Here is a 70,379-nt window from a genome sequence, read left to right as displayed (position 1 = left end):
ACAGATTCCATATCTAAAGTAAAGAGGCCAGATTCCTTCCAGCACTAGCAGTTTCTGCCTTTTTTGATGAAAATGTTACTCAAGATCCCATATCTCTGGTCGACATTCACCTAGAGATGATACTTTTGATAACAACGCCTTTCTTAGATAGACTACCCAATAGTTGCCTGTCATTTAAGGCAACTGAATTTGACAGCCTTATTAAGTTTATGACATTTTTATTGTTGAAAATTCTTGAATTTTTTTTGATAGTTAACAACTTTGGCTGCAAATTAAATTGTTATCTAGTGTACTTAGTTAAAGTAGCTTGGCCTGACCAATATCGTTCGCTAAGTTAGTATGTGTATGTTTTTTTTCATACAACTTGTGTCCTTTGATCTTCATTATTTAAACAAAAAAAATTGAGTAAGATAAGTCAGAAGCTACAGTCTCCATTTTATCATGAGGAAACTGAGAGGCTGTGAGACTTAACATCAGGCAGTAATTGATGGAGCAGGAATACTCATGTGGCCTGTGATTGCTTTTGATCTGTGACTTCCCACAAGAAGGAACACACACTCTTCCCCAAAGCCCAGATCCACGGCTGCATTTGTGACCTAGGCCTAGCCAAGCAGAATGTCTCTTTCCTCTGACAACTGTAATTGGCCCAAGGGTCAGAATGTGACCTCAAGCCCAGTCGAGCCATTCCTGGGGGATTAGTGCAGGAAGCAGGGGCTGGGGAAACATTCTTTCTGCTGGGGTTGCTTAGCAGGTGCAGCCATTTTTTTCTGTCCCATGGAGACGACCTTTCTGCAGTAAGAGAGAAGCAGGCCACCAGGGAAGGAAGAGCAGAGACAAATATCAAGTGTCGAATTGCTGCTTCCAGAGGCCCTGGTTTCTGAAGCTGTTTAGTTCTGTGACCTATCTGGCTAGTCCTCCAGGCTAGGTGAGCCAGTAAATTTCTTTTTTTCCTTACACTAATTAGAATTCCTTTTTTGTTATTTGCAGCCAGGAAATGAACCTAGAACCTCTGGCTCTTAGGCCCCAGGGCCCTTTCTTCTAATGTTAATAATAGCAGGGAAGGGCTTCCCTGGTGGCGCAGTGATTGAGAGTTCGCCTGCCGATGCAGGGGACACGGGTTCGTGCCCCGGTCCGGGAAGATCCCACATGCCGCGGAGCAGCTGGGCCCGTGAGCCATGGCCGCTGAGCCTGTGCGTCCGGAGCCTGTGCTCCGCAACAGGAGAGGCCACAACAGTGAGAGGCCCGTGTAGAGCAAAAAAAAAAAAAAAAAAAAAAAAAAAAATAGCAGGGAGTCATCGAGCACTTCCAATGTGCTAGGCAGTGTGCTAAACACGTCACTTACTTACTGGACCAAAACTAAAGTCCCAATCCAGAAAGGCTGAATATGGGACCTTGGAAAAGAGAAACCCCTTCCCCAGGTACCACGGCATCTGACCTATCTTTTTAAGGACTGAGGAGATTAGAGTTTTTGTAAAAGTGTGGCCAAGTAATTCTGAAACCGAGTCCCCCTAAAACCGAGTTCCCTTACCGAGTTTATGATTAATCTCTTTATCCAAAACTTATTCCCTTTCTTGTCCCCTCCGACCTCAGTCCTGTGCTAACTGAACAGTCATCAACCAGAGTCAGATGACTAAAATTACTATTGTTGATAACATCATTAAGGCACTGAAATTGCTATTCTAAATATCATCATTAAACATATAAACTCAGTCGTTTCTCCAGGGCAATATGAGCTAACAGATCCCTGAGCCATGGACCACTTGGCCAGAGAATCGTAAACCAGAGACATCCTGGTTTCTGAAACTACGTTTAAGAAATGCCATAGAAATTTCACAAGATGATGATTAATCCCAGCCTCTTTGTTCTTCCCCTTTTAAAAAAAACCCCTCACTCAAAGACCAAGTTAGAATACATCTGAGGCTTGTCTCCCATTCCCTTGCTTGGTGCCCTGCAGTAAATCCTTACTTTGCTGCAAATTCCCGCTGTCAGAGTTGGGCTTTCTGTGCCACGGGCGCCTGAGCCCTTGCTGGGTTTCAATTCTGCCCTGGTAAAGAAGGGTGCCTAACTGTGGGGGGAGGGCTCCAGACTGCAGCACACTTTTCTTCTACTTTCTTTCTTTGGTTGAGGCAGGTCTTAGTTGCAGCAGGTGGGCTCCTTAGTTGCAGCTCGCAGGCTCCTTAGTTGTGGCTTGCGGACTCCTTAGTTGTGGCATGTGAACTCTTACTTGCGGCACGCATGTGGGATCCAGTTTCCTGACCAGGGATCAAACCCGGGCCTGCTGCATTGGGAATGCGGAGTCTTAACTACTGCGCCAGGGAAGTCCCTGCTTCCTTATTTTTATCAGCCATTCTGATTTGATGATGTGCATTGAATTTTTGAGAGAGTGGCCTGAGATAAGTGCAAGATATTTTCATTGCTAAGTCATTTTTTAAAAATTTCTAACCTGTTGCTCTTTTTTAAAAATAATTGACGTACAACATATGTTAGTTTCAGGTATACAACATAATGATTTGAAATTTCTATGTATTGCAAAATGATCACCACAGGAAGTCTAATTAACAGCTAAATCATTTTAGATTGCAAAACTCTAAAGGTTCACATCATTACATTTAATTACCCTCAGGCTTCACAGTGAAAACACAAAGAGCATTTGCCATTAAATTTATGTGGTTAGTCCAGATCACTCTTTTGAGCTTCTAACTCATGTAGCTCATGCCTTGTGGCCACTTCCATTAGGATGTCTTACCATCGTATCCGGATTAGCATGTCCAAGCCTGAACTTGCCATCTCCCACTTCACCACTCAAACCTCCCCTTCTGCTGTCTTCTCCATCATTAAAAATGCTCTGTTCAGGGGCTTCCCTGGTGGCGCAGTGGTTGAGAGTCCGCCTGCCGATGCAGGGGACACGGGTTCGTGCCCCGGTCCGGGAAGATCCCACATGCCGTGGAGTGGCAGGGCCCGTGAGCCATGGCCACTGAGCCTGCGCGTCCAGAGCCTGTGCTCCGCAACGGGAGAAGCCACGACGGTGAGAGGCCCGCGTACAGGAAAAACAAAAAAAGCTGTGTTCACTCAGCAGCACAAGCTAAAGACCAGGGAGTCATTTCTGAAGCTTCACTCTCCAATGAGCTGCCGTGGTTGATTCATTACCAAGTCCTGCCAGTTATACCTCCAAAAATAGCATAAATGTCCTCCCTTTCCTCATTCTCCAGTGTCTCCACTCTATCCAAGCTATTGTCACTTGCTCAGATTCCTGCATTACTCTCCTCACTAGCCTTCCTGGCTTTATCCACATTTGACTCCCTCCTATCCAATCACAGAACAGCTAGAGTGGTCTTTGAGAATTTAAGATCATGTCAGTTTCCTGCTTAAAACCTGTCATTGGTTTCCCATAGCACTGGAAATAAAATTCATATTCCTGTGGGTCCTGCCTACATCTCCACTCTCATCTGGTGGCTCTTTTCCCCTCACCAAGGATACTATGGCCACAGTGGCCTTCCTGTTCCTGAAACATGCTAAATTCATTCTTGAATTAGAGCTTTTGCATATGGCTATTCCTTCTGCTTCACACGTGATCCACGGCTCCTTCCATGACTCGCTCCTTCTCAACCATCTGTTCCCAACTTAAAGTTCATTTCTTTAAATATTCTTTCCATGACTACCACTCTTTCTACGGAAGAGTCTCCCTACTGCCGCTTACTCACGATTTTAACATCCTCTTTGTTTTCTTCTCACGGGAATTGTAATTATTTTATTCTTTCTTTGCTAATTTTCTGTCTCCCTGGCTGAACTATAAGCTTCATAAGGACGAGACTTGTCTTGTTCACTGTTGTATGCCTAATATGTACTCAATACAATTAATTGGATGAATGGATAAAATCAATAAGAAAAAAAAACCCAAATGAGGTGATACCAACAGGAGGTCATAGGATAAAATGTATAGAGAGCCAATAAACATAAGAGGATGCCCAGAATTTGTCCCATAATTTAAAAGGAGGGGGGACTTCCCTGGTGGTCCAGTGGTTAAGACTCTGCGCTTACCCTGCAGGGGGCACAGGTTCAATCCCTGGTCAGGGAACTAAGATCCCATATGCTATGTGGTGCCACCAAAAAAATAAATAAATAAAGCATGCTTTATTTGACCTTCATTCTCAAAAGATATTTAAAAATAAAAAAAAATTAAAAAAAAATAAAAGGAGGGAGACTGCACTTTTCATATATCAGATTGCCAAAATTTAGAGGTTTGGCCATATCTCTTAACCTTGGTGAGAGTTTGGAAAAACAGGTTGTGGTATGGTAAATCAGTGCAGTGTCTTTTTATTTATTTATTTATTTTTGCGGTACGCGGGCCTCTCACTGTTGTGGCCTCTCCCGTTGCGGAGCACAGGCTCCGGACGCGCAGGCTCAGCAGCCATGGCTCACGGGCCCAGCTGCTCTGCAGCATGTGGGATCTTCCCGGACCGGGGCACGAACCCGTGTCCCCTGCATCAGCAGGCAGACTCTCAACCACTGTGCCACCAGGGAAGCCCCATTGTTTTTTTTAGAAAGCATTTGGCAATATCTATCAAATTATAAAAGGCATATATTCATAGACCCAAGAATTCCAGAGATAGATAGACTTGCATAAGAATGCAAATAAATATCCTCCAGAGTGTTTACTGTAGCTTTTTGCGGGGGGGGGGGTTGTACTGTGTGGCATGTGGGATCTTAGTTTCCCAACCAGGGATCGAAACTGTGCCCCCTGCAGTAGAAGCACAGAGTCTTAACCACTGGACTGCCAGGGAATTCCTGATTGTAGCATTTTTTGTAATAGGAAGAATATGGAATAATAACAGCTAACATCTTTGAGTACTCACTGTGTTCCAAGACAGTATCTCATATACTTCACAGAGCAACTTTATGAAGTGGTTTTTATTATTATATTCCATTTTGCAAGTGGGGTAATTAGCTGGCAACTTCCCCAAGGAACCACAGCAAGTAAGTAACAGAGCTGAGAATTTAACCCAGAGCTGCACACTTGATCATTATGCTGTACTATCATTTAGAACCACCTAAATATCTGTTTAAGTAGGGAACAAATTACATAAATATGGTATTTGAACACACTGTGTGTCCCTCCCACCATAAACAATTATAAAACTGAAAAAAATACATGAAGTGACTGTTTTTGGCCATTGCACAATCGGCAGTATGATTCCCCAAGTAAAAAAGAGGCATACAAAGTGAACCCCACTATATTGCTGGCTTTCTGCCTGATGGCACTTTCTGGTGCTGTAATGAGGTGAAATTCAAGGAGAAAACAGCAGAGGTTAATTTAACTTTTTTTTTTTTTTTTTTTTGGCTTCATTGGGTCTTCGTTGCTGCGCGTGGCTTTCTCTAGTTGTGGCGAGTGGGGGCTACTCTTCGTTGTGGTGCGCAGGCTTTTCGTTGCGGTGGCTTCTCTTGTTGCAGAGCATGGGCTCTAGGCCTGCAGGCTTCAGTAGTTGTGGCTCGCAGGCTCAGTAGTTGTGGCACACGGGCTTAGTTGCTCCGTGGCATGTGGGATCTTCCTGGACCAGAGCTCAAACCCAGGTCTCCTGCGTTGGCAGGCAGATTCTTAACCACTGGGCCACCAGGGAAGTCCCTAATTTAACATTTGAAGCTGTTGAGGCAGCTGGGAATTGTAGGTCCGAGTATTAGACAAAAGGGTGTACAGAAAAGGAACTCCAGAAATTTGCATATGGATCTTCTTAAGTCTTTAGCCAAACACTAAAGACGTAAGTATGTTTAGGGTGAGACCTCACAGGCCTGGCAGAGAACAGCTATTGGGTCTCACAGCACTGGGAAACATAGGAGTTCCTATTAGGCGAAATCAAGAGACATCATTAAATACTCTGAGCATTCATTTGAGACCCCAGAAAGGCCATGCGTTAGGAGTAGGGCTACTCTAACCCCGTAGACCTTTCCAATAAAGCTTAAAAATAAACCATAAAAAGAACAATCTATCTGCCAGTAAATTAACTTTGCCAGAACTAGACAAAACATCCTTTAAAGGAAAGCAACAAAATCCTGACACTCAAAAAATTTAGCATTCACAATGTCCAACATAAAACGTAGAATTGCTAGACATGAAAAAAAAAATTAGGAAAATGTAACCCATAACCAGAGTGAAAAAAAAGAAAAGCAATAGAAATTTACCCATAGATGACAAATGTTGAAAGAGCAGACAGGTAATTTTAAACAGCTATTCTAAATATACTTAAGGATTTAAAGGAAAAGATTAACATACTGGGTAAGAGATGGAAAAGCTCACTAAAGAAATAGAAACAGTAAAAAAAGAAATGGAAATTCTATTTTTTTTAAATTGAAGTATAGTTGATTTACAATGTTGTGTTAATTTCTGCTGTACAGCAAAGTGATTTGGTTACACACATATATACATTCTTTTTCATATTCTTTTCCATTATGGTTTATCACAGGATATCGAATATAGTTCCCTGTGCTATACAGTAGGACCTTGTTGTTTATCCATTCTATATATAATTGTTTGCATCTATTAACACCGGCCTCCCATTACATTCTTTCCCCCCCCCCGCCCCCCACCCTTGCCTTGGGAACCACAAGTCTGTTCTATATGTCTGTATGTTTCTGTTTTGTAGGTAAGTTCATTTGTGTCATATTTTAGATTTCACATATAAGTGATATCATATGGTATTTATCTTTCTCTTTCTGATTTACTTCACTTAGTATGTTAATCTCAACTTGCATCCATGTTGCTGCAAAAGGCATTATTTTGTTCTTTTTTATGGCTGAGTAGTATTCCATTGTATATATGTACCATATCTTCCTTATCCATTCATCTGCTGATGGACAGAAATGGAAATTCTAGATATGAAAAATGTAGCATCTGGAATATAAATTCACCAGGTGGAATTAATAGCACACTGGAAACTAGAGAAGGAAAGATCAGTGAAATTGAAGATAGGAACATAAGAATTATCCAGAGTAATGCTCACAGAGGGGGAAAAAAGGCTGGAAAAAGGAAAAAGAGCAATGGCTACTGGATAATATCAGATGGTCTAACGTGTATAATTGCAGTCCTAGACTAAGAGGAGAAAAAGACTAGGGTAGAAAAAAATAATTTAAAGAAATAGTGGCCATAAATGCTTCCAGATTTGAAGAAAAATATCTATTCATTAGATCCTAGAATCTCAGTGAACCACAAACAGGAAAAAAAAAATGCAAAGAAAGTCATACCTAGGCACAGCAGTCAAATTACTAAAGATGAAAAAGAGTAAATCGTGAAAGTACCTGGAGGAGAAATATACATTACAAATAGGTGAACAACAATAAAAATGATCACTGATTTTTCACCAGAAATAATGCTATCAGAAGACAATGAAAAAATGCTGTTAATCTGGGAACCTATGTCCAGTGAAAATATTCTTGAAAAACAAAGGCCTGTGATGGTGGGGGTGGGGTTGAGGGGTGGTTCCAAGGGTATATGGGAATTCTTTGTACTTTCCACTCAATTTTGCTGTGACACTAAAACTGCTCTATTTTTTTTAAATGAAGGCAAAAAACATATATTTTCAGACAAAAAGGCTGAGAGAATTCACCAGTAGACCTGCGCTACAAGAAATTAAATGTTAAAGCAAGTTCTTCAGGTCAAAGAAAATGAAGTAAGGTAGAAACTGAGATTTAAACAAAGGAATGAAAAGCACCAGAAATGGTGCATTTGTAGATAAATAAAAAATACTTATTTCTCATTTATTAAATTTCTTTAAAAATAACTATTCAGGGCTTCCCTGGTGGCACAGTGGTTGAGAGTCCACCTGCCGATGCAGGGGACACGGGTTCGTGCCCTGGTCCGGGAAGATCCCACATGCCGTGGAGTGGCTGGGCCCGTGAGCCATGGCTGCTGAGCCTGCGCGTCCGGAACCTGTGCTCCGCAACGGGAGAGGCCACAACAGTGAGAGGCCCGCGTACTGCAAAAACAAAACAAAACAAAAAAAAACTATTCAAAGAAGAAATAATAACACTATATCATGAGGTTTATAATATAATGTAAGGTTCTTTGGTTATATGTGAAGTGGTATATTAACTCATGGTAGGCTGTGATGAGTTATAGATGTGTATTGTATTCCCTAGAGCAGCTATTAAAACAAAGATGTATATCTAAAAAGCTAGTGGAGGAGTTAAAATGAAAAAAGAAAAACAGAGTTTAAAAAAAAACGCAAGGGGCTTCCCTTGTGGCGTAGTGGTTGAGAGTCCACCTTCCGATGCAGGGGACACGGGTTCGTGCCCCGGTCTGGGAAGATCCCACATGCCGTGGGGCGGCTGGGCCCATGAGCCATGGCCGCTGAGCCTGCATGTCCGGAGCCTGTGCTCTGCAACAGGAGAGGCCACAATAGTGAGAGGCCCGCGTGCCGCAAAAAAAAAAAAAAAAAAAAGGGTAATCATAAGAAAGCTGGGATGGCTAAATTAATTAATATAAGATAAAATAGACTTTGAGATAGAGTATTATCAGAGGGAATTCGTAATAAGAAAATCATTAGTTCATTAAGAAGACATAAAAATCCAAAATTTGTATGAATCTAATAATTGAAATATGTGAAGCAAAAATTGACCAACTAAAAAGAGAAATAGACAAATCCATAATCATAGTATCATAGTTGGAGGTTTTAACACCTCCTTTTAGTAATTTATAAAACAGACCAAAAAATCAATAAAGATATAGAATTTTGAACAATACCATCAACCAGTTTCACCTACTGACATGTATCAAACACTGCATCCAACTACTGAATACACATTCTTTTCAAGAGTACGTTGAACATTCTTCAAGATAGACTATATGTTAGGCCATAAAATAAATATATATCACTAAATATAAAATAAAATTATACAGAGTATATTCTCTGACAACTGTGTTAATTTAGGAGTTGATTACAAAGAAATGTCCAGAAAATCTCCAAATATTGGGAAATTATCATATCACCAGATAATCCATAGGCTCAAAGAAATTGCAAGGAATTAGAAAATATTTTTAGGGGCTTCCCTGGTGGCACAGTGGTTAAGAATCCGCCTGCCAATGCAGGGAACATGGGCTCGAGCCCTGGTCCGGGAAGATCCCACATGCCGCAGAGCAACTAAGCCCATGGGCCACAACTACTGAGCCTGCGTTCTAGAGCCCACAAGCCACAACTACTGAAGCCCACATGCTGCAACTACTGAAGGCTGTGTGCCTAGAGCCTGTGCTCCACAGCAAGAGAAGCCACCACAATGAGAAGCCCGCTCACCGCAACGAAGAGTAGCCCCCGCTCGCAGCAACTAGAGAAAGCCGGCGCGCGCAGCAACGAAGACCCAACACAGCAAATAAATTAATTAATTAATGAAACAAATCTATTTTTTTAAAAAAAGAAAATATTTTTAAATGAATGATAATGAAAACATATCAAAATTTATGGGATACAACTAGCAGTGCTTAAAGGGAAATTTATAGCTTTAAATGCTTGTTTTAGAAGAGGTATGAAATCAATGAAATATAAAATACAATTAAAGAAAGTAAATACAATAAAAAAATAGTTTTTTGAAAACAATTGATAAATCTCTAGCAAGAATAATGAAGAAAAAAAGAAAATATCTAGGGCTTCCCTAGTGGTGCAGTGGTTGGGAGTCCACCTGCTGATGCAGGGGATACGGGTTCGTGCCCTGGTCCGGGAAGATCCCACATGCCGTGGAGCGGCTGGGCCCGTAAGCCATGGCCGCTGAGCCTGCGCGTCCAGAGCCTGTGCTCCGCAACGGGAGAGGCCACAACAGTGAGAGGCCCGCATACCGCAAAAAAAATAATATTAATTAATTAATTAATTAATTAATTAATTAAAAAAATTTTTAAAACCTCACAACAGTATGGAGGTTCCTCAGAAAACTAAAAATAGAATTACCATATGATCCAGCAATCCCACTCCTGGGCATATATCCAAACAAAACTCTAATCCAAAAAAATACATGCACCCAAATGTTCATTGCATCACTATTCACAATAGCCAAGACATGGAAACAACCTAAATGTCCATCAACAGATGAATGGATAAAGAAGATGTGGTACTATATACAGTGGAATACTACTCAGCCATAAAAAAGAATGAAATAATGCCATTTGCAGCCACATGGATGCCACTTGAGATCATCATACTAAGTGAAGTAAGTCAGACAGAGAAAGACAAACACTGTCTGCAGCCAATCAATCTCCTGGCTTCTCAATGACCTTGAGATAAAGTCTAACTCCTTAACATGACTTGCAAGGCCCTTTTGAGCTATGCTTGCTGCCTCCACCCCACCCCACCCAACCCCGGGCCTTAAATCTCACTCTTCTTGCCTTAAATTCTCCCTTCCACTTCCCCACTTCTTGTCTGTCTCTGTGTTCCAGACCTACTGAACTTCTTTCAGCTCCTCAGAAGCTGCCAAGTTCTATCTGATTTCTGTGCCTACAGGAGTCTCTTCTCACTTCCAGGAACATTTTTGCCATCCCCACTCCTCAGTCCCTTTTCACCTGGCTAATTCCATGCAAACTTCTGGGCTCTCTGTCACTCTAGAACCTGTATCTCTCCTTAACACTTAGCCCTTGACTCCTTTGTGCTTAACTCACTATCTTGCGAGTGTTATGTATTTGCTGTGTCCTCTCCATACTAGGAGCTCCATGGGACCAGGGGCTATTCTATTTAATTATACATATGTTGACACACGCACACACACAGATCTTGTACACACTGCTAATAAAGTTGATTGTTTCTGAGTAGAGAGGATAAGCATTTTTTTAATGTTTTAAAATACTTATCTATATTTTCTGATTTTCATAATAAACATCTCTTGTTTTCCTAATAATTAAAAATAATAACACAATTTCAGACTTACTGTAAAGCTACAGTAATCATAACAGTGTGGAAGTGGCAAAGAACAGACAGATAGATCAATGGGACGGAATAGAGAGTCTAGAAATAGACCCACACAAATACAGTCAACTGAACTTTGACAGAGGAGCAAAGGCAATACAGTGGAGAAAAGATAATTTTTTCAACACATGGTGTTGGTACAACTTGACATCCACATACAAAAAAAATGATCTAGACACAGACCTTAGACCCCTCATGAAAAATTAACTCAAAATGGATTATAGACTTAAATGTAAAACACAAAACCATAAAACTATAAGGTAACCTGGGAGAACATTTAGATGATCTTGAGTTTGGCAATGGCTTTTTATGTACCACACCAAGCAATGACCCATGAAAGAGATAATTGATAAGCTGGATTTCATTAAAATTAAAAACTTATGGTCCCTGAAAGATACTGTCAAGAGAATGAGAAGGCAAGCCACAGACTGGGAGAAAATATTTGCAAAAGACATATCTGATACAGGACTGTTATCTAAAATACAGAGAACTCTCAAAACTCAAAATATAAGAAAACAAATGGGAGAAAATAATTGCAAACCATATATCTGATAAGGAACTCATACAACTTAATAGCAAAAATATATAAGGAACTCATACAACTCAATAGCAAAAAAATCAAATCATGTATCTGTTGGCCATTTTTATACCTTTGTATACGTTCTCTGGAAAAAATGTTTATTCCAGTCTGTATTTTAAAAACCCCCAGTAGCCTTTCTTCCTATGTGTGTCCTTTTCTTTTACACAGAACACTTCACTTCTGACACTCTGCTCACCAAATGTGAAGGGGGTTTCCGCACACCAAGCAATTCTGTGACACCAGCAATTTAGCTCAATTCTGACACTATGTTCCTGGAGATAGCATCAGATCCTACAGGGTAAGGGCTCAGTCCCACCAGACTGTCCCACACACCACCACTTCAGATGCCAGTAGAAAGTTCAGGTGGTTACCTGTGCTTCTGACCCACTGGCTATAAATCAGAGATTCCCACAATGCCTTCCTTGGATTCAATTAATTTGCCAGAGTGGCTCACAGAACTTAGGAAAACAGTTTACTTACTGTTTACCAGTTTATTATAAAAGGATGTGATAAAGGATACAGATGAACATCCAGATGGAAGAGATGTGTAGGGGGCAAGGTATGTGGGAAGTGACGCCAAGCCCCCATGCCCTGTCCATGTGCACCACTCTCGCCACACCTCCATGTGGTCACCAACCTGGAAGCTCTCCAAACCCCATACTTTTTGGATACTTATGGAGGCTTCCTCACGTAGGCAAGATCAATCATTAACTCCATTTCCAGCTCCTCTCTCCTCTCTGGAGGATGGGGGAATGGGGCTGAAAACTCCAAGACTCTGGTTATGGCTTGATCTTTCTGGTGACCAGCCCTCATCCAGTAGCCCACCCAGAGTCACCTCATTAGAACAAAGGACACTCCTATCACCCAGAAAATTACAAGGGTTTCAGGAACTGGGGACAGAGACCAATAGATATTTTCTATTACCTCACAAGATACTTTGTCCATTTTTAAATTGGATTATTTGATTTTTTGCTATTGAGTTATATGAGTTTCTTATATATTTTTGCTATTAAGTTGTGTGAGTTCCTTATCAGATATATGGTTTGCAATTATTTTCTCCCATTTGTTTTCTTATTTTTGAGTTTTGAGAGTTCTCTGTGTATTTTAGATAACAGTCTGTATCAGATATGTCTTTTGCAAATATTTTCTCCCAGTATGTGGCTTGTCTTCTCATTCTCTTGACAGTGTCTTTCACAGAGCATAAGTTTTTAATTTTAATGAAGTCCAGCTTATCAGTTATCTCTTTCATGGGTCATGGTTTTGGTGTGGTACATAAAAAGCCATTGCCAAACTCAAGATCATCTAAATGTTCTCCCAGGTTATCTTATAGTTTTATGGTTTTGTGTTTTATGGTATATGTATACGATGTAATATTATTTGTCCATAAGAAAGAAGGAAATCCTGCCATTTGTGATATGGATGGAATTTGAGGGCATTATGCTACATGAAATAAGTCAGTCAGAGGAAGACCAATACTGTACGATCTCAGTTATATGTGGAATCTAAAAAAACCAAACTCAGAAACAGAGAGTAGAATTGTGGTAGCCAGAGAGATGGAGAAGAAAGAGTGATGGTGGTCAAAGGGCACACATTTCCAGTTATAAGATGAATAAGTTGTGGGGATCTGACGTACAGCAGCATGGTGACTACAGTTAACCACACCATACTGTATGTTTGAAAATTGCTAAGGGAGTAGATCTTAAAAGTTCTCACCATATATACACACAAAAAGAACTATGTGAGGTGGTAGACGTATCTTAGTCTATTTGGGTTGCTATAACAGAAATGTCATAGACTGGGTAGCTTGTAAACAACAGAAATTTATTTCTTACAGTTCTGGAGGCTAGGAAGTCCAAGATCAAGGTGCTGGCAGATTGGGTGTCTGGCGAGAGGGTTCACTTCCTAGATGGCTGTCTTTTTGCTTTAACTTCGCATGGTGGACGGGTCAAGGACTTCTTGTATAGGACACTAATCCCATTTATGAGGGCTTCACCCTCATGACCTAATCACCTCCCAAAGGCCTCATCTCCACATGTATAACACTGGGGATTAGATCTCAACAGATGAACTTGAGGGAGACACAAATATTCAGTGCATAGTATACTGTATGATTCCAATTATACGACATTCTGGAAAAGGCAAAATTATGGAGGCAGTAAAAGGCCAGGGGATAGAGGGGAAGGAGGGGTGAATAAGTAGAGCATAGAGGATATTTAGGGCAGTGAAACTATCTTGTATGATACTGTAGTGGTAGCTACATGTGTCAAAACCCATAGAATGTATAACACAAAGAGTAAACCCTAATGTAAACAATGGACTTTGGGTAATGATGTGTAATGATGTGTCAATATTGGTAATCAGCTGTAACAAATGTACCGCTGGTAGGGGATGTTGATAATGGGGGAGGCTGTGTGTGTGTGGACATATAGGGGGCATACAGGAACTCTCTGACCTTCCTACTCAATTTTGCTGTGAACCACAAACCACCCGAAAGAATAAGTGTATTAATCATGATTATGTTGGAAAAAGAAGAACAGTTTGTTCTTTGAAGACAAAAATAAAGGTGTTTTTGTTAAAAAAAAAAAAGAAGAAGTGTATTAAAAAAATTAATGAAAGAGACCTTAAAATTCAAAAACCCACTGTCAGAGGTAATCCCACCCTGAGTCAAAATGCTAGGTGGTGTCTGAAAGTACCCACTTTCTAAATCTGGGATATGAGCAAGTAATGTGAACACTCCAGGGCTTGATTTATTTTCTGCTTGAAAATAAAGAGTTGGGCGAGATCAGCGGTTCTCATGCTTTTGAGTTTTTCATGAAGTAAATTAAATATGGAAATAAGTGTAGAGTTGTCCACTTTTCATTTTGTGAAATAAACATATTTTCAAAACTCCACCATCTACGGTTACCATTTCATTATTAAAAAACATTTTAGTACAGAAAATTAGGACATAGTTTTTAAAAAGGCAGTCACTTTAATTGAATACCCTAAGTTTTATGAAAAACTCTACATTTTCCTTTATTTTTCTATTTTTTCCACTAAGTGCTGAAAACTCTATGCTATCTGGAACCAGTTTGTGGACCAGTACTTGGAATGACTAAATGATGTCTTCCAAACCTAATATTCTGAGGCTTGATGCACAAGTAGGTTGGTGTGGCAGAAATGTCCAAAGTGCTGGTCCTAAGCAAACAGTGAACAATAACCATCAGGGCCGAAGTCCCTGATATATATGCTGAGCATATTATTGCTAATGCTTAAAACAACCCCATGGGGTAGGTATCATTGATGCAAAAATCTGAGGTTTCGAAAGACGGAATAACCTGTCAGAGTCCAGCTATAGCAGTTGCAGCACCAGGACACATATCCAAGCCGGTCTTGACTCCAAAGCCCACATTGTTTCTGCCTTCAGATTCTGGTTTTCTGCCTAGCATGCTCTTTTCTTCTGGTAGCAACATTCTCCTCCTCTGAAAACGGCTCCTTTCTGTGGTGCTCCAAGGACATTGGTGCTTCAAGGACAAGGACAACCCTGTCTGAAAAACTTTCACCATTACACCCCCTACTGGACTCTTAATCGGCCTCCCCATAATGTTGCTCTGCTTACAAAATCCCTGAGCCCACCTGGGCAACGCCCACCTGGGCAAAGGGACCTGTCCCAAATAAGGAAAGGCATATGGCCTGTCCCACTCCCACCCTTACGAAGGAAGGTATATGTGCCTCGACCAATCAGTAACCAAATTTTTTTTTTTTTTTTTTGCGGTACGCGGGCCTCTCACTGTTGTGGCCTCTCCCGTTGCGGAGCACAGGCTCCAGACGCGCAGGCTTAGCGGCCATGGCTCACGGGCCCAGCTGCTCCGCGGCATGTGGGACCTTCCCGGACCGGGGCACGAACCCGTGTCCCCTGCATCGGCAGGTGGACTCTGAACCACTGCACCACCAGGGAAGCCCAGTAAACGAAATTTTTACCTCGGACCATTCCTTTGTTTCGCTGGCTATAAAAACTGATGCATAGCACATGTTCGGGCTCCACTCTTCCAAACTACTAGGAAGAAGACGTCTGTGCTGGCAGCGACCATTCCCTTTAATAAATTCTATCTTCTTCACATTCTGCCTTATGTCTGGAAATTCTTTTCCAGCCCGTGTTCGGACCACATTTGGTGGCCAGTACAGGGATTTCTTTCCCCACCTCCTGTCCTCATTCCTTGGGACCCTCTGTGAACAGGCAAGTTGCTGTGGAAGCAAAGGAGGAACTCTGGCCAGGGCCACATCCTGGTGTGTTCCAAAGGCTCCAGGGCTCACTTCGCCCCAGTAACTGCCACCCAGAACAGGTGAGGATCCCTCTATCTCCCTTCCGACTGAGGACTGGGCCTATTGGTATGGTGCGGGCACGGGCCAGGCATTTAAAAGCTATTAGGGTGCCAGCCACTGGAAGACTCCTGTGAAAGGATAAGGGGGTCACGGAACGGACCAGGCTATTAGAGCGTCGGCCCCAGCAAGACAACTTCTGAGCAACGCGAGGCACATCGTGGATGAAGAAAAACACGAAGCCCGCAGTCCCTTGGCCACCAACTCCTCGGTAGGGTTAGAAGGCAGACTCCTCAGTCCTCTTTTCTGTTGCTTCTGCTTCTTTCTCCTCGGCTCCGACTGACTCCAAAGGACCTCGCCGCCTCTAGATCGTCCCAAGAGCTCCTTCCCATCTCTGAGAGTCTTCTCATGGTGAGTCAATTCCCAGCTGGCTTGCAGGGATTCCCCTCTCTATACACTGGTGCCCTGGCCACACGGTTTCTCACTGCTCTGGCCACCTCCCAGGGTCGGACGGGACTTTTGGGATGGTGGGCCTTTTTATGCCTTAGTTGCATGGAGATGTCACTGAGACAAAGAGGGAGGCCTTTTTGCCCATCAATGATTCTCAGTACCCCCATTCTGCGGCATTGGGGCTAAGTATAGGTTCAGGCATGTCTATCCCCTTAGACTCACCTCTTAGTTGTATTCTCAGGAAATGGAAGGAATTTGACCCAGACAATCTCAAAAGGAAGAGGCTCATATTCTTTTGTAACACGGCTTGGCTCAAGCACAAACTGGGGGACCAAGAATGATGGCCTCTTAATGGGACACGAAATTATGTCGCCATCCTCCAGCTTGATCTCTGCTATCGGAGGCTGGGAAAGGATTCCAAGGTTCTGTACATCAGGGCTTCAAGACCCTCAGTCAGAATCCGAACCTGAGGGACTTCTGTCGCATGTTTCTCTCCAACGCCACTTTAATGCCTCGTCCTCTCCCCTCTCCTCCTCCTTCAGCTTCACTACCTCGTCCCTCCCCATCTCCCCCACACCACATATCTTGGATGAGCCTTCTTTTTTTTTTTTTGCGTTATGCGGGCCTCTCACTGTTGTGGCCTCTCCCGTTGCGGAGCACAGGCTCCGGACACGCAGACTCAGCGGCCATGGCTCACGGGCCCAGCCGCTCCGCGGCATGTGGGATCTTCCCGGACCAGGGCACGAACCCGTGTCCCCTGCATCAGCAGGCGGACTCTCAACCACTGCGCCACCAAGGAAGCCCTTGGATGAGCCTTCTTGTTCCCCATCTCACCAGCCTCTTCCCCAACTTGCTGCTCCCCAACCCCCACCTCTCTACCCGCAAGCAGACCTTCCCTCCCCTCCCCACCCCACACTAGGTCATGAGCAGCCCAACGCTCTGAATCGAGTCCCAACATGGTTCCCCTACGAGAGGTCGCTAATGGAGACCGAGGTACTATCAGGGTTCATTTCCCCTTCCCCATGTCTGATCTCTCATATTCAAGGGAAACTGGGCCCCTTAGCCAGGACCCCTCCACCTTCATCAGGGAATTCCAGGCCCTAACTACAGCCTTTGACTTAACCTGGCCAGATATTCCTGTGTCCTAACTACCTGCTGCATCACGAAAACAAGGCCGGGACCGGGGCCTTGACTCAGGCCTGGGCAGGTGAGGCACACGCCCGAGATCCTAATGAGAACCAAGCGGGGAAAGAGACATTCCCACGGGCAGACCCAGGATGGAGATACCAGGCAAATGAAAATGGGCCAGCAGGAGGGCTCACTAGGAGAAACTTCATGACTACATATCTACCAGAAGGTATTAAAAAGCCAGTCATCAAACAGGACAATTATAAGAAACTCAGAGAAGTTACCCAGGAACCCTTGGAGAATGTGGCCCTTTTTCAGGCCTGATTGGTAGAGGCTATGAGGAAATACACCAACCTAGACCCTGAGACTCCTGAAGTTCAGGCTATATTGCAGTTCACTTTATAAGCCAGGCATCGCCATGCATAAGACAGAAATTATGGAAACCAGAGCAAGGGCCATAGACCCCATTTTCTGTCCTATTGACAGGGCTTTAAGGTCTTCAAGAATAGGGAGGAAGGGCTTCCCTGGTGGCGCAGTGGTTGGGAGTCCGCCTGCTGATGTGGGGGACGCGGGTTCGTGCCCCGGTCTGGGAAGATCCCACATGCCGCGGAGCGGCTGGGCCCGTGAGCCATGGCCGCTGAGCCTGCGCATCCGGAGCCTGTGCTCGGCAGCGGGAGAGGCCACAACAGTGAGAGGCCCGCGCACCGCAAAAAAAAAAAAAAAAAAAAAAGAACAGGGAGGAGGCTTCTAGGAATAGAAGAGAAAGAGAGGAGGAAACATTAACACGACATGTTCAACATACGGCTCTTGCCATTACTCAGTCCCTCCCACAGCAAGGACTCGTGGCAGCCCATCTCCCGTCGCAGAAACCACAGCTGACCTGCTACCAGTGCAGTCAGCAGGGGCGCACAGTGAAGAAGAGCCACACCCCACCACCCGACACCCCGTGCCCTGTCATCAAAAGGGCCACTGGAAGAGGAGTTGTCCCTGCCACCCTCAAGCTGGTAGGCCAACACTACAACCACCCAACACCTGGGGTATTTTGGGTCCCAGCCCCCCGGCTGAGGTCAAGGCCAAGGGCCCCTGTTGGTGGTAGTTGACTACCAGGAGTGAGAACGGGATTATGCTCAAGATCTGGGACTCCTGGATGCGGATGACTGAAGGTGCCCAAGTCTAAATCTACAGGCCCCTATGTTTCCCAGAAGACCGGAGGAGCCCCAGGTAACCCTGGATGTGGCAGGGGCTACTATAACCTTTCAAAGTGACACAGTGGCTACTTATTCAGCCCCAACCTCCTTCTCTGGTCCCACTTGCTGTTCCTTGATCCTCCTAACAGGGATGGGAACAGGCTCAGCCGGACTCTTAAACTCTATTTTCATTGCCCTACAGCTCTCTCTTGAACTTACACAACAGACTGCAAACCTCGCAGCTCAACTCAACATGCTACAAGACAAATAATTTCTCTGCAGTAGTTTTACAAAATAGAAGAGCTCTGGACCTCCTAAAGGCTCATCAGGGAGGGACTTGTGCAACATTAAAGGAGGATTGCTGTTCTTTGGTCAACCATCCGGGCAAGGTCCAGCCTAGTCTTCGGGCCATGTATTTTTAACCTTCTTGTTAAGTTTGTCTCTTCCAGAATACAACAAATAAACCTCCAAATGGTGATGCAACAAGAATACCAGACAGGGCTTTCCTGGTGGCCCAGTGGTTAAGAATCTACCTGCCAATGCAGGGGACTCGGGTTCAATCCCTGGTCAGGGAAGATCCCACATGCCATGGAGCAACTAAGCCCGTGCACCACAACTACTGAGGCCGTGCTCTAGAGCCCGCAAGCCACAACTACTGGGCCCACGTGCCACAACTACTGAAGCCCGCGTGCCTAGAGCCCATGCTCTGCAACAAGAGAAGCCACCGCAATGAGAAGCCCGCACACAGCAATGAAGACCCAAGCAGCCAAAAATAAATAAATAAATTTATTAAAAAGAAAAAAAGAATACTGGACAGTCAACACTCATACACCCCTTGAACAAGCCACCATCTCTTTCCATGGGGCCCACACTCCTCCCTAGATGCACCCCGACAGAGAGCAGGCAAGGGATCCCAGGGCCCCACGACCCCCTCACTCAGCAGGAAGCGGCCAGAGAGAGTTCATCGCCCCTTCTCCTCACAAAAGGGCTTCCTGAATGCCTGAGAGGGAATTAGGCAGTTAGGTAGTTATGAGTAGGGTATTCAATAAGGCCAAGGAATTGGCCCTACACATAAAGAGAAGGGGGAGTGTGGTGCTCCAAGGACAATGGTGCTTCAAGGACAAAGGATGACCCTGCCTGAAAAAGTTTCAGAGGTATACCTACTGGACCCTTAATCACCCTCCCCACCATGTTGAGATGGTTTTGAAATCCCTGAGCCCACCTGGGTGACGCCCACCTGGGCAATGGGACCTGTCCCAAATAAGGAAAGGCATATGCCCTGTCCTACTCCCACTGTACAGAAGGAAGGTATATGTGCCTCGATCAACCAGTAAATGAAATTTTCACCTTGGACCATTCCTTTGTTTTCTGGCTATAAAAACTGATCAATAACACATGTGCAGGCTCGACTCTCCCAGACTACTAGGAATTCGGGCCACTGTTCCGGCAGCGATCCTTTCCTCTAATAAATTCTATCTTCTTTACATTTTGCTTTATGTCTGGAAATTCTTCTCCAACCTGTGTTCATACCTTAACACTTTCCCCACTCCAACATGTGGACTCTTTGAGATTAATCTCCAGTCCATAGTTGACTCATCCAGGCGTGGGTACTTGATCCAAGAAGGGCGTGCTGGGCTTCCCTGGTGGTGCAGTGGTTGAGAGTCCGCCTGCCGATGCAGGGGACACGGGTTCGTGCCCCGGTCCGGGAAGATCCCACATGCCGCAGAGCGGCTGGGCCCGTGAGCCATGGCCGCTGAGCCTGTGCGTCCGGAGCCTGTGCTCCGCAACGGGAGAGGCCACAACAGTGAGAGGCCCACGTACCGCAAAAAAAAAAAAAAAAAAAAAAAAAGAAGGGCGTGCCAGTCAGAGTTCTTCCTTCTGTGTCTAAGTTTATACCTCGAGAGATTAGTAGACCTACCTTCCAACGCAGCAAGCCAGCCGTAAGACCTGAGACTCAATAGTTTTCAGCTGTCTCTCCACCAGACCCTCGTTTGCAAGGAGAGAGAAAGAAGTGACATCAAGGAGGGACAGAGGAGGGAGAGACCTGGCAGATTGTCCCACCTTTCCTTGAATTTATTGATTTATTTTAAAAATAAATTTATTTATTTATTTATTTTTATTTTTGGCTGCGTTGGGTCTTCGTTGCTACGTGTGGGCTTTCTCTAGTTGTGGTGAGTGGGGGCTACTCTTTGTTGCAGTGCACGGGCTTCTCATTGTGGTGTCTTCTCTTGTTGCGGAGCACGGGCTCTAGGCACGCAGGCTTCAGTAGTTGTGGCAAGTGGGCTCTAGAGTGCAGGCTCGGTAGTTGTGGTGCATGGGCTTAGTTGCTGCGCCACATGTGGGATCCTCCCGGACCAGGGCTCGAACCCGTGTCCCCTGCATTGGCAGGTGGATTCTTAACCACTGCGCCACCAGGGAAGTCCCTCCTTGAGTTTAGTGAAGCAACAAACTCCTCCTTTTTTCTGAGCCAATTTGCGTTTTGTCCCATGCAACCAGTAAGGCTTCCATCCCATTCTTCTTCCCTGGGAAGTGTGGAGCCCTACATCGAGGACACCCTACATCGAGGACACAGGACAAAAACTGAGGAATTAACCAAGCCCCCATAGCAACTGTTGCCATGGGCGCTCCTAATCTAAACCAGACAGCCCCCCTCCCCCATTCCATATTAGGCAAAATAATCACCATGTAGCAACCTTGTAGCATCCTGACCAATCACCTAATGCCATCCTGCCAGCAGGAATTTTCTTTGTCTTGAGGCTATAAAAGTTGGCTACTAGCCCACAAAGGGGGCAGGCTCTCCCCGGTCTATCAGGAAGTCGCCGCTGTATCTGCAGCGCCGCTAACTCTGCTCTTTTTCTCAATAAACTCACTCTTTTCTAAAATACTTCGTGTCTTGAAATTCTTCTTCCAGCCCGCGCACGGACCACAACACTTTTGATACCCCCATCTTTATTTCCTGTTATTTATAACATCACTGAACAATTAATCCTATGAGGTCCTGTATTGTTTCCATGGTACCTCTCCCAAATTGGCTGTGAGATTCCTGAGTTCAGGGCAAGAACCAAGTCCTGGAGTCCCCACTCCCATCCCCCGCCTTCCCTCCAACATGGCTCCTAACACAGGAAAGCACATCAGAGATTCCACAATTCTTTTCTAAGATCAACTGATTACAGGCCCTGGGCCAGCCGGAGGCCGGCTTCTTCCCCCAGGGAGGCTGCAGGAGGGCGCCAATGTGGATAGCACGGACAATGTGGATATACTGGAGTCCGGATTCCAGCGGGTTAGGGGCGGGCGTCACCTAACCAGGCCAGTCCCAGAGTGGAACTCGCCAGCCCGGCGGCTCGGCGCCGCCTGCGCCCGCCAGCCGGGCCCTGGGCCGGTCCCCACCACAGAGCGCGCGGAGCGCCTGGGTCCTCTACGTGCCGGCATCAGGTGCAAACCCGGGAGCGCGGGCCGTGGGCGTGCGCGTAAGCGCCCGGAAAGCGCGGAACTCGGCCGCCGCCCCAGCTCGCCCGCCAAGCTACCCTGGGATATCCTTGGGTACCCCCCCCACAACCCCCCAGCTCGAGCGGGGGAGGGAGGAGTTCGGACACGTAACCGACCTCCAGGCCCCTCTCGACTCCGCGTTGGGGGGCAGGCGGGGGAGCCGGGGACCGCCGTTCCAGCCCGCTGGCCTTCGAAAGATCCTCCTGGGCCAATGGCAGGCGGGGCGACGCGCCCGGATTGGTGCAGGCGCTCTGCTGATCACTGTGGAAACCCAGGCGGAGGGGAACGCGGGAGGATGCGAAGCCCCGGACGGGGGGAGCCAGCGGGGCGGGCAGAGGAGGCTTCGAGGCCCTGAGCTACCGAGGAGTTTTTACAGGAGGCAAAAGTCCACTGCGGGCTGGCGGGCGGAGGGAGGGGCGGAGGGAGGGGACCGCTTGGGGGCACTGGGAAGCCTGGAGGGAAGGCAAGGATACTCCGGAGCGAAGGCGAGGCGGCTGGGGGAGGGGGCGCGGTGGGGGGAGGAGTAGGAGAAGACAAAAGCCGAAAGCGAGGAGGGCCCGGGCCGCACACACCGCAGTGCACGGGGCAACCCTGTCGGCAGGCAGCATGGGGAAGGGGGGGAACCAGGGCGAGGGGGCCACCGAGCGCGAGGCGCCGATGCCTACCTTCCACTGGGAGGAGATTCAGAAGCACAGCCTGCGCACGGACCAGTGGCTCGTCATCGACCGCAAGGTCTACAACATCACCGAATGGTCACAGCGGCACCCGGGGGGCCACCGGGTCATCGGGCACTACGCAGGGGAAGATGCTACGGTAAGGGTCTGGGGCCTCTCCCGCCACCTTTCTCTGCTTCAGGAGGGAGTCAGGAGTCATGGGTCCCAGGGCGCCAAACAAGACCTCCAGCGCTGAGTGGAGCTTGGGGCGTCCTGGAGGGAAGGAAAGAGTCTACTGCGCTCATCCCCCGCCCCGAATCCTCGTCCTCTGGGACAGCTGGGCCAACGTGCTGTGGGGGTCGGATTTTGGAGCCCAAGAGGCAGATTCGAGCGGTGGAGAACCATGCGGGATCTACCGCGCGCACTGGGATCCTTGCGTCCGTTCCTTCCTCAGAGTTCAGCCGGAGCCTGGGACCCCCCAGAGAGGGCGCCGGGGCCCTGGAGCCTTGACGCCCCCAGCGTGGAAGATGGCCGCCCCTGGGCCCCGCGGAGAGGAGCGGGAGAGGAGCCAGGTGTGGGACTCCGCGCGCGTCCCCCACTCGCCAGCCACACTAGGGGGCGGGGAAGGAAAGCTCGTCCCCGGCCAGGGCTCGCTCCTGCTGGAATTCCAGTCTCAGAAGGTCCGCAATGGCTGCCGCGGAGACACCGCCTGGTAGCTCCTGTTCCCACGCTCTCAGAGACTGCCAGGACCTCCTCCCCTCGCCCCCGCCCCCGCCCCCCGGCAAGGGCCGGCCTTCTTGGGGGCCCCAGGTGGGAATTGGTGGAAAGAAAAATGGCTGGAGTTTGCAAAGCCCAGGTGGAGAGGGGCCTTGAGACGGGACGATTTAGCAGCACTAGGCTAGCTTGGCAACAGGTCCAGCTGCATTCGAGGTTACTCTGGGACTTCAACTCAATGGTCCTCTGTTCCCAAATCCGGCCAGGAATGCCCTCCCTCATCTTGCCCTCGGAAAGGTAGTGGGACTCTGGGATCTTCCCGAAGCCGGGGCTGTCCATCTTACCTTCACCTTTGCGCACCAAACCTGCAGCTCTGCGATGACACAGCACCCCACCACGCCCCCTACCCCCCAGCCCCAAATCCTTGCTTATTCTTCGGGTGCAGCTGGATCTGCTGCCCCCACCCCCACCCCATGGACTCGAAGAACAGAGGCCGGGAGGGAAGGAAGGGGCCACTCTTTGTGGCAGTGAGCTGGAAGCAGAGCAGATCTGCTGGCATGGAGAATTTGGGAAAGGTGACTAGGGAGAGATCAGCTTGACATAGCTCATTCCACCTGGAGGTCTGGCATGCTGACCTGTTTGGGCTTTTGCTGTGCAAGCTGTATGGGGCCATCAGTTGGTGGAACTCTAGATCTCCCTGCCTCTTCTATCTAATTGGGACAGACAGAGTCAAGTGTTGGGGGCAGATCAGGCAGCTATAATGTAAGCTGTTGCTTGGCTCGCTGCTTTCGCGAGCAGAGGGTCAGCAATAGCGCCTACAGCTTTTGGCCCGATCCCGTTTCACCTGCTTGTGAACTTGCCTTGAGCCCTTGGGGCTGTGATACCGATTGTAACTTAGGTGGGTATAAGATTTTCAAGCACCATCAGTATATTATCTCACTGGGACCTTCCCACAGCCCTGTGAGGAGGTGGGGTAAGAGTGATTCCCAAGTAAAGACCTGACTCCTGGTTGGGGATCTTTCATAGGTGAATTCTGAAGGTTCCTGTCCTGGTTGAGCCTTCACCAAAATGGTTCCTAAAAGGAAAAGTCAAATCCAAAGGATCGGTCTGTTTATTCTGCAGTGTTAAATAAATATATTTTCTTTTGCGGCAAGGCATTTCATAAACTGTAAGCGCTAGATAAATGCAATGGAGTTTTATTGTTACCGAGTCTAAGCTCATATTGCTCATGGCACGACAGGCCAATAATTGAGAAACGAGTTGCTGGGGCAAGAAATAACGACTTTATTTGGAAAGCCAGCAAACTGAGAAGATGGCGAGCTCGTGCCCAAAGACCCATCTTGCCTGAGTTAGAATTCAGGCTCCTTTTATACTAAAAGGGGAGGGAGTAAAGTCAAACATTTCCTGGCTCCCGTCAGCCTCTGGAGGGGATGTATGTGTTAATTTCTTCCTCCTGTAGTCATTCATAGGTGGGCCTGGTCAGGATATTTCCTGTGAGCTAAACAAAGGTATTTTAGCTGAATGTTCATTACCTGAGAAGCAGGGTTCCCAGAGATGGGCCATTATGTATAATTTAAGCTTATAGGCAACATCCCTTTAGTGATTAACTTGCAATAGAATGCAAAAGATTCTTCCGTATTACATTATCAGATAAGTGAGCGAGCGAGCGAGCGAGCGTAATAAGGGTGAGGATTATGTAACAGCTAGAATGTAAAGTAAACAAAGAGGAATTTGGAGGAAAATTTTTAAAATCCATGCCAGCTCTATTTGGTGTAGCAAGATATAAAGACAATCGCTATGCCCAGAGCTTACTGCCTTACGAGATAAAATTTTGGGGGCATGAAATGCACTAATCTGGTTGAATAATGGTGGACTGAGCAACTGGATATTTTCTCTCTCTCTCTCTCTCTCTCTCTCTCTCTCTCCCCCTCTTCCTCTTTCTCTATTTTCTGGGACCAGGTTGGAAAAAGGCCACAGGAAGTCTGGGGTCTCTGGGCAGGGGACTTGAGAGGGGCAGGAACAGGCTAGGAATGGAGAGACTGTCTCTTTATTTTTGGGCTGTTGAGCAGGTGGCTTTGCCCTTGGGGCATGGGCTTCTTCAGATCTGGGGGAGTGAGTATTTATGGTCATGTGAAGTTTGGGAAGGACTGATCAGCAGGTAGAGGTCAGATTCCAGGGAGCGCTTGAATGCACTGTTATGAGCCAATCTCAATGCAGTAGTATCCTCACCAGAGGCCGACAGTCAAGGAAGCCAGATAATCTGGGGCCTCAATAGGGGATTTTCCTGTTACTGAAGAAGAGAAGACCTCAGAAGTCAGGACGGCCTCCTCCCCAGAAGGATGGCTTAGTGAAGGGTAAGGCCAATTGTCATGTGGTCCTTCTCCCTGCAAGAATAAACAATGAAACTAAATTTTTACAGCTCACAAAGCACGTTGGTACGGATCACCTCATTTAGTGCTTCGATCAGCCCTGTAGGGAGTAGCTCCCTTGGGTTTAAACACCTTGCTGTCTCCGCAGCACTCAGACCTCAACTCAGGATCTACCAACACAGAGACCTCCCAGACCCCTCCCCTTCCCTCCTCCTCTCTCCTTCCTTCCTATTTACACCTGGGGTTTCTTCCCCTCTGGCCCTCCGGCACTTCCCTGGTCTTTGCCTTGCTGTGGGCAAAGGGAGCCTCGCCTGGGTCCCAGGGGTGTCTCTCCTCTTTCAGGGCAGAGTCCCACCACTGCAGAACTTTTTCTTCTGTTTTTCAATTGAAGTGTAGTTAATTTACAATGTTGTGTTAGTTTCAAGTGTATAGCAAAGTGATTCTGTTATATACAGAGTTAGAAAAGTTATAAAAGTTCCCCCGAACTTTTCATCTCTAACAAAGACTCATCACACATTTATTCCAGTGTCTCTGTGGTTCCGAGCCGGCCCTGGGCACAAAGCTGAATAACTCACAGATAGTGAGCGCATCTGCTGGATTTGCTTCTCTCCTTTCAAACTGGGACTTGAATGTGGACCCTCTGCCTGTAGGCACCAGCTTCCCCACCTCTGCCCCCCTCGTCTCGGTGACTTTTTTTTGCCCTGTCTGCATCGGTCGCCTCTTGGAACCCAGGGAGGGCGAGAAGAGATCAGGATTCATTCCATCTTTTAACTTGCTCCTATGCCCTTCTTGGGAAAAGGCAACAGGTTGAAAATGGAATGAATCTCTGGCCTCCTTAGGGCAAAAGGGTCGAGGTATTGAGAGGCAGAGGACCTGGGTTCGAGTCCCAGCTTTAGGAATTCTAGGCAAGGCACTTAACCCTGAACTTCGCTTTCCAGGTCTAGGAAATGGGAAGGTTATTATCAGGCTCAAATTGGCTGTAGATGAGATCATTCTTTAAACTTCAGAACACTGCAGGTGTGAGCGGACATTACTGTGGAACCCTTAGCCTCCTGAGCACGTGTGCGTGTTCCCAGCACATACAGTAGGGGGTTCAGTAAACGGGAAAAGAACAAGCGTGAAGCAGAGGAACATTGGTGACCTCCTTTTTGCCAAAGGTAAAAGGCATTTACCTGAAATGCCTCCTGTGGTTGTGCCTGGAGGGCAGCCCCAGCCCCTCAGCTAGATCTTGGTAGGAGCAGTCGACTTCCTGCTACCTGCAGCCTCCAGAAGACCCTGTACCGAGCCCCAGCATCCCTGGTATCTTCGGCAGCTTATCGAGGTGTGTTTCCTTGCTGTGATCCCTTCATGCCCAGGCTGCCTGTGCCTGGCATCAGCAGGGACGCTCTCGCCAAGGGCCCTTTGGCCACAGAGCACTACCCCGCCCACCCCCACCCCCACCCCCCGCCATCGCTTCTTTCCCTTGGAGGGGACATCCTGCCCACATCTCTCCACCATGGAAAGGAAGTTAGCATCCCTGTTTTCAGCTGAGAGCGTAGGGTCCCTCCTCTGCTTCTCCCTCTCTAACCCCGTGCTCCACAGTCTTGGTTCCCAGGGCTGCTGCCGGCAGCATTGTCTGCCCTGAGTTTGCTTCTCCTGCGCTTCCCCAGTCCCTGGCCGTGTGCCCAGATGTGGGAAGCTGGATTAGAGATTCGCCTTGCTCTGCAGAGAAGGTGGACACAGCCAGAAACAAGACGTGACGCCTGATGCTCAGTGCAGGAGGAGCTGTGAGTTCTGTTGAGCACCTGGGAACCAGGCAGGGAGGATGTCTTCATGCAGAAGAGGCTGGCATGGGAGCCGGCGATGGCAGAAGCAGGAACTGGTGAAGGTCTTGCATTTGAGAATGTGGGTGTTCTGTCCCGCCATCCTCAGCCTGACCTCCCCAGCAGCCAACATGCACACCTACCCTCCTGGGGGTGCATCTGCCCCCGCTGGAACTGTTGGCCACTCCCTCCCCTTTACTTGTGTCCCCGGCCTTCTTCCTGGAATGTCTTTGCCTCCAATCTCCCTGTCGGATGAGGATAGAGCCTACTTCCAATTCTTGTTCCAAAGTCAACGTTTGGATTGGCCGTGTCCTGCCTTGCCCCTTGTCCTGCCTTGTGCCAGCCAGACGCTTTAACTTTTGGGAACCCGCTGCAAGTTTGTGAGGCACATCTGTGACACTTGCAAGGGGGAGACACAAAAAGTGGTCAGCTCTCAGGAGGAGGAAGCTCATTTTGATCGAGGCCTTTGTATGAACAGCAGAAAAGTCTAGAGTTAGGCGCACCTGGAGTGTGACCCGTGGGCAGGTCGTTTCACCTCCATCAGCCTCCTTTCTCACCTCTAAAATAGGACCTGCCTCACAGAGTTTGGTAAAGATTCGTGGGTTATGTACACAAAGCCCATGGCTCAGTGGCTGACCTGTGTAATCTCAGCCACTGAGAAGGTGAAGTTGTTCCAGAAGCACAAGCCGGGTTGTGCAAAATGACCGAAGAGTGGAAAATTTCCTGGGCTGAGAGGGTGCACAGCTGTGGGGTGCTGTGAGCCTCTCTTAGGCATCGTTGTTGGCACTGGGGTTATTACAACAAATGAGACAGGCTTGGCCTTTTAGTGGAGCTTATATTCTAGTTGGGGAAACAGGCAATAAAGAAGTGAGCATGTAATATAGCTTGTGGTTTTGATAACTGTTAAAACAGGGTGATGTCCCAGAAGGCGTGAGGCTGGAGGGTGGCTCTTTCAGATAGGGTGGTAGGTTGGGACGAGCCAGCCCCGGGACGCTGAGGGAGCAAGGCTCCAAGCAGAAGGAAGAGCCAGAGGCCCCGGTGTAGAAACCAGCTTGGTGGGTTCAAGCGTGGTTTCCACCAGGTCTGCTCGGAAAGCTGCTGTATCTACCATGGACAATGAGATCATTGAATAGCGCTCGGCTTTCTAAACCTGCGTGAGGCCTGTGGGGTTGTGGTCCCTGGATCAGATGAACCTGGATTTGACCCTGACTCTGTCACTTGGGTGTCAGCTTCCTGGGCTCCAGTGCCTTCATCTGTAAAGTGGGGCTTTGAGACATCAGGGAGGTAACAGACAACTTTCCTGGCTCCCCACCTGGCACGTGGCCCTTCCTCTCCCTTGGCCTCAGGGAGATGAGGCCACCCAAGAGCCTTCTGGAACTGACCCAGGGGTGGCCTCAGTCAGGACAGGAGTCTTCTCCACCAGGTTCCTCACCCCAGGCAGAGGCTTGGAGGAGTGACCTGGACCTGGTGGGTGGCAGCGGGCGCTGGAGGAGAGGTGATGCACTTGCAGGCTGTCTGTCTCCCAGTGAAGAGTAGAGATTGTTTCGTTATTTATTATCAACCGTTGTTCCTCAGGAAACTGTCTTACCAAGAACGTCCCCTTTGTTTCTCAAGAGCGGTGGTGTCATGTTAGGTGGACCAAGGAAAGGGCCTTTTTCGGCTCTGACTTTGGAAGGCAGCTGTGCTCACTGCCATACCACCAATGCCTGGGCCTTGGCTTTGGAAGCTCCTGGTAGGCCCTTTCCCAGGACCTTTGAACACTGGAGCTGGGAGGGTCCTCCCTTGCACAGGAGATGGGGCGGGGGGTGGCAGCTGGCCCAGAGTGGACCCCAGGCTCCTTGCTGCCCGCTCAGGGCCCCTGGCATAGCAGCCCATCTCTCCTCTGAAGATACACTTGCTCTGATCCTCTGCTACCATCCCTTTCTGTTCAGTAAGGGGGGCGCAGACGTTTTTAAAAGGCTCTGGGCCCAGTTTTCCTCTGCACAAAGCGTTGCTTTGTAAGTCTGTTCTAGACACAAATAGAACAAAGACCAGGCAAAAGGGCTTGATGCCAGGGAATGGGAGAAGACTGGCAATTACCATTTTGTGAGATACTTTGGCAGGGGGGTGGGGTGGGGTGGGGGCAGGGGGAGGCTGAGCACATTTTTTTAAATAAATTTATTTACTTTATTTTATTTTTGGCTGCATTGGGTCTTCGTTACTGCCCACGGGCTTTCTCTAGTTGCGGCAAGCGGGGCCTATTCTTTGTTGCGGTGCGTGGGCTTCTCATTGCGGTGGCTTCTCGTTGCAGAGCACAGGCTCTAGGCATGTGGGTTTCAGTAGTTGTGGCTCATGGGCTTAGTTGCTCCGTGCCATGTGGGATCTTCCCGTGTCCCCTGCATTGACAGGTGGATTCTTAACCACTGCGCCACCAGGGAAGCCCTGAGCACATTTTTGAGTTGTCAGCATCTTCCTCATTCCTTCCTCTTTTTAAAAAAATTTTGAAAATTTCCAAACATACAGAAATGTTGAAAGAATTGAACACCTGTATATCCTCAACCAAGATTCACTAATCCCAACATTTTGCCACATTTATATTCCTCTTTATGCATATGTGCATTGTCTTACCAAATCATATGAAAATAAATTGCATCATTATGCCACTTCACCATCTTCTCCTAAGAATAGGGACATTCTCTAACATAACCACAATACCTTAGTTACATTTAAGAAAATTAATAGTGATTCTTTTTTTTAACTTATTTATTTATTTTTTAATTTTATTTATTTATTTATTTTTGGCTGCGTTGGGTCTTCGTTGCTGCGCGCAGGCTTTCTCCAGTTGCGGCGAGCGGGGGCTACTCTTCATTGCGGTGTACGGGCTTCTCATTGCGGTGGCTTCTCTTGATGCAGAGCACGGGCTGTAGGCGTGTGGGCTTCGGCAGTTGTGGCTTGCAGGCTCTAGAGCACAGGCTCAGTAGTTGTGGCGCACGGGCTTAGTTGCTGCGTGGCATATGGGGTCTTCCTGGATCAGGGCTCGAACCGTGTCCCCTGCATTGGCAGGCGGATTCTTAACCACTGCACCACCAGGGAAGTCCCAATAGTGATTCTTTAATATGATCAGATATCCTGTCCATATCCAAAATCTCTCATTCAACACCAAAATGTCTTGGATAACTGCTGGGTTCCCCGTCCTCCAATGGGAGCCTTTCAAATCAAACATTGCAGTTTTTATAACCTTTGTTATATCTTTTTCTGTCTCTTTTAATCTAGGACCCCTCCCCCAACACACACACACACGTGCACCCTCACTTTTTTTTTCCCCACCACATTGATTTTTCTGCTTGTTTCTCATGGTATCATGCAACTTGTTCCTCTCTCCTAGCTAAGTTTCAAGACTTGTTTTTAAAAAAACTTTTTTTAATTGAAATATAGTTGACGTACAATATTATGTGAGTTTCACCTTGAAGCTTGGTTTGATGCTAGGTGAACATTGTTTATCACTGCAATATCATATTGTATCCCGTGCGGTGGGGGGGGTGGCGGTCTATGGTCAGCACATCTCTAATGGACTTGCTGTATTTGTTTTATCTAATTTACATAGCATGTATAGAAAAAAAACTGGAAAACAAAATCCTGAAATATTAGCAATGGTGGTCACTCTCTGGGTGGTATTTATTTTCCTCTTTATTCTTCTGTACATTTTCTAAATTTGCCAAAACTATGCACATTACTTTATAATTGGAAAAAAAAAGATTAAAAGGCACAATCTTAATTTTTAAATTTTTTTAAAAGCAATACATCAATGCTAGAGAAAGTTTGGAAAAACTAAGACAAAGCAAGGCATAATGCCACCACCTTAACACATAACAGTTGAGAGTTCTACATAAAAAAGTTTTCATAATCTACACAATTATTTTCATACCTTTTCAAAATATGAAAAAGCTCCCCCCACCCCTCCAGAAATGTGTTTTACAGAATTCTGCATTTGTTTCTGGTTTAACATGATCTAAGCACATTTTGCATGCTTGCGGTAGGCTCCAGACTTGTTCTTTCTGTTGATAGGCGTGTGCACCACGTGGTGGGTGGTGCAGTTCGCCAGAAACCGGGCAGCCCACGCAGCAGGAGCAGCTGGAGGAGAATCGGGTTCCCGCCTGTGCCCCACCCAGTGCCCGCGCCATGTAGCCCTGCAGGGGCGCGTTTTCGTGACTCGCCCAGCGGCAGGCCGCACGTCTCTGTGGTTTTGTAAACACCCATGGCGAGTTCAGCGGCCCCTCATCAGGGCAGAGCCCGAAGGGACACCTCCACTGGAATTGGGCACTTAGGGACCTGCCGGAACGAGGCTGAGAGAGCATTTGGGGTCGGGTGGTTGCAGCCCCGTTCGGTGTCCTGGTGTCCTAGTGGGACAGAGCTTCTGCTGACCAGCCCTGTCTTACCTGGGGCGGAGGCACTGGCCGAGGTCGGGGTCTCCCACTCACCACCTGTCCCCTGCTCCCCAGGATGTCTTCCTGGCCTTCCATCGCAACCTTGATTTCGTGCGCAAGTTCATGAAGCCCCTGCTGATTGGCGAGCTGGCCCCTGAGGAGCCCAGCCAGGACCACAGCAAGAATGTGAGTGGGGCCTCACAAGGAAGAAGGGGAGGGTTTGTGGGGGGAGGGGGTCTCGCCCCAGGAAGGAGAGTGCAGGGCGTGGGGCAAAGGAGCCTTTATGCCAGTCCAGGGGGAGCCACTGCTCATCACCTAGGGTCAGGGAGGACTCAGAGCCCCCGATGGCCCTGGTGAGCCCCCCTCCTGCTGCCAGCCTGGGCTGGCCCTCACCTTGGAGGAATTCATTCCCAGCCTCTCCACCTCTGGGGCTTCAGCGGTGCCAGGCTGGGCACAGGGTCTTTCCCTCTTGCCCAGCCCCCTGCCCTTGTATCTGGCCGTTCTTCCCCCTCCTGCCCTGCCCCTGCCTCCTAGCTTCCCTCTTTGTCCCAGCGATGCCCTCCTTTCCCCAGAGCCACCCTTGACTCTGCCTCCATCTCCCTGACCCCACATGCCCAGTGCCCACCCAGCCCTCTCCTGCCTGGTAGAGTGTCCGGAACAAGTGGTGCATGTCAGGTAGTGGAAAAATAAGCTTTTTTTAAAAAAAAATTGTTGTGAGACTTCTCTGGTGGTGCAGTGGTTAAGACTCCACACACCCAATGCAGGGGGCCCGGGTTCAATCCCTGGTCAGGGAACTAGAAGCCGCGTGCCGCAGCGAAGATCCCGCACGCAGACAAATAAATAAATAAATAAATAAATATGTTTTTTTTTTAAAGAAAAGAAAACATTTGCTATAAGCCTTGTATTTTAAAAAATTGTTATAAAATAGATGCAACATAAAATTTACCATTTTAACTTGTTTTTAAAATTTATTTTGGCCACACTGCGCAGCTTGCGGGCATCTGAGTTTTCCAGCCAGCGATTGAATCCAGGCCCTCCGCAGTGAAAGCGCAGAATCCTAAGCACTAGACTACCAGGGAATTCCCCATTTTAACCAATTTTAAGCGCACAGTTAAGTGGCTTTGAGCATATTCACGCTGTTATGCAGCCATCACCGCCACCCATCTCTAGAACTTTCATCGCCCCAAACTGACATTCTGCCCCCATTAAACAGTAACTACCCATCTGTCCCTCCCCCCAGCCCCTGGTAAACACTATTCTTTCTATTGATGAATTTGCCTAGTCTAGGTACCTCATATAAGAGGACTCATATGTATTTGTCTTCTCGTGTCTGGCTTAATTTCACTTAGCTTAATGTCTTCAGGGTTCGTTCATGAGTAGCATGTGTCAGAATTTTCTTCCTTTTGAAGGCTGTATATTCCAGTGTACGTATAGACCACATTGTGTTTAGTCATTCATCCATCAATGGAATTGGGGTTGTTTCCACCTTTTGCCTACTTTGAATAATGCTCCTGTGTAAAATGCAAGCTTTTGAGTTAAGTCCTTTCTCTGCCACTGAACTGGCTGTGGACCAACACATAGTCCCAGGGCTGTGCCAGGCTCAGGCAGGTAGGCGGTGACGGCAGCTGTTGCAGTGAACGGCGGCCGGGCTCCTGTGGAGCTTAGGTGTGTCGATTGGTCCCCTCTGGAGCAGCTGGGAGGCTGACTCCTTGCCGGTGCTCTGGCTCAACAGTCCCAGATCACTGAGGACTTCCGGGCCCTGAGGAAGACCGCTGAGGACATGAACCTGTTCAAGAGCAACCACCTGTTCTTCCTCCTCTACCTGGCCCACATCATCGTCATGGAGAGCATCGCCTGGTTCACCATCTTTTACTTTGGCAACGGCTGGATCCCGACCGTCATTACGGGCTTCATCCTTGCTACCTCTCAGGTGAGGCGTGACACTCTCACCTGTCACTCGAAGCCCCCGCCCCCTGACTCCCCCAGCTGGCAGAGGCCTGGTGCCTGGGTGCCAACGCTGGGAAAGCATCCGTGGCCCTCTCTCCCCAGGCCCAAGCTGGATGGCTGCAACACGATTACGGCCACCTCTCTGTTTACAAGAAGTCCACGTGGAACCACATAGCCCACAAGTTCATGATTGGTCACTTAAAGGTAAATGTCAGCCGCCCTGGGCATCTGTCCTCTATCAGTTAGTGGTTGGTGTAGCACCATCTCACTTTACTCAGACCAGGTCCACTGTCAGGTCAGTGTCCCGGCTGACCTGCAGGACCTGCCAACCCTCCACTTCTCTGAACTTCCAAGCCCTGTCTCCTAACCACATTAGACATGCAAAACCAGTGTCCTAGCTATAAAAACAAGCACATGCTTCTCAGCTGATTATATTTGTTCCTTACCTAAGGACTTACTAATAAATTCCTTTCAGTTTGGGGCCGGTAAATAAGCAGTGTCTCTCTCTTTTAAAATTCTTTTATTGAAGTATAGTTGTTTTACAATGTTGTGTTAATTTCTGCTGTACAACGAAGTGATTCAGTTATACGTATATATACATTCTTTTTCATATTCTTTTCCATTATGGGTATTGAATATAGTTCCCTGTGCTACACAGTAGGACTTTGTTGTTTAGTCATTCTATATAGAATGGTTTGCATCTGAAGAAGCAGTCTCTCTTGATAAATCGGTATGCTTCCCTCCATCAGGTAACGTTTGCTATCTGATACATTGTATTTCTCTTTTTTTTTCCCCCTTGGATGCCAGGAAACACAAAGCAAAACATGAAACAGCAGCTGTCCCTAATCTTCATCTTCCTTATATGTATCCTCCCCTCCCACTACCTGTCATTTACACTTTTACCTTTAACCGTTCTCTTATAGATGAGTCCTTTATCAGAAGCCATCTCCAGTACGTTTTGGAAGTATACGGGGGGGCATGAAAAGGGAATATTGTCATCATATACGTCTTTTAGATAAGGGAAATCAAACAGTGTACTGATAAGCTGAGCCCAAGGGCAAGAGTTGTTTCAAACTCAGAAGGGAAGGTAGTTCTCTCACCACCCTCCAGATCAGGAGGCAGACCTGCAGTAGCCTTCTAGCTCGGCAAGTTTGTAAAAAGGCGAGCTCGACTTGCCAGCGACCTTGTGCTGCTGTGATAGGCGTTATCTCCTTGGTTTCGGGAGTAAGTCCTTGCCAGTTCTCACTTGGAAACATCTCATCCCCCACCCCAGCCCTGCCTCCACATCATTCAGCTGCTTCCTAAGAAAAGCTGTGTCCTAAAGACCCCCATCCCTCCCCACCCTGGCTTCGGAAGAGCTCCGTGTCCGGGTTAATAGTCTCTCCCTGCGACCTGACCCCATCCATCTCCTGGCTTGCCGGCTGCGGATCTGGTTGGGCGTGAACTACCATTGAACTAGTAACCAGTTCCTCAGCAGGCAGTTTGCCTGGACCTGAGCCTGGAGCTGTCTGAGAACCTGGTTTCTTTCCAGAATTTCAGGGGTGAAGGATGCACATAGTTGAGCGCTTTGTTTCATTTTATATCCTTTTCTGTTGGAGAAAACCCTCCTCGGTGCTGAAAGTAACATTTCACTCCGGACCCATGTTATCCCCACACACTTAACAAAGATGGACTGTGTTCTGTTTTCAGACTCTGGGTGGGAGGGCCTTTCCCGCCTGATGTCTCTCGGTCCTTGAAGGGCCCTGGGACACAGCTCTTGGATCAGACGGAAGATGCAGTCAGGACAGAAGACTGGCCTCCATGTAGAATGTTGACTTGTAAACTCTGGGGTGACAGGGTACTCAGGTTGGGAGGCTACAGGAGGTCAGGGACCTGAGTTCTGCTGATGGCTTGCCAGCCGCTGCTAGCTGTGTCCTTCGTGCTGTGTCCAGGCCAGTGGTGTGGATGGGCAGGAGTGCCCCAGAGCAAGAAGCAACACAGCTTTCATGGAATCGCTCTGGCACCCAGTGGCCACACAGCTGCAGACAAGCCTTGTAGGTCCAGCTGTTCCTCTGGTCCCTTTGTTGGGACAGCACGGAGCTGGCTGCAGGGAGGTCCTCAGGTGCCCTGCCCATTTGGATGTCTTAGCTCAAGACGGTGAGGGCACTGAACAGGGTGCTGCAAGCTTCGAGATGTTGGGACCCGCTTCTTACTGTCAGCCTGCACTGCTGTAGGGTTCCACGGGCAAGCCCTCCACCGCCCAAGTCCCCCTTTTCCTCAGCCCACGTCACTTCCGGTGGACGTTTCTTCCCAAGGGTGATCTTGTACAAAGACAGTCTGAGAGGTCGAATCTCTGTTTGGCATTGCACTGAAGATAACATGCAAACCACCAGGCCTGGCGCCATCTAGACTCTACATCTGAAGATGGAAATCTTTGGAACCCACAGCCTTTGCACAACCTTATCTGGGGCCACCAGGGCCGGAACTAGGGTGAGGCAAGTGAGCACACAAGTGTGTCCCAGGGGCACAAAATTTAAGGGGACACCAAAAAGAGTCAGGAATTGAGATAAGGAACATTTTAATGCAATATTAAAAAAAAAAAGCAAAATTAATGCAAAAAAATCCACAATGAGCAAAATACCAACATTTCAAATAAAGATCAGAACTGTGTTGAGCCATATTGGAATCTGAAGCCAAAGGACAACTTGTACCTCACATACATGTTCGTATGTATTCGTGTTGTTCTTTTTTCGATGGTAGATTTTTTTTTTAATATAAATTTATTTATTTATTTTTGGCTGCGTTGGGTCTTCGTTGCTGCACGCGGGCTTTCTCTAGTTGCAGCGAGCAAGGGCTACTCTTCGTTGCGGTGCACGGGCTTCTCACTGCGGTGGCTTCTCTTGTTGCGGAGCATGGGGTCTAGGCGCGCAAGCTTCAGTAGTTGTGGCACATGGGCTCAGTAGTTGTGGCTCGTGGGTTCTAGAGCGCAGGCTCAGTAGTTGTGGCGCATGGGCTTAGTTGCTCCGCGGCATGTGGGATCTTCCGGGACCAGGGATCGAACCCGTGTCCCCTGCATTGGCAGAAAGATTCTCAACCACCCTGCTACCAGGGAAATCCTAATGGTTGATTTTTTTTCCCCAGAGCGTTAAAATAGTTGAAAACTACTTAAAAATTGGAAAGGTGGTATATTAAAAATCCTAATATGAAGTTTAAATTGATTATTTATACTGAAACCGAATTTATTATTATTTTACAATTTAAGTTAATTAAAAATTGTTTAAGGAACTTCCCCAGTGGCACAGTGGTTAAGAATCCAGCTGCCAGTGCAGGGAACACGGGTTCGAGCCCTGGTCCGGGAAGATCCCACATGCGCTGGGCAACTAAGCCCGTGTGCCACAACTACTGAGCCCACGTGCCGCAACTACTGAAGCCCACGCACCTAGAGCCTGTGCTCCACAACAAGAGAAGCCACCACAATGAGAATCCTGCGCACCGCAACGAAGAGTAGCCCCCGCTTGCCGCAACTAGAGAAAGCCCGCACGCAGCAACGAAGACCCAACGCAGCCAAAAAATAGATTAGTTAATTTAAAAAAAAAAAAAAGGTTTTAAAATTATTTAAGAGACTTTCCTGGTGGTCCAGTGGTTAAGACTCCGCACTCCCAACGCAGGGGGCCCGGCTTCGATCCCTGGTCAGGGAACTAGATCCCACATGCCGCAACTAAGATCCCGGCACAGCCAAATAAATAAATAAATATTTTAAAAAAATTATTTAAGACTGTCACTTAGTTGAGAGAAATTGTCAAACTTGGCAGTTCTCTCAATTGAAAATGGGATGAGCAAAAGCTTAGATTTTTAGAAATATTGTTGATGAGTTTGCCTCAGGGTCTGCTATGGCTCTGCCCAGCACTGCTAGCCCAACTGAGGGGGCCTTCTTTTGGCTTCTGGAACATTCCACGCTCCCCTTCCCCCAAGGCCTTCACCTAGGCTCTTCCCTCTGTCAGAAAAGGGACCCTCACTCTGGCCGGCCCGCTCCTGCCCAGCCTGCTGCCCAAGGGCAGGCCTTCTGAGTGGCCTCCCGAAACTTTTCCAGCTCCGTCAGCCCACCCCAGTGTGGAGTGATACCCTACTCTCCCTCGCTAGACAAGGACTCGCCTCCTTCCCCACTTCATCCCCAGGGCAGGCAACATCGGCACCACGTTCCAAGAGCACAGCACTGAGTCACTGTTCCAGGGCAGGCAGGGCTTCCCAGTGCCCAGGAAGGATACGGAGGGTTGAGCCTAGTGAAGAAGGATGGGGAAGAATCACAGCAGAGAATAGCACCATCAAAAAATGTTTTGTTGGGCCTCCCTGGTGACGCAGTGGTTGGGAGTCCGCCTGCCGATGCAGGGGACGCGGGTTCGTGCCCCGGTCCGGGAGGATCGCACGTGCCGCGGAGCGGCTGGGCCCGTGAGCCATGGCCGCTGAGCCTGCGCGTCCGGAGCCTGTGCTCCGCAACGGGAGAGGCCACAGAGGTGAGAGGCCCGCGTACCACACAAAAAAAAAACTTTTGTCGTTACAGCCGATGCCAAGTTCGGGGATGGCCCCACCTTGCCTCCTCTCATCCCCGTGGTGCTCATAGCCTGTCTTTCCTCCAGTTATTCAACAAACATCTCTTGGTGTATTGTAAACATCGTGCGTACATGCCTTGCCCCTTGATTTCTTTGTGCCAGGGACTCCCTTGCGCTCTTCCCAGGAATTTGGTTCCTTTTGTCTAGAAAGGCCAATGTGTCATCTGATTTCTTAATCCTCTAAGCTCTCATTCGCTGACTTTTTTTTTTTTTTTGCCCGGTTGGGTTTTGAGGCCCTCCTGCTTACAGGGGCCTGAGGTCACTGCAAAGGCCACAGCTGCTCAGAGCTCTTCCTGCCCATGGCCGTTAGGGTCCAGAGACTACGTTTGTACCAAAACATCTTGCAAGTAAAATATTTGTTTTCCCAGTTAGGCCTTTGTATAGATGGCCAGACCCTTGGCCAAAGCATTGATTGATCCAGCAACAGTTCACCAGTGAAGTCCTCATGCTGAAGAGTCAGAGGAGTCTTGTTTCCTTCTTTGCGTCACTGGGTGACTTTGTAGAGGGACATGCCTTCAGAATGTGCCCAGAGCTGGAGCTGGTGAGACAGAAATTTGTGGCCTTGAAAGAAATACTCATGCAATGCTTCTTGTCTGCTAGAATTGTAATTTTATTATTATTATTTTTATTGGCTGTGCCGCACAGCTTGTGGGATCTTAGTTCCCTGACCAGGGATTGAACCCAGGCCCTTGGTAGTGAAAGCTCAGAGTCCTAATCACTGGACTGCCAGGGAAGTCCCTAGAATCATAATTTTATATTTACCCGCTAGAACCAGGAAGCTCTGTTGGTGATTGTTTATGAATCTCCGCCAAGCCTTCTGGGCGTGGTGTGACTCAGCTGTCACCTCTCAGTGCAGTGGCATGTCTGGCTGCTGGGCTGTCTCTTGCCAGCTACTCTGTGGGCCATCTGAGAGCAGGGACCACTTGTGGTGTTCATTTTTGTTTTTTAAAGCTTTCTTGATATTATTCACATGCTATACAATTTGCGCCTTTAAAGTGTACAAACCAGGGAATTCCTGGCAGTCCGGTGGATAAAACTCTGCACTTCCACTGCAGGGGGCGTGGTTTCCATCTCTGGTCAGGGAACTAAGATCCCACATGCTGCGAGGCAAGGCAAAAATAAAGTGTACAAACCAATGACTTGTAGTATAGTCCCAAATGTGTGCAATCACCATCACAATCAGTGTTGGAACATCTTGATCACCCCAAAAAGAAACCCCACACCACTTAGCCATCACCTCCCAACTCCCTCATCCCAACCCTAGCACTAGGTAACCGCTCATCTTTCTGTCTGTGGATTTCCCTGTGCTGGACATTTCATATAAATGGAATCCTTTGTGGCTGGCTTCTTTCACTTAGCATCGTGTTTTCCAGGTTCATCCACGTTGTAGCACGTGTCAGTATTTCACACTTTTTTAGGGCATGGCCAAACATATTCCATTGTATGGATCTGCCATATTGTATTTATCCATTCATCAGTTGATGGACCTTTGGGTTGTTTCCGCTTTTTTGGTTATTTTAAATAATGCTGCTGGAACGTTTGTGTACAAGTCTTTGTGTGGCTCTGTTTTCATTTCTCTTGGGTACACACGTAGGGGCAGAGTGCTGGGTCATATGGTAGGGACCACTTCTTACTGTTCCCAAAACAGAAGTGTTCCCCTCTGCGCAACACACTGCAAACAGGAGACCAGCAGAGGATGAGGGGGGCGGAGCCTCAGGCCCGGTGTTGGCAGAGAGCTGAGACTCCACCACACATGCTGAAGCACGTGCCTTTCCGTCCATCCCCAGCACTGTCTTATGATCAGGGAAATAGGCCTGGAGGGGGGGAGTGACCTGGCTCCATACGGAAGTCCTGGCCAAGGGGCTGCCCAGCACTCTGGACTCGGCACCGGCAGGCCTGCATTCTGACTCTCAGGGGCCCGAGGCCCTGTGTATAATGGAGAAGTCAGCCCTGAATATTGGACCTGCTAGGAACTGGTCCTGAGCTGGGCCTGTCGTGGATCCCCTTTCTGTGCGCCGAGGACTGCACTGCTCACCCCTGTTCCTCCCCCGACAGGGTGCTTCTGCCAACTGGTGGAACCATCGCCACTTCCAGCACCACGCCAAGCCCAACATCTTCCACAAGGACCCGGATGTGAACATGCTGCATGTGTTTGTCCTGGGTAAATGGCAGCCCATTGAGGTACGACGAAGGGGACCAAATGGCCATGGGGAGTGTTTGGCCTGCGCAGGGATCAGGGGAGGAATCCCGTAGGGTGGAGAGTGTCTGATGTTTACACAAAAACCTTTCCTGGACACCCTGAATTATTCAAGCTGAAATGTCTGTGGGATGGCCTCCTGTGTAAATAATGGATGCAGCTCCTTATCAGAGTGTTAGATGCCTCCCCGCCTCCCATGGGCCGGGGAAGAGCATTTCCTGGCTTGTTCCTTCCAGTTTAGCAGGAAGGCACAATTCCAGAGCTCAAGCTTGGTCCCCGAAAACCAGCCCCAGGAAACCTTACTTGGAGAGTCACAGTCCCCAATGCTGGGAGGGACCTCAACAGGGTCTGGTCCCACCTGCTTCACCGCAGATGCCAAGCAAGGCTCGGCAGGAGGAGGGCGTGTGTTCAGGGTCGCATCATTTTTTGGCCAGTCTAGGACGAGGCCCCAGATCTGACAGCTAGGCCATTTCCTTCCACTCCATCACACTGCCTTGTTTTTACATTAGTTTTTTTAAATTATTATTATTATAAACATAGAACATACCTGTTACAAGCATTTAAATAATAACAGAAATAGACCAAACTAAGAAGTGAGTCTCCTATTACCCCTACCATCCCCCCTTTGCCTCTAGTGTAATGCCCCCGAGGGTGACCACTGGTGACAACATACTACAAAATCCTTCCAGATATTTCCTATGTGTGTAGACACACACACGTATCTTTTTTAAAAACAAAAATTAAAACTTAAACAATTTTTCAGCAACTCGCTGCCTCACCAAACGTACACTTCTTTGCTGGAGTCAGAAGTGTATGGGCCTCCACCTGGGGCTGTCCAAGTGCTCTGTCGTATTTCTATACCATAATGTAAGCCACACTATTTTATGACAGGAAAAATTGGTGTTGCTAAGTCTTTGAATAAAGGCCCCCCCAATGCATTTAAAGAATTTAAAGACTATCCTCATTTAGCATTCTGTAAAAAGTAGAGCCTCTATGTGACAGCCTCTAAAAAAAATCTACATATGCTTTACTTTTCAGAAATACGTTGGTGATGTAAACCAAAGTTTAGAAGATCCTTGTTGCTTTTACGTAGATCTTAAGTGTGACCGTACCACGCACAGAATAGGGGCCCGATAAGCATTTGCCAAGAGAGGCATGTTTACCCTCAGTAAGGAGCAGTGCCTTTAGTTGGTCGTATTCCCGGTAGTGTTGGCATCCAAGGATTGGAACAGGGAGAGAAGAGAACCTGTCCCCTCAATTCTGGTTGGTACCCCCCTCTCCTGTTTCATATCTATCTGACAGAATATCTGAGCAGAAACATGGGCTTTCTGTGACATTGTCAATTCAGAGGAAATTAGCCAAAATTCAGTACTTTGGAAGTGTGGAGGCTCTCTGGCTGGGCAAGGATTTTATTCTCTGCCAAAATACATGCTTACGTTTTCCTTCTAGGAAAGAGTTTGCTCGCTTTGATTTGAGGTGTCTAGCTAGTAGGACTGATTAACCTGGGTCCATCTGATAAGAAGACAAAGGCTTCCCTTTCTGGGTGAGGCTTCATGTTGTAGAGCTGTTGACTGGCTTGACAAATGCTCTCTGTGTCCCTGAAAACAAAATCTAGTCTCACCAGTGATGCTGGCAACAAGGCGTCCCTCCTCTCTGTGTGGTGGCCAGCGAAACTTCTTCCAACATCTCTCCCTAGACACCTCTCAAATGCCGACTTCTGGGGAGCGGGTGCGGTGGGAGGTTTTGGGGATCTGGCCATCCAGTTGCCAGTGGCCTTGAAAGACTATGGGCACGGCCACGGTGCTACATGAAATCCTTTCTCTCACATATTCGGGGGAAAGGCCAGCTGTTTCTGGGTTCCTGGTTGAGTCATACCCTGGTGTCCACAGGACCATGCTGCCTGGAAGGGACCTTTCTGCTTAGAAAGTTCTTCATATATTTTCAGTGTCTTATGGTTTCACTTTTTTTTTTTTTGGCCGTATGTATGGCATGCGGGATCTTAGTCCCTTGACCAGGGATCGAACCCGTGCCCCCCGCAGTGGAAGCGTGGAGTCCTAACCACTGGACCTCCAGGGAAGTCCCTGGTTTCACTTTTATTTATTTATGTATTTATAATTTTTAATTTTTTAAATTTTTTGGCCACACCACGTGGCATGCAGGATCTTAGTTCCTGGACCAGGGATCAAACCCATGCCCCCTGCAGTGGAAGCATGGAGTCTTAACCATCAGACCGCCAGGGAAGTCCCTGGATTGGAGAATTTCTCCTTCTTCTCATATGGTGGACTTAGAGCAGTGAGGAACCTTCTTGCTACAGAAAAAGAATATCCCGCAAAGAGACACCATGATTCCTTGAGGACCTGTTGTTTTCCAAGGTCTCCAAAACCCACTTCCTGACTCCAAAAGAAAAGTTAGAATGAAGCTGGGAGGTTGGCCAGGAGGAGTTTGGGGAGCTGCATCTCGGGCAGCTATACGAAGCCAGGGCCCTCAAGGAGGACTGAAGTGTTCCATGTTGGTGGCACCCTCTGGCTCCTGGCAGAAGCAGAGGCAAATCCTCTTTGGAGGAAAGCCTCCAAATATAGGTATGAAGATTCCCATAGGCTAATATCAAGCAATAAGCTCACAATCAGAAGCACAGCACAGAAGGCTAGCCACTATGAGTGAGAATCAGAAGAAAAAACATATAACAGATTTAGGTGCTATAGAACTCCAGATACTCAGGTCCTATGTACAATATAGAAAGGTTATGTATGAACTTAAGATAAATAAACAACAAGTGATTATCAAAGAGAACCAAACATTTTTGAATGACCAAATGAAGTATAGATATAGATATATATCTCCAAAACAATGGGTTAAATAGATTAGACAGAGCTAAAGAGAGAATTAGAGTCCTGGAAAATACATGTAAATAATCAAAAAGTAATATGGTTTGCTCTCCGTTGGGTCCCCAGAGCCTGTGCATAGTAGGCCCTCAACGTATGTTTGTTGAATGAATAAGCTGCTTTGTGTCGGCCTGTGCTAGGAGTTGGAGGCTTGGAGCTGGCCATTGTCCCTCTTCCTAGGATACTCCCAGCCCAGTGAAGGAGCCAAGACGTGCCCTCAGATGGGCATGTTACCAGCTAGGGTGTAGCAGGAGACATCAAGCCAGCAGCTCTGTTGAGGGTGTTAGGAGTTGAGGGGGTGCTGGCGGCAGGGCTGTGCACCCAGGGAAGAGGGAGAGGTCTATGGGGTCGAGAGGGACTGTGTATAGTGAAGAGAGGGGTCTGCAGGTGGAGAGGGTCTGGCTGCAGATGAGAAGTGGTGGAGCCCCCATCAGAGCCTGGTTCCCTGGACCTCTTTTTTTTTTTTTTTTTCTTTTTGGCCGCACTGCAGCATGTGGGGTCTTAGTTCCCCGACCAGGGATGGAACCCATGCCCCCTGCAGTGGAAGCATGGAGTCTTAACCACTAGACCACCAGGGAAGTCCCCTGGTATCACTTTTGAATGCTTGACTTTTGCCAAATGGGATTTGGCTAAGACCGATGGTCAACCTTCATAATTCTCAGGAGTCAGCCAGTTTTCCTGGTTCCCCCTTACCGGGTCACGCCACCCCTTCAGAGTGGGAGGGTATCCTCTCCTGAACCCCAGCACCTGGTCTGGGCTGAGTGTCAGCACGGGATGCTGTCTGGGTGACTTGGGCGTCATGCCGATCCGTGCCGATCCATCCGTGGCTCCTTAGAGCTCACTGCAAGCTTGTCGTGGGCCGACTTTTCCCTCCCGGAAAGAATGTACATCTTTACATTCAGCCTTTCCATCCAGAAATAAGACATCTTTCTCCATTTATGCTTGAGTCTCCTTTTTATATCTCTTAGAAGGGTTTTCCTTTTTTTAAAAAAAAATTTTTATTTATTTATTGTTGGCTGTGTTGGCTCTTTGTTGCTGCATGCGGGCTTTCTCCAGCTGCGTCGAGTGGGGGCTACTCTTCGTTGCCACGCGCGGACTTCTCATTGCGGTGCCTTCTCTTGTTGCGGAGCACAGGCTATAGGCGCGCGGCTTCAGTAGTTGTGGCACGTGGGCTCAGTAGTTGTGGCATGCAGGCTCAGTAGTTGTGGCACACGGGGCTTAGTTGCTCCGCGGCATGTGGGATCTTCCCGGACCAGGGCTTGAACCCGTGTTCCCTGCATTGGCAGGCGGATTCTTAACCACTGCGCCACCAGGGAAGTCCTCCTTTTCTTTATATGTCTTGTGGATGGTTTTTCTTTTTTCAATTAAATCCTAGGTAACTTCTGTTTTTTTGTCATTATGATAGGGGTTTCTCCAGTATTCAGGAAACCTGTTGATGTCTGGCTAGTTATCTTATGTCCAGTTAGTGTCCACTTATGTCTGCTTGTGATTGTAGTTGTTTTTCAGTTGATTTTTTTGAATTTCCCGGGTAGACAGTCATATCCCTGAAAATAATGAAAATTTCGACTCTTTCTAATCGCTCTACACTCTTATTTCTGGCTTGGGTTTTATGGCATTACTGGAACTTCAGAACAGAATTCGTGGTGATGTCAAGGACGGTCTTGTTTTGCTCATCCTGCCCCTCCACCACCCACTTTTTTTTTTTTTTTTTTTCGCCATATCATGGTGGGGAACGAGGAGGCCCTTAGCCCTGTAGCTCTGTAAACGGGCTCTCAGAAGCTGGGGATGTTTCTGCCTCCCTGCCTGAGATCCTGCTTTTCCCGCCCATCTGGGAGGCTCTCCCTGCCCCACGGCCTGTCTGCAGCTGACCCTCCAGGCTTCCTTCTTGAACAGGCCAAATATTCCTTTGGAGCACCTGTGGCCCTCCTCTCAGGACCCTTGGGCTGGAGTCTTGCCACCTTGCATGCCTGCCGTGGCCGTGTTCCTCATTTCTGTGTGTGAGTCTGGGCAGGGCTTTGCAACTGCTCCCCTCCCCCTTCCCCCGAACAGACAAGGAAGACCCTAGTCATTCCTCAGACATTTTTTTTTTTTTCGCTGTACACGGGCCTCTCACTGTTTTGGCCTCTCCCATTGCGGAGCACAGGCTCCGGACGCGCAGGCTCAGCGGCCACGGCTCACGGGCCCAGCCGCTCCGCGACATGTGGGATCTTCCCGGACCGGGGCACAAACCCGCGTCCCCTGCATTGGCAGGCGGACTCCCAACCACTGCGCCACCAGGGAAGCCCATCCTCAGACATTTTGTTCCAATGCTGAAAAGTCCCCTGCACATGCCCCTGGCACCCCCTCAGCCCATAATCCAAGCCCGGCCTCTTGGTCCTTGCAGAGGCTGAGCACAGGAGGGTCAGCTGGCCGGGGCCCAGGGTTGTGGGCCTCCGGGAAGACAGGCCGCCAGGGCTGGCCGTGCTCCCCCTCCCTCTGCCTCCGGCCTGTGCTCCCTTCACCCTCGGCTTGAGGACGTGTCAAAGCAGGTCCTGCATGTGCCACCACTCCCTGGGGTCTGGACACGACAAGCCCCCCAGATCCTCGCCCGCAGCTCGAGTGGAAGCACCCCCTATGTTCCTGAAACTACCCTGTGATGGCCTCACCACCCGAGCTTTCTCCCTGTGTGTGATGAGGGCTGTCCTGGAGGGCAGAGGCGTGTGGGTCCTCCAGGCCTGTGGTCCCCACTGGGGAGGAAGGTTGACTCTTACTGAGTCCCCGGGCCTGGCACTGTGCCGAGCGCTGCACATGGGGCGTCACTTAATCCTTGCTTAACAGTGAGGCAGGAGCTCTCATCAAACCCATTTTATAGATGGAGCAGCTAAAGCTGAGAGAGAGTGAAATAACTTGCTCAAGGCTACAGCTAGAAAAGCAGTGCCACCTTCCAAACCCAGGCTGTCTGGCTCCCAGCCAGGGCTTCCGGGTCCTGTGGGACCCTGCCTGGGACCACCACCTGCTGGACACCAGAGGCCTGTGTTTGTTGGATCCCTCCAGCTTCCTGATGAATTAAGAAGCCAGGAGCCCCTCCTCCTAGCCTGGTACATTCTAAAACAGCTCTCCCCATCCCTTCCCTGTGCCCGTGACATACAACTGAGTGTTGCAAAGAACTGAGCGTGTGAAAGTCAAGAAACCAGAAGGTTGGCCCCAGGCCAGGCCTGGCATCACCAAACCACAGCTGTGCTTGCTGGTTTTCGGAGGAAAGCGAGTGCCCTGGATCAGCCTTACCCTGACGGGCGACCTTGCAGTTCCCCTAACTGAGGTCATCAAGACGGGAAGAGGCGTCCCGTGACATTTTGCCTGTTACCACACACGGGCGCACGTGTAACCATGACTGGCTTTCCCCCACAGTCCTAAGTGCTTTCACAGCCCCATCACCAATGGGCCCTTGACAGCCCTAAGAAGTACTAAGAAGTACCCATGATACCTCCACTTGACAAATAAGGAGCCCAAAGCTCATGGGGTGGGAGGGCGCGGGGACAGCAAAGCAATTTGCTCAAATAACAGATTGTTTCCAAATCTGGAGTCCCCGCCTCTCTAAGGCTGGGAGCCCTCAGGGGTGGACAGAGAGGCCTGCCGCTGCCTGGGGGCAGGGACTCAGGCAGCTCCCGCAGGACGGTCTGGGGCATTGAGGGGACACACGTGGGAGCCTGCAGTGCTAAGCGGCCAGGGGCAGCTGGGGAGCATCAGCCCCGTGTAATCTCCTGTCACCCCCTACAGGGCACCATGGATCAGTGCAAATAGGGTGCTTGCTGTGCAAATGCAGCTTCAAACCAACTCCCCAGCTGCACCCACCCCTGAGTCCTGTGGGGTCCCTCTGCCAGCCAGCCTGCGCTGCCTTTAGTGCTCACTCCCCGAGTAGAGCTGGACCAGCCCGAGGGTCCTCTGGGCCTGGGGCTGTCCCCTGGGTTGAGCTGTGAGGCAGAGATGTAGGAGGGCTCCTGTCCAGGGCTGGAGAAGCCTGCAGACAAAGTCTGGGCCTGGTTCCTGGCTTCTGGGAGGAGGTTAGAGCAAGACCTGGGGGCCTGTTCTATGGGCCACATGCTCCCCAGAACTCAGACCACCAGACCAGCCACACAGGGGGCACCTCTAATCCCTCCGTCCTCTGAAAAGTTGTCCAGATCTGTGTCTGGTGTCCCCTGGCTGGGACCTCTCCAAGGCCAGCCGCAATCTTACTGATAGCCTTCGTGCAAAGGACATGCATTCTGGGGACGGGTGAGACCCCTGCCAAGGCACAGGAGGCCACACGGAACAAAGGGATTGATCCTGGTGGTGCTTCAGCTGGGTGTGCCATGGCCATGGCCTCTGTGCCAAGATGCACGTCCTGGGGACAGGCTTGGCTTTGCTCCCACCGGGGCCCCTCTGTCCGTGGGCCCTCCCTGTGATTTTGGCAATCACTCCCCTCTTGTGTTCTCACCTGAAGAACAGGAACACTGGCCTAGAGGACATTCAGGGTTTTGCCGTCCATATCATGCTTTGATCTCCCAGCTGAAATAAGCAGGAGTGGACAGCACTGGATGAGAGCGGCGCCAACCTTCGGAGCCGGGGGTGGGGGTGGGGGAAGGGGGGCTGAGGAGCCGTGTCCCAGGGGTCAGCCCCTGGCATTTACGCTCTTGTTCTCACTGGCTCCTCTTAACAACCAGTGATTTGGATGCCATACAGGGCTCAGGCGGGCTCCGTGACCTGTGCAGTGTCTCAGCGCAGCTGAGAGGCAGGGTCGAAGCCCAGGCTCCCCACACAGACCCCTAGCATCGCAGGTGCCCCTCTTCGAGCAGCATCTTTTGGTCTCAGTCCCCTAGGGGCCAGGTGGGCTGGTCCCTGGGGGGGGGGGTAGACCTTGAATTAAGGAGCTGCAGGGGCCCTGTGGGGCCGTGGGGCCCCTCACCCGGGCTCATGCCCAGTGTGGCCTGAGACACTTTGTACAGTGAGGATGCCCACGCCCCAGCCAGCCCTCCCGGCCCTCCTCACTTGAATGTCTGGGTGTCAGGGTGCCCTGGGTAGGACCAGGTGACCAGGTGTGGCCTGAAGAGTCCATGTGGTCCATGTGGTGACCTCCTCTGGCCCGCTGGCTTCCTCAAGTGAGAAGTCTCAGCCTGGAAATTGCAGGAGGCTCTGGGAAGGTAGATGTGCCCGGCCTGGTGACTGTTAACAATTCCCCAGGCCCTTACCTGAGTTCTCCTGCCCACTGCAGGCTCCAGGGAGCTTCTCAGGGGGACCCAGGAGCTTCTCTGTCTCCCAAAGGGGTGGAAACTGGCCAAGGAGCTCCCTCTGGGTGTCTGTGCCCCCCACGTGCACTGTTGAGTTGTGCATTCACTCAACATTTATTTAGTGTCCGTCGCATGGGCTCTGAGTCCACTTTCTGGGGTTCAGATCCCAGCCGGCCTGCTTCTCCTGTGGCCTTGGGCAGTGACTTGACCCAGAGCTTCAGCTTTGGAAGCACCGCTCGTAGAGGAGCGCATGAGCTGAGGCCAGCATGGGATGCAGCTTGGGATAGGCATGCCCAGCGAGGGCTGAGGAAGTGTTGGCCGGAGTGGCCGGGAGCCCACAGGGGCCCAGCCTTGGGAGCCCAGGGTGCAGAGGACAGAAGCCCCCTGGGCAGGAGGAAGGAACGGTGCTGCAGAGCAGCTGGAGGAGAGCACGGGAGGCTGGAGCCTGAGGGGTGCTGGGGGCTCACGGTCTCTGCTCTCTCCTCAGTACGGCAAGAAGAAGCTGAAATACCTGCCTTACAACCACCAGCACGAGTACTTCTTTCTGAGTGAGTGCTGGGGCACCCCGCAGCCACACCCGGACCCCCTTCTCACCCCAGTGTGGCCCTCTGTCTCCCCTCCCACCTGACCACCTTCCAGACCCAGAAAGTGACACCAGACCTGTGAGAGGAGAAGGGACCACAGCAGCCATCCCAGGCAAACCCCACATGGCCCATGATACAGAAGGGACATTGGCCCAGACACCTGCCCAGGGTCCCACACTCATGATCGCTGGGCGGGGTGCCGGCAGGTGCTGTCTGCTCCCAGCCCCCTCCTCGGGTACCGGGGCCCCGGCCGCCTCTGCCCGGGAGCTGCAGAGCTGGCACCACATTCAGGCTTCTGCCCCCGGCTCCTTCCCCTCTTCCAGGCCCGCCCGGGTGAGACAGGCCTCTCTAAGCGCCTCTCCTCTCTCTCCTGCAGTTGGGCCACCGCTGCTCATCCCCTTATACTTCCAGTACCAGATCATCATGTCCATGATCGTTCACAGAGACTGGGTGGTGAGTCCAGGGGGCCCAGGAGTGTGGGGTGGAGGGTGACTGAGGCGAGTGGACCCTGGGGGCCTGCAGGGCCCCTGGCATCTCCTCCTGGGGTGGCTGCCTTGTCACCCTCAGGAAGAGACTAGCTCTGAGGCTGCCAGGAGCCAGGGGGGCCATAGCACCCCAACCCTAAAGATCCCCCCACACAGGGCACCCACTGGGAGAGCCACGGCCTTGGCAGAGCTCCTCAGAAAGTTCCTGAAGGCAACGTATGAGCCCACCCATCCAAGGCTCTGCCCCAGTCATCGCCCTCCTTTGGCCCCCTGTGGCCCCTATGACCCGGTGGACCGGGTCACACTGCACTCTGGTTGGTAAATGGAGAGCCGCCAGGCACTTAGTTTGCTACAGCTGCATGAGAAAGTGCCACCAGCTGAGTGGCATTTCTGTTAAACGACAGAATTGCATTGTCTCACAGTTCTGGAGGCTAGAGTCCGAGATCAAGGTGTCTGCAGGGTTGGTCCTTCTGAGGGCTCTGAGGAAAGATGTAGTCCAGGCCTCTCTCCCTGACTTGTGGATGACCATCATCTTGTCCCTGTGTCCCTTTCCATCATCTTTCCTCTGTGTGTGTCTGTATCTGTGTCAGGTTTCCCCCTTTGTATAAGGACACTAGTCCTAGTGGATTAGGGCCCGCCCTAATGACCTCATTTCCACTAATTACATCTGCAAGGACCCTATGTCCAAATAAGGTCCCGCTGTGAGGTCCTGGGGATTAAGATAAGACCTCAACATACTCATTTTAGGGGACATGATCCAGCCCATAACTCCAGAGAGAGAAAGGGACCCTGGAGAGGGCCGCGTAGCGTGGTGCACAGAGGTCCTTGGCTTGATGTAGATGTGCAGGCATGGTTCTGTGGAAGAGGACGATGTGCCCGTGATGGGATGCCCTGGCTGAAGCAGTGACCCTAGGCAGAGACTGCTTTTGGCAGAGCAGGGTTCACTGGGACGGGGACAGGGCCCCTGCCCTCGGGACCAAGCGGATAGTCACTGAGTCAGTATTGCTGGTCTTTTTTTAAAAATCTAGTTTCATAAATGAAGATATTGAAACTCTGAGAGTTTGGGACTTGCCCAAGGTGACACCGAGGGGTGGGTCAGGCACTAGAACCCAGGCCTCCCGATGCCACGGCCTGGATCCTGTCCCCACACCCCAACCACCACTGTCCCATGTTTGTACAGCAATTGAAGCGCTTCAAAGTACTTTGTCTTACATTCTCTCCTCGGCGTTATTGGCAAAGGTGCCTGCTGATTCTGCTAAGAGGGCCAGGCCTGGGACTCAGGAGCAGGTGGGGCTGTTTGGGGAGGAAGTGGGATTCTGAGGTCTCTGCCAGCCCTGTGCTGGTAAAACCTGTACTACACTCTTCTAAGACACGCTCTTTTATCCGTACCCGCTGTGTTCCGGGAACGGTTAAGCACTGCCCCCTATGTCGTGTCATCTAATCCTGTTTTGCCAGCAAGGCAGGTACAGGCCAGAGGGAAGGAGTTTCTGGATCAGTTAAGTGGTGGAAATTGGAATCCAGATCTCCTGCACCTGAGCTCACCTGGGCCCTTGAAGGGGTCACAGCAGAAAGGGACCGCAGTGCTGCTGCTGGGGGCACTTTAATCTGCTTTCATGGCAAATGACTCCTGACATGAATATTTAATCCTTTTTTTTTTTTTTTTTAACTGTGTTTGTTCCCTAAGGAACAAAGCATTACATAGGGACAGCGGGAAATGGAATCAGACTTTGTACCTGAAGCAGCTCAGGTGGCCCAGCCAGGGACATTTGATCGGGCCCCTCAGGGCAGGGCTCTGCCGCTGGGGAGTAGGGTTCAAGCTTGGGTTTCTAGTACAAAACTGTAGCTGACTGCAGCCAGGCATGGCGCCAGACCCAGCACTCCCCTCAGGGGCCCACATGGGCAGAGGCCTGCCCTGCGCTGTGGTTTTCTGATTTATGGTAACAGTGAGCTTAGGTGCCAAGTGCAGCTGTGACCCGGGGCAGTGGTCCTCAACAGGGACAATTCTACTGAGCCACTTGGCAACACCTGGGAGACTTTTTTTTTTTTTTTTGGCCGCGCCATGCGGCATGCGGGATCTTAGTTCCCTGACCAGGGATCGAACCCGTGCCCCCTGTCGTGGAAGCTCGGAGTCTTAACCACTGGACCACCAGGGAAGTCCTGGGAGACATTTCTGATTGTCACAACTCAGGGGGGATGGAGAGCTGTTGGCCTCTAGTGGGCATCCTACCATGCCCACGACAGCCCCCCCACAGCTGAGAACTATCCAGCCCCAAATGCCAGCCAGTATTGCCAGTGGCTACATCCTGGGGATGTTTCCCAGGCCTCAACTTCCTGGAGGTCCGATGTATCCGATACCACTAACTACTCCTTAAAATTCTCCCTGTCAGCTTCCAAGTGCCGCCTCTGCTGGTTCTCCTCCACCTCTGTTTCCCTGCATCTCCTTCATCCCTTACCTGTGAAACCAGTGGTCCCATGGTCATGTATCGCTCTGCACAACAATACATAAGCACACACCTCCATCAATATATATGTACATACTATTGCACTGCGTACACACAAACAAGGAATTAAAATGAATGTTTAGACCACCTCGGTCCCGAGGTCTTGCCCTCCGCCGGCCCTTCGACTCCCCTCCCCAGCCGCTCCCCCCAACCCCTTTCTACCCCAGCTGATGGCACCCACGCCAGGGACCAGCCCAGATTCCTCATGACCAAGCAGTCCCCAGGTGGAGCTGTCCCTGCCTCTTAAATATTTCTGGAATCTGTTATCTCCTCCTCAGTGCCATGGGTCCTGGTTTGGGCCTCTGTCATTTCATTCCTGAGCTACTGGAATAACCGTATCTCCCCACCTCCAGTTGGCAGGGATCCAATTTAAGGTCCAGATGGGACCACGTTCTTGTTGTTTAAAGCTCTCAGTAGGTCTTCATTGCTGGCAAGGTAGAGGCCAGTCCCCCCAGGCGGACGTGACATGGCCTTGGTCTCCTGCCTCCACCTCGAGCGCTTGGGCTGGAGTATATGGAGCATATAATCTGTACGTAAACACAGCCGCTGCCCGGTCGCTTCTCTGGGCTTTTCTTCGTATTGTCGTCATTCTGCAAACATCCATCCTACTGTTCTTTGCTTAGCTGACGTCCGGTGTATCCCAGCCCAGCGCAGGCACCACCTCCTGATGGAGGCCTTTCCTAAATCAGGATCGGGTCAGGACGTCACGCCACACTCCCATCACCCCTGTAACTATGTGTCCCCTTCCATATGATATTGAAGGGATCTCTGTATAAGTCTGTCCTTCCAGACGAGGGGCTCTGAAGGACTTCCTTTTGCCCCCAGCACCTAACTCAGTCCCTGACACAGAGAAGGCATTTACTGAATGTCTGTGGAGCTTAACTGAACAGAGCTCGTTTGAAGGATGAGTTTGCTGAGCAGATAAGGGGAGGAGCTTCCAGGTGGATGCAGCCAGACGCAGACACTGCAGCACAGCCTGGCTGTGGGAGATGGGCTGCAGATGAGGCCAGGTCGGTGGGCAGGCATGTGAGGGCCGTGCGGCCTACTAAGGGGCTGGATTTTATCCTTTATCCCCTGGCGGGGAAGGAGGCCCGTGATGGCTTTGAGGATCGCAGTGGCGTGGTCCAGCTTGCATGTTGGGAAAGTCTCTGTGGTAGCAAAGTGGTGCAGAGACCAGATTGGAGTCTTTAGAGCTCAGACTTGTGGTCTATACTTAATTGTTGCAACACCTTCAAGCCATGTAGAATCTCAGGGGGTGGGGGGTGTTCTTTTTCCATCCTGAAGATGGAGCAACTGAGGCACAGCTCAGAAAATCACTTACAGCTACACAGAATAGGGTGGAGCTATAACTAATAGCCAGCAGCCTGACCCGGAGCCTCTGCTCTCATCACTACCCTGCCGAGTCTCTGGGGAGAAGTGATGAGGGAGAGGAAACAGTCAGTGCAAAGGCCCTGAGGTGGGAACAAGCTGGGTCAGGGTGGCTGAGAAGAGAGTGGTCCCCAATCCCTGTGGGCTGATCTGGGTGGGATGGGAGGGCTTAGCAGGGAAAGATAGCTTGGAGCTAAGATGGTCGCTCTGGTTGCCATGGTTATGGAGCCATTGGGGCAGATGGGGGAGGTGCTTGCCCAGGAAGGGAGGAGAGCCAAGTGGAAGAGGGGCCAGGAGGAGACTCAGGTGTGGGAAGAGGGCCAGCAGTGTCAGAGGTTGCTGGGAGGGGCCAGAGGTGGGCGATGGATGGTGTCTCTGGCCTTTGTTGTGCTGGAGTGAATGTCCAGGAAGGAGACCCAGGTGCTGATGAGCAGTTTGTGAGCCTGCAGGTGTCAGGGGTGCGTGCAGATTGTAATGCATCTTCAGAATCCTCGGGACCGTGAAAGAGCTGCTGACCCCCGGCCCCTCCCCATGGCTGGCATCTGCTGGTCCCCATCCCTGTTTATTTCCCTAAATGCAGAGCTTGCAGCCCCCTTCCTGTTGCTAAAACACTCAGCATTTCCCTAGACTTTAAGACAGTCGTGCACACCCTGCACTGCCAGGCGTCGTGTCCTCAGTGGGCCTGGTGCCCAGTTTCACGGAGGCCTGTTGAGCTTTCTTGGCTCCCTTGGCCCAGCAGTGAGAGGGAGGTGCTGTGTACACACACCTGTGGTCGGGGAGCCGTACCGGGGGGGCGGGCGGGACATTCCCATATCTGTTTCTCTCCTCAGGACTTGGCCTGGGCCATCAGCTACTATGCCCGTTTCTTCATCACCTACATCCCTTTCTATGGTGTCCTGGGAGCCATCATTTTCCTCAACTTCATCAGGTGCCTGCGCTTTCCTGGTTAATAATCCCTGGGCCCTCGAGCACTGGCACTGATGGGGGCTTTGATGCGAGGCCCCATGAGGAAAGGCTCAGAGGTCCCCACTTCCTGCCCCGGCCCCTCGTCAGGGGCTGCACTCACTCGACCCCCCACCCGCCCTGGGCTGCTCCGGGTCGGGAGGGAGGCTCTGTTCCCACCGATTCCCCGGGCCCCGTGGAGACCGAGCACGCCGGGCTCCGGTGCTGAGCCGAGCTCCCTTCCAGGTTCCTGGAGAGCCACTGGTTTGTGTGGGTCACGCAGATGAACCACATCGTCATGGAGATTGACCAGGAGCCCTACCGTGACTGGTTCAGCAGCCAGGTGAGGGTGGCCAGAGCTGGCCACCGGGGCCCTGCGGAGCCTGGACCCGAGGTCCGTGTCCTCGGTTCCCGGGAACGTGGCTGCCCAATGGGCCCGGCGCCGTCCTGCGCTTCCCTGGGGCTGCCTGCGTCCTTCCGCTGGGAGGAACAGGGCTGGGCAAGAGAGTGGCGGCGAGCTTTTGGAGGGACCAGTGGGGAATCTGGGCAGGGCGGTGAGACCCCTGGGTAGGGCTGGGCCTCGTGGGAAGGAGACGGGGCCCTCTGTGCTTTGGCTCTTGGCCACTCATCCCCCTTCTCCCTGATAGCTGGTAGCCACCTGCAACGTGGAGCAGTCCTTCTTCAATGACTGGTTCAGCGGGCACCTCAACTTCCAGATCGAGCACCAGTGAGCGCAGGCGCGGGCGGGGAGGTGGGGGTGGGTGGAGGGCGTACAGTGGAGGGAAGTAGCCACCAGCCTCCCCGGCAGAGGGCCGCAGGTGGGGCCTACCTCTCTCTTTCCCAGTGAGTTCCCCCCACCGACCCTAGAGCGTGTCTCCGCCCCAGCGCCCCCCGAAGTCTGGAGAGGGGTTCTCCTGCCCTGGGCCACATGGTCATAGTGACGCCCACCCCTGCACGTGTGGCTTGGCATCTTCCTTGATCCCGTGAGCCTAGCAGGGCAGGTGATTGGTCCCTTTATTGCCAGGGAACCCGAGGCCCAGCCCTCCCCCTCCACATGCCAGCCGCTCCTGTGGGCACATAGGGAGAGACGGACGGGTCCCCTGGGCCCGACCAGCCTCCAAGTGGGCTGTGAGAGGAGGTGGGTGCTTCCTCACACCCGGCCCCCCGCACTCTCCCCAGCCTCTTCCCCACCATGCCCCGGCACAACCTGCACAAGGTCGCCCCACTGGTGAGGTCCCTGTGCGCCAAGCATGGCATCGAGTACCAGCAGAAGCCACTGCGGCAGGCCCTGCAGGACATCATCAGGTAAGGGCTGGCGGGCACGGGTGCTGGTGCCCCTTGAGGTCCGTGGGACACAGGGGAGGAGACTGAGAGGCACGTAGCTGGGACCACCCATGGTGGAGACGGGGGCGACAAGAGGAGCCAAGGCCTTGCTGGCACTGGTGCCCCCAGCCGGCCCCTCCGTCGCTAGGAATTGCCTGGGCTCTGTGCGGGTTGGATGAGGACCTTCCCTTGGTCCTTCCACAGGGGTCTCCCCGGGGAGCCCTGAGCTAGCAGGCCCGCAGGCCCCTGGCTGAGAGCTGAGAGGAGGCACCCATGCTCCCAGCACCCCGCTTCCTGAGGCTCCCTGGTCCCTGACTGTCCCTATCCCTCTCTCTTCCCAGGTCCCTGAGGCAGTCTGGGCAGCTGTGGCTGGACGCCTACCTCCACAAATGAAGCTGCAGCCCTCCGGGCGCCCATGGGGAAGGGGGACCAGGTGGGGATGGTGGCCAAAGGGAAGGGTGGGATTTGGTTCAGGGGGTGTCATGAGGCTGTGGTACCTGCTGGCTCACAGACTCTGGGTTCGGTCTTTCCTGTTTTGCTCTCTGGTTTCGCTGCCTTCGCGCCTCCCCCCAGCACCCTCCCTCCTGGGGCCTGCCCGGTGCGCCCGGCTCTCCCCACCTAGGAGCAGAGCCAGGTGGCTCCAGCCCGGCCATTACCCTCTGCCCCTAAGCATCTGCCAGACCAGAGGTGCACAGGTGCAGCCTGTGGCCCCCACCCCCTTACACCTGGCCTCCAGGCCTCACACCGCCTTCTGTTCTCCCTCAGATGCTCTTGAGGTCTGCAGGGCTGGGTCCTAGCCAGCAGGACGGCTCCCTGAGCCTGCAATCCTGGCTCCACCCTCTCTGATGGCCGCCCGCCGTCTGCCCCTATGTGGGGTGGCGTGCTTTGTGCCCAGGTCTCCTTCCCACCACCAGGATCGGTACTTGGGGTGTCCCTGCAGGCCCCACTTTCTCTTCAGATGTCTTCAGCCCCTGGGCCCTGACGCCAGCCTCCCTGTGCCTGTAGCGCAGCCAGCTCAGGCCTCGGGGCCCAGGGAAATGTCCTCCTGGCCCCACTGGAGCCCTCTGACCCAGGCCTCGAGCAGTTCCATCCTGCTGCCTCCCAGCTCCAGAGCCTGGGACTTTGGGTCCAAGGGGGCAGTGCCACAGATGGGCTTAGCAGAAGCAATGGCCAGGTCAGGGGTCAGCCAGCCTGTAGGCTCAGCCCTGTCCCCCCATCCCTGTTCAGATGTTTGTCCTGGGTGAGAGGCCTAAAATTCCGGAGCAATCAGACCCTTCCCCAGGGTGCTCTGTTACCTGCCAAGCAGTGCCAGCCAGTCCCCGGCTGCTTGGCCCATGCAGACTTGGGTCCCACAGGCTGCAAGCGGGCACTGGAGCCCAGGGGCTCATCCCAGCCCCGCCCCAGGTTGGGGCTGCCCGCGTGGGCGCTCTCTTTCACCGTCTTCTATCCTGTCGTGTCTTTTCCTGGTTTTTTAACCTTTTGTTACAGGATGCATTCTGACGGGGGTGGCAACGGGACTGGGCCGTGTGACAATCTGCCTGCTACCAGCCGCCCCTCGCAGCCTCCCCAGGCCCCACAGTGGGTTGAGCTGGGCTCACTCACTGAGGCCATGGTGGCCCTGAGTGTCGGGAGGCAGAGAAGGAAGGAGTCCCAGAGGCGGTGACCCTGAGGAGCCGGGGGTTTGGGGGGGACCTAGTGGGACAAGGAGGGGTTGGGGCTGGAGCCCAGACAGCTGAGGGTACAGGAAAGTGAGGGGAGGGTGGGGAGCTTGGTGCCCCTGGGAGGATCCAGAGCTGCTGCATTTGGAAATTAACCCACTAACCATTATGTAGCTCCAGGGGAGGGCGGGACAGGAACCAGCGCTGGCCAGCCGGGAGGGACCCGCCCTGGCTGGTGATGGACCTTCACGTTGCCATGGTAACGAGGGTCCGCCTGAGGCCCTCCCACTGGGAACACACTGGCCAGAAGAGCCGCTGTCCCTCCCCTGGAGCAGAATGGATCCATAGGGAACTGATCTTAATTTTTATCATGTTGCTTCCCCACCCCTACATTTTTGGAAATAAATGAAGTGATTTTATTCTCACTTCCTTGATCAGCGCTGGCCGTGTCCTGCATGCTGATGCTGCGTGGGGTGTCGGTGGAGGGTGGAGGAGGGGCCCTTGTTGCACTGGGAGCCCTTTCCCTCTGTCCACCCCTCCCCAACCCCCTCCCCCCGCCACGCCTTTGCTCGGGAGAGGACTTCCTCTCCCCTTCCCCGAAGTGCACTCCAGGCCAGGAATTTTGGACAAATGGCCCAAACAAATGAGCCCTCCTTCCTCTTCCTGGGGACTGGGGACTCTCCGCGGCTCCCGCAAAACCACCACCACCGGAGTGAGGCTATCCGGAAGGTCTCTGGGGGGCAGCAGGGGGCTGGCACAGGCCACCTTCCTGACATCCTCATTCCCCATCCCCCTCGTCCTTTAGGGACCGGTTGTCTGCCCACAGGCCCACGTCAGCTGGCTTCTGCTGGACTCCCCTCTACCCGTTTCTGGTCACTGTACCGAGCGCCGGGGGCAAAGAGTCTCAAGGGGCTGAGGAAAGTCCTGGGGACCAGAGGTCTTGTGGCCGCTGTGCCCGTGCAGTGGCTCATTCAGTCCCCAAGCCTGGAAAGAGTCCATAGGAATGCGCCAGGGGCACTCGTACAGTTTTTACCTCCTAGTGGCTCCCACACTGCTCTCTGATGACCCTGCTCTGGGCTGGCTCAGCTGGCAGGTCAAGCTGAGTGTGCCAGGGAAGAGCCAAGAGGTTCACGGGGGCCAGAATCCCAGAGGCTCCCCACCTGGCCTTGCACCTCCTCCCAGCAGGGCCGAGGAGGGCTCCAGAGTAGACACTTGTCCTCCCTCTTGCTTCGCCTATGACCTCAGTATAGCCGGCAAGGACAGCCAGCTGATCCAGGTAGGGTGTGTGTGTGATTCCCCAGTGGGCACAGACTGTGGAGTAGGACCTGGGATTCCAGAAGCCTCGAGCCAGGAGGCAAAGACCCAGCCCTGGGTCACTGAGTGGCCTTGGGTGAGTCCTTTGCCCGCCCCAGCCTTCAAGGCTGAAGTCTCCCCATTTGTACAGAGAAGGCAGTGGGCTACAGGGCTCCAAGGATGCTGTCATCTCCCAACACTGTGAGCCCTTGGCCTTGCCCTGCATGGACACCCATTAGAAGCCTTCAAATCTGGGAGACATTGGGGAACAGACCTTGCATCCTTCTTACCTGTGCCTGTGTTCTGCCTCCTACCTGGGCCGGGCCTCGCACCCTGACTCGCAGGATGGTAGAGTACACACACACCTCTGTACCCCTGCCAGCTGTAAGTCCAGCATCCATCACCAGTGACAACCAGGATCCCAGGAGGGGGAGGAGGGTGGTGGCTCTGAGGGCATCAGGTAAATCTTGGCCCAGGTTGATGGGCACCTGGACCTTCTGTGACTTCTTCCCCCACCCCCACTCCCCACCTTGCCCTGATGTATCACCCTTGGGGCAAGAAACTGGGGACACCCATACCTGCTCTCTGTCCAAGCGCCCCTCTTGTCCCCATACTCTGCTGAGGCTCTTGTCCAACCCAGAATCGTGGGTTTCTGATCCCCACCCCTTGCCAAAGTCATGACACCCTAACGTGCAAGGCCCCGAGTGGTCACAGGACCAGACCTCCATTCACAGGTGAGGAGGCTGGGGCCAGAGGGAAAGGACTGGCTTGAGGGCACTCGGTGCAGCAGCTCAAGCCCGGCTCTGCACCCTGCACTCTGCCTGGCCATGTCCTTCACCGCCGCCAGGGAAGGTCCGTTTCCCAGACCATGGGCTCTTCCCGTCCCATCAGGCCAAACGTCAGACTGCTCCTGAGAGGCCCAGTGGCTGGGTGGACGAGGTGGAGACACGCAGGGAGTTAGTCCCTGTGGAGGGGATAAGAGCTCACCCGGGGCAGGTGGCTACCCTGATAAGAGTATCAGCTTTGTGGGTGGCGTGGGCATGTGCTGGCACTGGGCCCAGAGGAGGGGCTGGCAAAGCAGCCTGGACTGGGTGTGGACCTGGAACCCCAGAGGTGGTCACTGGCTTGACAAGTTCCTCAGGCGTCCAGTGGGACACTCAGACCCTCTTGGCCCACTGGGAGGAGAGAGGAGGCCTTTGGTGAGAGGGGCAGGACGGAGGTGGCCGCCACCTAGACTGGGCACAGACGGCCCTCAGGAGTGACAGGCTACTGCTCATGGGACACAGTGCCTTGGGGACTCCTCAGCTGTCCCATCCACGCCATCCCTGGTGAGGTGTGCCCCTCTGGACAGGACGCAGCTTCTCACCCCTGGTCTGAATCTGGGATGGAAATGATTAGCTGTGGATCCAGTGGGGTACCTACACCATCTATGAAGAAACCGAGGCCTGGAGGGGGAAGGCAGGGCCCAGGCAGGTCTGGAACTACTAGCCCGTGCATCAACAGAACAAGAGAACACCAAGCATGCTAGGACTTAAAGATCATGTCTCTACTGTCCTCTGCTATTATAAATACATTTCTTTGAACTTTGAAGGCATTTGGGTCTTTCTTCCAAATTATCTGATTTAAGAGCAAGTATCCAGGAGGACTAGTGACAGGTACCAGGGGCTTGGAAAGGGCCAAGGAGATGGAGGCAGCCAGGTGCTCCAGGACGTGTGTCGGGGAGGGGTGGGGCGGGAAAGACCCACCACCTGTCCAGTCACATAACCTACCAGCTGCTCCCAACATTACAGGCAGGGGCTGGGTCTTGTGACTCTCCTTTTCCCCCGTCTGCCCAGGCCAGCTCACAGAAGACTCTGATTAAATGCTGGTTGATTGAAGAGGGCAAAAGGCATGGCTTCCCTAAGGAGTTTTGCTTTTCCTCTGGGCCCAAGACTGTGCAGACCATAAAGCAGGGCCATGGCCTTTCTTAGAGGTTCCACCAAGGCCCTTTCCTCCTTCCTTGTACAGACCCAGCCCAGGCCCCGTGACTGCGTAAGAAACCTATAGACATAGAAGGGGGAACTCAACTAGGGAGAGGGGTGGTTGACTTGTCCTCAGGGGTTCCAGCATAGGGGACGGAGAGGGACAAGGGCAAAGATGACCCACCAGTGAAGGATTTCGGGCAATAGGGAGTGGAGTGGCTAACTGAGGCCAGGGGGCCTTCCCAATGGTCCTTTAAGCAAGTTACTAGGCAACTACCCATTTGCAGTTGTGAGGGCACACTGCCCTCAACCACCACCAGGGGCAGCACAGAGCTCGGCCTGCCCCACATTGGTGCAGATACTCCAGGTACCTCTGGGGGGCGTTGCAGGCTCAGCGTTCCCGCTGGGTGGGCACCCGCTGTCCCTGAGTCTAGTGTGTTAGCATTTCCCTGATAAGGGCATCAGAGTCACTGCAGGAAAGGCACTGACCATCTGCCCAGGGGGATTGCCATCCCAGGGCCCAGAAGGCACCAGGAGTCAGCAGGTGACCACAGGAAGGGGGGCTCCCACAAAGAGAACAGCCTGTGCAGGGGCCCTGGAAGTGGGACTTGCCCTGGACACAAGGATTTGCTCTCAGGGCAGGAAGTACCTTTCAAGGATAAAACAGGCTTGGAGGCAGCCAAGTGCTCTTCTCAGGTGAGAGCAGGTGATGGCCCCAGGGCCATGGACTCTGTGCAGAACATTTTAAAAATAAATGTCTAAGCCCTATTGCTGGAGCCCCTAAACAAAGAGCCCTCTACATAGCACCCTTTTTTTCAAAGCATCCCTTTGATCTTCCATCACCCTAGGAGGTCATACTATTACTCAAAGAGTTTGCATAACTTCCCCAAGGTCACAGCCTAGAGTCCAGGCAGAGGCAGGTCTTTCCCTTGGCTGCCTGATTCCAGAGAAGAGGGGGTGGAAGCTGCGTGGAGGGGGTCAGGGTGGGGCTGGGTGGTCCCTGGAAAGACTGGACAAGAATTGCGGTACCTGCACCTCTTCCACCTCCTGTAGGGAACCCAGTCCGGGGCCATGGGAGCCCAGACAGAGTGGGGGGCAATCCTGCAGCTGGTGGGGAGATGCCGGCTCCCACTCCAGAAAGTCCCTCAGAGAAATTCTAGCTCAGCATTTCAATTTTTTTTTTTTTTAAGCTGCTGACATTGCTTCAAATGAAATCTTCTGCTCAGCTTGGAGCTGCCGAAGTGTGTGTGTACTGGGAGCGGAGGAAGCCCCTCTCCCCACCTTCAGGAAGCCGCCCCAAGAGGCAACTCCCTCCCCAGAAGTGTCCAAATACCACAGGCCCAGGCCAACCACACCCATCTTCCAGATGAGGAGCCCAAGGCTTATTAGTGAAGGACAGCGCTGTGCTCTCAGACTCCAGGGACGGAAACAGCCCCTTCCCAGGGGTCCCGCCCGAATGGTTCACTGCAGGCAAGCACCTGGCCCCGGGGCAGGCTCTGAGGGGATCCGGGATCACCTCCTGTAGGCCACTGAGCATGGTCAGCTGCACCTCCACAGGTGTGATGCCAAGTGTGAGTCGGAGATCAGCAGGGGGCCCGCTGCCCGTGGTCCTCTGAGGCCCCTGAGTGCTGAGGCTGAGGCTGCAAGAAGCCAGTGCAGATCCAGGACAGGGGTGCCTCTTGTGCCCCCTGGGGGTGCCTACAGACATGGCGCTCAGCCCTGAGCCCCCGTCTGCCGCCAGCCCCTGTCCCACTGTGCAAAGGAGTAAAGTGAGGTGAGCCCAGCGTGATCTGCCAAGGTTGCTGGTGAGTGGGTGAAGAACAGGAAGGCACCAGGCCCTCAGGTGATCTGAGCCCAAGGCAGATGCCAGCTCCCTGGCCCAGAGCGGAAAGCCACCATCCACCACTACGCCCTCGCCCCACCAAGACCCTGATGGCCCAAGGATCTGAACTCCAGCTCCAAAATTCATGCAAAGTCAACACTCTACTCCATAATATATCTGGGTTTGTTTTTATATAAAAATAACCTTTTTCCCTAAATTTTTGCGCTAGGAAAACATGCCATGCTCACCGTGTGGCTTTATACACCATGCCCCCAGCCCTGGTCCCGTGGGGTCTAGAGCCACGGCCTGAGGGTCGTGGAGCAGGCGGGGAGGGGGCCCAGGACGGCGGGCAGGGTCCTCAGGCTGAGGCAGGGCAAGGTGGGGGCAGGTGGGGGAGCCCAACTGGGTGGCTGGGTGGCGCTGGGGCCCTGGGCGCCGCTGCCTTCACTGGTGGAGGTAGGCTTCCAGCCACATGTTGCCAGACTTCTTCAGGGACCTGGGAGGTGGGGGCAGGAAGAGGTAAGGGACTCAAGTGCAAATATTAACCCCCTCCCCCCACGATGATGAGTGTGAGTAGAGATGTCCCCATTCCCCGTGAGTCCCTGTCCCCTGGGGCAGGCAGCTGGGTGGGGCTGGAGGGGAGGATTGGGAGAGGAGGCTACACGCTCATTAACTGGAGCGGGACCTAGCCCTGAGTCGGGAGGGGGGCAGCCAAGGCCAAGTCCAGGCAGGAACCAGGGTGGGCCTGTCTCTCCCTCACCCAGCTCTCTCTGTTGCTTCCTCCTGCTGAGCCCCGCGACCCAGAGATTTGTAAGGCTTGGAATCTGCCCACCAGGAGCCTGACATCAGGCAGAGGAACCAGAAACATCAAGAACTTGCTAGGAGACCCTGTGCCAGGTGTCCTAAAGGGGCCATGCCAAGTGGCAGGGGCCCCAAGGATCGGGCTGGGAAGGGCCATGAAGGAGAAGTAGGCAGGACTGGTGGCGCAGTGGTTAAGAATCCGCCTGCCAGTGCAGGGGACACGGGTTTGAGCCCTGGTCCAGGAAGATCCCACATGCCGCGAGCAACTAAGCCAGTGCACCATAACTACTGAGCCGGCGCTCTAGAGCCCGCAAGCCATGACTACTGAAGACCGCGCACCTAGAGCCCGTGATCGCCAACAACAGAAGCCACCACGATGAGAAGCCCGCGCACTGCAACGAAGAGTAGCCCCCGCTCGCCGCAACTAGAGGAAGCCCACGTGCAGCAAAGACCCAACACCGCCAAAAATTAATTAATTAATTTTTTTTTAAAAAAGGAGAAGTAGGTGTTCCAACACCAGTATAGAAGGAAGGGCATCCGAGTAAAGGGAACAGCATGTGCTAAGGCACAGAGGTGGAAAAGCTCTGGCTGAGAATCCGGCCTCTGTTCCCCACTGCCAAGGCTACCATCAGGGCCAAGCCATGTCATCCCTGGACAGCTGCAGGAACCCCCACTCTGCTCTTTCTGCCCCATCAGGACATTCCCACAGTCAAGAGCATCTTCCCAAAATCGTGCCCCTCCTCCACTCAGCGACTCTCCCACACACCTAGCACACTCCTGCCTCAGGGCCTTTGCACGGCTATTCCCTTGCACCAAATCTTCTTCCCCTAGATGTCTCCATGGCCAGCCCTCTCCCCTCCTCCCTGTCTTGCTCACACATTGCCTTCTTAATACCACCCACCGTGCCACCCCACTAAAAACTGCAACCCTGCCTGCACCACCCAGTCCCTCTCCTGCCCCCACCCTCAGGTTTTGTAGTTTTGTTTTCTTTTTTGCCGAAGCACTTCTCCCCTTCTCACATTTTCTGTCATTTACTTATTTTAACTGCCTTTTTTCTGTTTCCCCCGCTCGGATGTCAGCTCCAGGAAGGCAGGGATGTCAGCCTGTTTTGCTCACTGATGTATCTGTAGCACAAAGGACAGGGCCTGGGCCTATGGTAGGTGCTCCCTAAACCCTGGCTACGTGGGTGGACACTGGGAAGGGAGGTCACGGGCTGAGGGCAGAAAGGCTGATCGGAAAGGCCTTGGATGCCAGCTTCTACAGAGGAGCCCACGTGAGCTCAGAGAGCCAGGTGGGTGCTCAGGACGGGGCTGACCAGGCCGAGGGTGGGCAGGGGCCCCCAGGGAGCCACCGTGAGCAAAGAACCCTTACCCGATGATGTCCACCAGGGCGGTGAGGAAGGGCTTCACCTCGTAGCTGAGGCCGTGCTTGGCGCACAGGGCCTTGACCAGCGGGGCCACCCTGCGGTAGTTGTGCCTCGGCATCGTGGGGAAGAGGCTGGGGGCGGGGAGAGCGTGTGCTGGCACCCCCACCCACCCATCACCCCCCGGGCCCCGCTCACCACCTCTCCCGGGCCCTCCAGGAAATCCAGGGCTCACGTCTCGGCCTCCCTGGGGGAAGACTGGACAGAGAGGCTCAGGCCTCACTCCCACCCCCGTGGGCCCCTGGGGCCTGCGCTCACTGGTGCTCAATCTGGAAGTTGAGGTGTCCGCTGAACCAGTCAAGGAAGACAGAGGGTTCCACGTTGCAGGTGGCTGCCAGCTGCCAGGAGTGGGTGGGGCACAAGTGAGGGGGCTGGCACGGAGCCCGACCCCGTGGCAGCCCCATCAGTGCCCCCATGCCTCTCCGCTGGGACCCCACCCCCACCCCCAGGATGGACCTCGCCTCTGCTGCCCACCTGAGAGCTGGCCCAGTCCCGGTGCTTCTCGTGGCCGATCTCCTTGGGGATGTGGTTCATCTGTGTGATCCACACAAACCAGTGGCTCTCCAGGACCCTGTGAGGGGAGGCTCAGGCACTACCCCATGTCCAGCTGACCACTCAGACCTGGGCTTCAGCTTCCCATCTGTACTACGGGATTGCGGCAACCCCTCCCCGCTAGTGTTTAAAGCAGCTGAGTGGTGCAGGGGCCATTGCCAGGCTGAACCCAGAGTTGCCCTACTCAAGACGGGGGACACCCCCGGGGCCACTTGTGAGCCAGGCCGCTTCCCTGAGGCCTGCTACCCCCAGGATCTTGCCACTCAACAACCCAGGGAGACAGTACTGTCCCCATTCTGCAGATGGGGACGTGGAGGGCTGTGGTCAGGGGCCCCTGCCACCTGTCTGTGAGCTCCCCATACCCCGCCATGCCAAACCTGGCCATACCTGACAGCCACAAAAAGGAACAGCGCCCCAGGAACACCGTAGAAGGGAATGTAGGACAAGAGGAAGCGGGCGTAGAAGCTGGCGGCCCAGAGCAAGTCCTGTAGAGGAGGGAGGAGGAGGGCAGAGGCCTCGAGGCAGCCGGGAAGGGAGCTGGGTCATCCACCTTCGGCTTGATGTGCCTCCGAAGGGCACGTCACCGCCCCTCTCTGGGCCTGGGTGTCTCAGCCAAGTAAGTGGATAGGATCCTTGCTCTACCAGCCTCAGGGGGCTGACCATGGAGGTGAAGGTGTTGTGCAGGGGTGCAGGCTGAGGGAAGCCTTGCCCGGGAAGACAAATGCCTGGCAGAGGGGGCCCAGTGGATCCCTAGCCCCAGGGAGGACACCCCACCGTGAGAGACCCACAGCACTCCCTGTGCATACACCCGCTCCCCCCTGCAACCACACACAGGCACACACTCACTCCCCCTGCGCGGGTGCACACGCCTACCGCACCATCACAGGCACACCCGTTTGCGTTGGTTGAGAGGGGCTGCCCCCTGACGCCCCACTTCCTGCCACCACAGCTGTACGCCCAGGGGACCTGGGCAGGGCCCCCACTCACCGTCCACTGCATGCACACCAGCATGTACGCCAGGTTTTCCACCTCGAAGTTCACCAGGGTGAGCAGCGGCGGGCCGACTGCAAGGAGGGGCGTGAGAGGGCTCAGGGGTGGGGCGGGGCACAGGGAGGGGGGCGGGGCTCTGCTCCTCCAGGAAGGCCAGCGGCACTTGGTGCTGGTCCCATCCTGCTGGGATGAGCCCGCATCACCCACAAGGCCTGGTCCTCACTCATTCCCTCCGTGTCTGAGCCTCTCCAGGCTGGTCCTCGCCCCGCCACCTGCTGTGCCCCTTCAGCAGGTCGGCACCAGCCTTATACATCCGCGCCCTTTATTCCTCACCTTGTGGCCCCAACGATTGCCCTAGAGCTCTGGATCGCCCTGAGGTGAGGGTAGGAAGGAACTCTGAAAGCTCCAGGCAAGGCTGTGGTTGCTCCCTTCTGCCAGAAGGTGCCCCAGGCAGAGGGAATTGCTGGGGCAAAAGCCTGGCGATGGAAGTGGGCTTGGGCTGCAGGCTAGGGCGACCGGAGAGAGGCCGGGAGAGACCTGCAGGTGCCGTGCTGAGGGGGCTGGAAGCCGTCAGGTGGACCGTGCAGGCCCCGGCATGGCTCCCACCCCCAGGGGGGCAAGCGGACACTCACTCAGGAAGAAGTACAGGTGCTGGTGGTTGTAGGGTAAGTATCTGCGCTTCTTCTTGCCGTACTGTGGGGACAGGCAGCCGTTGGGGAGGGCGGCTCTCCAGGTCCTCCTTGTCCCAGGCAGGGTAAGGGGGCTGGCTGGGGCCCAAGGGCCAAGGCAACTCTGGATTCTAGCCAACTGGGGAAGGGGGAAGGGGTACCCCCAGAGCAGGGGCTCAGCCTGGAGCTACAGTCGGGGGCTGGGTCAGGGGCTGGGCCACAGCAGGGGGTTCAGGGACTACCAGTTCCCCTCTGCTGCAGGCCCAGCCCGAGCGTGTCCCCCATGCACCTCGACAGACGACTCCCCCAGAAGGAAGATGGGCGCCACGGTCACATCCGGGTCCTTGTGGAAGATGTTGGGCTTGGCGTGGTGCTGGAAGTGGCGGAAGTTCCACCAGTGGGCAGAGAAGCCCTGCAGGGGAGGGGGCTCTCAGGAGTGGGGCCAGGCCGCGCCCCCCTCTCCATGGCAACCGCACACTTGCGCAGACCCAGTGCAGCCCCCGCACTAAGCTCCTGGCTGCCCACCACCCGCCCCCAGCCTCACCTTCAGCTGCCCCATCACAAACTGCTGGGCCACGTGGTTCCACCGGGACTTCCTGAAGATGGAGGTGTGGCCCAGGTCGTGCTGCAGACACCAGCTCTGGGCCTGGGGAGACGCAGGGTCAGGAGCTGAGGCAGGGAGCCGCCTGGGGCCCAGCCCTGGGCACCGGCCAGCCCTCCCAGCTCACAGGGCACCCCCAACGATGGCACTCCACTCTAGACCCTAGCAGGCCAGTTTCCTCGGGAGGTCCAGGAGCTGTGGGTCTGTCATGGAGCTGTAGGCGGCAGCCGTCCAGCTCCCAGCCGTGGGCTCCCTCTGGGCTTATTAAGTAAAGAGCTTCCTTCGCATATTTAAACTGCAGCTTGACCCACAGATACACACTTACGGGACTGGTCATTCATTCATTCATTCATTCAGCAAATATGTCCCGAGTGTCCATGTGTGCCAGGCCCTGTGTCTGTTGGTCAGTTTAGGTGGCTGCAAGATAGTGCTGGGGTCACCTGGGAGATGGCCAGGATGAGGGCGGCGAGGGTGCTGGGCACCCAGCCGGGGCCGAGGAGGTAGATGATGAGCCAGGCGAGCACCTCCATGGCCAGGATGTGGCCCAGCAGGAACGCGAAGAAGGTGGGCTTGGCCTCAAACAGCTTCATGTCCTCGACCGCCTGGCGCAGGGCTCGGAAGTCCTCGATCAGCTGGGCCTGCCACAGCGGCACGGCTGGTCAGCCGAGGAAGCGAGGGAGGCCCCAGGCGTCCCCGGAAGCCCCCCAACAACCACTCCTCCCAGTGTCAGACCCAGTGGGTCTGTGGCCGAAGGGGATGGAGGGATGAGAGTGCCCAGCCTGGGGTGTGAGCTGGGTTGCTGGCTGGCGGCAAAGGCTCCTCCGCCACCCACAAAAGGTGTGGGGTACCTGAGAAGCAGGGAAAACCCCGAGTGTGCAGCTCATAAAAATCCTCATCATAGACGGGGATGTAGGGCCCAGAGCAGGGAAGGGGCTTGCCTGGGGTCCCCCAGCAAACGCTGGCGCAGGTGTCCCTACAGCTGTGCATACAACTGTCTGCCCAGGAAGGGATGGCAGACCCAGCCTTGGCCCCAGGGCCCCTTGGGAAAATTCGAATGAAGCTGCTACTGGCAATGCCTTCCATCCCCTCCAGCCCCCCACTGGGGGCTTAGCCTCCACCAGGGCCCTGCTCACATTCTGGGGTCCATCCTGGCTGGGCTCCTCCGGGGCCAGCTCTCCAATCAGCAGGGGCTGCAGGAACTTGCGCACAAAATTGAGGTCCTGGTGGAAGGCGTGGAAGGCATCCTGAAGGAGAGTAGACAGTCAGGTGGACAGACAGACCGCTGGAGTAGCACCCAGAGGCAGCAGGCAGAGACTAAGTGGAAGGGCTGTTGATGGAAGGGCAGAGCAGACAGACAGACAGGCAGGCAGGCAGGCAGCTGGTTTTTCAGCAGTCACAGAAATAGGACCACACGGGTCAGCCTTGCCTGTGAGCCCTCCCTGGTCCTCCCCAGGCCTTGGGTGCCCCAACAGACATCCCTCGCCTGCCAGGCTCCAGCTGTTTCACGCCACCATGGGGCCCTTCCCCAAATTTGGTTGGGTATTTTAAAATCTGGATTTACAGGGGACTTCCCTGGTGGTCCAGTGGGTAACACTCCATGCTCCCAATGCAGGGGGCCTGGGATCGATCCCTGGTTGAAGGAACTAGATCCCACACGCATGGCGCAACTAAGAGCCCGCGTGCTGCAACTAAGACCCGGCGCAGCCACAATAATAAATAAATAAATAAATATTTTTTAAAAAAGTCTGGATGGGGACTTCCCTGGTGGCGCAGTGCTTAAGAATCCGCCTGCCAATGCAGGGGACACAGGTTCGAGCCCTGGTCCGGGAAGATCCCACGTGCCACGGAGCAACTAAGCCCGTGCACCACAACTACTGAGCCTGCGCTCTAGAGCCCGCGAGCCACAACTACTGAAGCCCGCACACCTAGAGCCTGTGCTCCGCAACAAGAGAAGCCACCACAATGAGAAGCCCGCGCACCGCAACGAAGAGTAGCCCCCGCTCGCTGCAACTAGAGAAAGCCCGGGCGCAACAACGAAGACCCAACACAGCCAAAAATAAATAAATTAATTAATTAATAAAAAACAAAAATCAGGATTTACAGAAACTTCTCCCTGGAAGACTCTGATTCCTTTCCTGAAAGGGTTTGACTTTTCCAAAAAGATCACTGGAAAGCTTTCTGGAAATCATATGCTTTTCTACTGGGTCACAAACATCAGATTAATCGGCTTTCACAAACACAAGCAGTGGGTAAAATGTGGGGGAGGAAACTTGTAATTGACGACCACTGGGCCACCGGGAGAAAAAAAATCAGTTGAGGACCACAGAGCCCGAAGATGCTCAAACAGTTAAACTCATTTGATTTTAAAAGCAGGAGTGGAAAATATAAGTTTTTTAAACAGCAAGTTAAATAAACAATCTAACATTCCTGTGATTCTCTGTTATGGGGGCGGGGTGCAAAGCAGGAGAAGGGGTTGGAGGAAGAGAGCGACCCCAGGAAAGATAAAGCGCTGTGGAAAGGGACCGGTCTGGAAGTGACCCCCACCTCTAG

At 51.9% G+C, this 70,379-nt stretch overlaps 2 protein-coding genes across 2 annotated transcripts in view; one reads left to right on the top strand and one right to left on the bottom strand.

Moving 5' to 3' along the window:
- Window positions 1-22,667: 22,667 nt before the first annotated feature.
- On the top strand, window positions 22,668-56,453 carry FADS2 (fatty acid desaturase 2; the record flags this gene model as incomplete). Its single annotated transcript, XM_079708806.1, has 12 exons — window positions 22,668-22,874; window positions 32,078-32,188; window positions 33,735-33,932; window positions 34,052-34,153; window positions 40,591-40,716; window positions 49,345-49,405; window positions 49,818-49,894; window positions 54,626-54,723; window positions 54,984-55,080; window positions 55,385-55,464; window positions 55,917-56,042; window positions 56,402-56,453. The coding sequence occupies 12 exons, from the start codon at window positions 22,668-22,670 to the stop codon at window positions 56,451-56,453; spliced, it is 1,335 nt and encodes a 444-aa protein (XP_079564932.1).
- A 6,524-nt stretch (window positions 56,454-62,977) lies between these two features.
- The window catches only part of FADS3 (fatty acid desaturase 3), a 15,469-nt gene continuing 8,067 nt past the window's right edge, over window positions 62,978-70,379 (bottom strand). The window contains exons 2-12 of the mRNA XM_079708808.1: window positions 68,963-69,073; window positions 68,270-68,467; window positions 67,773-67,874; window positions 67,518-67,640; window positions 67,193-67,253; window positions 66,558-66,634; window positions 65,958-66,055; window positions 65,493-65,589; window positions 65,277-65,356; window positions 64,967-65,092; window positions 62,978-63,290 (exon numbers count right to left, since the gene is read on the bottom strand). Coding sequence (XP_079564934.1) covers window positions 63,239-63,290; window positions 64,967-65,092; window positions 65,277-65,356; window positions 65,493-65,589; window positions 65,958-66,055; window positions 66,558-66,634; window positions 67,193-67,253; window positions 67,518-67,640; window positions 67,773-67,874; window positions 68,270-68,467; window positions 68,963-69,073 — 1,125 coding nt within the window. The 3' untranslated portion in view covers window positions 62,978-63,238. The remainder of the gene's footprint in view (window positions 63,291-64,966; window positions 65,093-65,276; window positions 65,357-65,492; window positions 65,590-65,957; window positions 66,056-66,557; window positions 66,635-67,192; window positions 67,254-67,517; window positions 67,641-67,772; window positions 67,875-68,269; window positions 68,468-68,962; window positions 69,074-70,379) is intronic.

Source organism: Hyperoodon ampullatus, assembly GCF_949752795.1.
Source record: "Hyperoodon ampullatus genome assembly, chromosome: 7".
Lineage (NCBI taxonomy): Eukaryota > Metazoa > Chordata > Mammalia > Artiodactyla > Ziphiidae > Hyperoodon > Hyperoodon ampullatus.
The sequence above is the reverse complement of the archived record's forward strand: the minus strand, read 5'-3'. Positions and strand labels throughout refer to the sequence as shown.